At 40.8% G+C, this 72,089-nt stretch overlaps 2 protein-coding genes across 2 annotated transcripts; one reads left to right on the top strand and one right to left on the bottom strand.

Annotated features, from left to right (window-relative positions):
- Positions 1-19,482: 19,482 nt before the first annotated feature.
- Positions 19,483-20,421, bottom strand: LOC138870724 (uncharacterized). The gene has a single exon (XM_070148558.1). It carries the CDS (start codon positions 20,419-20,421, stop codon positions 19,483-19,485), a length of 939 nt encoding a protein of 312 aa, XP_070004659.1.
- Positions 20,422-37,283: 16,862 nt separating this feature from the next.
- On the top strand, positions 37,284-37,945 carry LOC138870723 (uncharacterized). The gene is made up of 2 exons (XM_070148557.1): positions 37,284-37,578; positions 37,629-37,945. Exons 1-2 carry the CDS (start codon positions 37,284-37,286, stop codon positions 37,943-37,945), a joined length of 612 nt encoding a protein of 203 aa, XP_070004658.1.
- Positions 37,946-72,089: the final 34,144 nt, after the last annotated feature.

Genomic DNA, 72,089 nt, shown 5'->3' with positions numbered 1-72,089 from the left:
TCCTCGTTTCGACCTCCCTGTTGAGATTGAGAAACCACCTAATAACCCGGAACATGAGGAGATGTTTAGGAAGGTGAGAAGCCTGGAACAATCGCTCAGAAACATGCAAGGGTTGGGAAGTCAAGTAAGTGTAGCCTACAAAGATCTGTGTTTGTTCCCTAACGTACAACTATCTGTTGGGATCAAAATGCCCAATTTGACTTGTATGATGGGCACGGAGATCTCGTGGCCCACTTAAGGGGATATGCAGTAAAATGAGAGGAGCCGGTAGGAAAGATGAGTTGTTAATGGCATACTTTAGCCAGAGTCTAAGTGGCGCGGCATTGGAGTGGTACACTCGTCAGGACCACGGCAGATGGTATACTTGGGATGATTTGGCCCAAGCATTCGCTCGTAATTTCCAATACAACATCGAGATTGTTCCATATCGTTTGTCTTTGACTAAGATTGAGAAGAAGCCTAGTGAAAGTTTCAGGGAATATGGTTTCCGCTGGAGAGAACATGCAGCAAGTGTTAGCCTTCAAATGGAGGAGAATGAAATGGTGGAATACTTTCTTTAGGCCTTAGAGCCTACTTACTTTGGTCATCTGATCTCGGCCATAGGTAAGTCTTTCAATAAAGTAGTAAAAATGAAAGGAATGGTAGAGGAAAGGCTCAAATCAAGAAAGATCATGAGCTACTCTACCATCAAAGCAACTACGCAGGCAAACCAGAATGGCACTGGAGGCGTGCTTGGGAAAAAGAAGAAAGAGGATGTCGCTATGGTCGTTTCAGGATCATGGCATGGACTAGGGGGTTCTCCTACCCACTACACCCAACCTCGACCCCAGCTTCAAACTTATACCGCAACTCCATATAGTCCATCCCAACACTACTTCCCACCACCACAGCCTCAATACTAAGTCAGGCCACCACAATATCATGTCTATCATGCACAGTCATATGCTCAACCCCTTCCTCACCTGCAATGGCATGCCCTAGCACCACGAAACCCTTACCCACCACCACAAACATACCAAAACCCTACTGGTCCAAATTTTCGAGCCAAGCCAGAATTCAGGAATGAAAGGTTGCAACAGAAGAAAACTTTCACCCCACATGGGGAATCTTATACCAGCTTATTTCAAAGGTTGAGGCAGTTGGATGTCCTGACGCCAATTGAGTCAAAACTGCCAAACACCCCTCCAAAGAACCTGGATTATTCTCTTAGATGTGCGTACTGTTCTGATACTCTGGGGCATGACACAAAAAAGTGTTGGCATTTGAAGAACGCCATCTAAGAGATCATTAATATGAGCCAGATTGTGGTCTAGAGCCCAAAAACACCCAACATCAATCAGAACCCATTACCAGCCCATGCTGAAACACACATGATTGAGATAGTGCACAAAAATGGGAAGCCCAAGAATCCTTCACAATCTGTCATGATGATCCGGTCTAGTGAAAGTAAGTCAATCAAGGACCCGGTTGTCACAAAAGCAACCTCCTCAATAGCTGAAGGATCGGCAAACAAGTTGAACATGCCAAATAATAAGCCAAATGTGGTAGTTGAAAAGAGGTCCCCAAGTGATGTTGTAGCAAAGCAAGAAAAGCAAAAGGTGATCATGCCGGGGGTCACAAGTAAACCAGTCATAATTGTGGAGGGTGCTCACACGGACCCTATCATTATCAAACCTATGACCCAGCTGCCGGTAACTAACACCAAGACTGTCCCATGGAACTATGAGCGAGTGATAGTGACCTATAAGGGGAAGGAAGTGAAAGAGGAAGTTAACGAGGCCCAGGGATTAACTCGTTCGGGGATATCCTTTGCTCTGGAAGAGTTAAGGAAATCTAAAACACTGAGAGACAATCCAATTCTAGTGAAGAAACTGGTCACTGAAGACGAGGCAGAGGAGTTTTTGAGAAAAATGAAGGTAAAAGATTACTTCATCATAGAACAGTTGAGAAAGACTCCTACTCATATTTCCCTATTATCATTGTTGATCCATTCAGATGAGCATCGCCGGGCCCTGATGAAGATTCTGAACGAAGCTCATGTCCCCGACAAAATCACAGTGAACCATTTGGAGAAGATTGCCAATAAGATATTTGAGTCTAACCGGATCACATTCTCTGTTGATGATTTGCCTCTAGAGGGTACGGAGCACAATCGAGCCCTCTATCTTATAGTGAAATGCGAAGATTCTGTGGTCACAAGGGTATTAGTTGACAATGGTTCCAGTGCAAATATCTGCCCTCTCTTTACTCTGAACAAGTTGAAAGTTGATGATGAGAGGATTCACAAGAACAACATATGCGTCCGAGGTTTCGATGGAGGGGGAAAAGATTCTGTTGGCGACATTATGCTCGAGTTGACAATAGGACCAGTTGAATTCACCATGGAGTTCCAGGTACTGGATGTGGCTGTTTCTTACAATTTGCTGTTGGGTAGGCTTTGGATACATGTTGCCAAGGCGGTTCCATCTTCTTTACACCATATGGTGAATTTCGAATGGGATAGACAAGAAATTGTCGTGCATGGCGATGAGAGCTTATGTGCTTTCAATGATATATTAGTCCTATTTATTGAAGCTGAAAAAGATAAGGGGCCGTAGGTCTATCAAGTTTCCAAAATAGTATCGGTTGAAAAGATTCCGGAAGGGGAATACATTCCAAGTCCAAAGCTATCATCTGCAATTGTCATGGTAGCAACCAAAATGTTGAAAAATGGTTTTGTGCCGGGCAAGGGTCTGGGTGCATCTCTGCAAGGTATCGTCCAGGCAGTGTCTTTGCGTGAAAATCTGGGTACATTCGATCTAGGATTCAAACCTATAGGGGATGATGTGAAGAAGGCTAGAAAGCTGAAAAAGAAGGCATGGTCGCTCCCTAAGCCAGTCCCATGTCTCTCTAGGTCTTTCATTAAGGCAGGGGTCGTGAAGCGTCCAGTGACAACAGTTCCAAAGCCTGTGGTTAATTTTGATGAGGAATTAGTTAAAAGGTTTTAGAGTCTGTTTGATGAGGTGAACATGGTAGAAACTGGGGAAGGTTCCAGCAAAGCGGATGCGCAGTTTATTGGGCCAAAAGTGAAGCTTAACAATTGGGATGCTACTCCTCTCCCTATCTGGAAGGAGTTTTGGTAGTTTGCTTTGTTTTCCTTCAGTTTATCTGGATTATTCCAGGGTTGTAATTCAGATTTTATTTTCTATCTATTTTGATGTACAAACCCTTCTATCCTTTATTTTAATGAAATGCAATTTCCCTTTTCCATTACTCCTGATAGTGTCATTTTCTTTTCTTTCTTTGTACAGTTCTTTTCCTTCTAATTTCAATGACATGACATGCATGAGGAATCTTCAGCCAAGTCTTAAAAGCCAATCTAACTCTGAAATAATAATTCAAGAAATAGAGTGTGATGATGAAATAGAATATGATGAAGAGGAAGCGTTTGAGGAAATTAGTAAAAAGCTAAGTCACTTTGAAGAGAAACCCAAGCCTAATTTGAATGAAACTAAAGCAATCAATTTAGGGGATTCAAATAATATCAGGGAAACCAAGATAAGTGTACACTTTGAATATAAAGACATTTTTGCATGCTCATAGGATGACATGCCGGGTCTAAGTACTGACTTGGTGGTTCACAAATTGCCCACTGACCCATCATTCCCTCCTGTCAAGCAAAAGTTAAGAAAGTTCAAAACTGATATGAGTGTGAAGATCAAGAAGGAAATCACAAAGCAGTTGGATGCAAAGGTCATTCGAGTCACGCGATACCCCACTTGGTTAGCTAATGTTGTGTTAATGCCAAAGAAGGACGACAAGACTAGGGTGTGCGTTGATTACCGTAATCTCAACAAAGCAAGTCCAAAGGATAATTTTCCATTGCCAAATATCCACATTTTGATTGACAATTGTGCCAAGCATGAGATCGGTTCTTTTGTGGATTGCTATGCGGGTTACCACTGGATCTTGATGGACGAGGAGGATACAGAAAAGACAACATTCATCACACCATGGGGAACTTATTGCTACCGGGTAATGCCATTTGGCTTGAAAAATGCTGGGACAACTTACATGAGGGCGATGACTACTATGTTCCATGACATGATAAACAAAGAGATTGAGGTTTATGTGGATGATGTGATCGTAAAGTCAAAGCAACAGGCCGTCCATGTCGGATATTTGAGGAAGTTTTTCCAAAGACTCCACAGGTACAATTTTAAGCTTAACCCTGCCAAGTGTGCATTTGGTGTTCTATCTATAAAACTATTGGGATTCATAGTTAGTCGTCGAGGCATTGAGTTAGACCCGTCAAAAATCAAAGCTATCCAAGAATTGCCACATCCAAGGAACAAGACTGAGGTGATGAGTCTGCTCGGGCATTTAAACTACATCAGCAGGTTTATTGCTCAACTGACAACAACCTGTGAGCCCATCTTCAAGTTGTTGAAGAAAGATATTGCGGTCAAATGGACTGATGAGTGCCAGGACGTATTTGACAAGATCAAGGGGTACTTGTCAAACCCACCTGTGTTGGTCCCACTGGAACCCAAGAGGCCTTTAATTCTTTATTTGACAGTCCTGGACAATTCGTTCGGTTGCGTGTTAGGTCAACATGACATCACTAGCAGAAAGGAGCAAGCCATCTATTATCTCATCAAGAAGTTCACATCATATGAGGTTAAGTATACTCTCCTTAAAAGGACATGTTGCGCCCTGACTTGGGTGGCACAAAAGTTGAAGCATTATTTGTCGTCCTACACTACTTACCTCATTTCTCGTTTGGACCCTCTAAAGTATATCTTTCAGAAGCCTATGCCCACAGGAAGACTTGCAAAGTGGCAGATTTTGCTCACAGAGTTTGATATCATCTATGTGACTCGGACCTCGATTAAAGCCCAAGCATTGGTCGATCATTTGGCCGAGAACCTGGTCAATGAAGAGTATGAACCATTGAGAACTTATTTTCCCGATAAAGAAGTGATGCATATTGATGAGGTGGAGCAGGTTGAAAAACCAGGTTGGAAACTTTTCTTTGATGGAGCCGCTAACATGAAAGGTGTCGTAATAGGGGTTGTGCTCATTTTTGAAATAGGGCATCACTACCCTGTTACGGACCAACTTCGTTTCTATTGTACTAACAACATAGCTGAATATGAGGCATGCATTTTGGATTTAAGGTTAGCGGTAGATATGAGAGTCCAAGAAGTCTTGGTCTTGGGAGACTCGGACCTTTTGGTGCACCAGATTCAAGGAGAATAGGAGACTCAGGATTTAAAGCTCATACCGTATCAACAATGTTTGCATGATCTTTGTCAATGGTTTCGATCAATAGAATTCAGGCATATTCATAGGATCCATAATGAGGTCACCGATGCTTTGGCTACCTTGGCATCAATGTTGCACCATCCAGACAAATCCTATGTTGACCCTCTGCATATTCAAGTTCGTGACCAGCATGCCTATTGTAATGTGGTTGAGGAAGAACTTGATGGTGAACCATGGTTCCATGATATCAGGGAATACATCAGGATGGGGGTATATCCGGTACAAGCCACAAGTGATCAAAAGAGAACAATTCGACGTTTGGCTAGTGGATTTTTCTTGAGCAGGGGGATCTTATACAAGAGGACTCTAGATCTTGGATTGTTGAGATGCATAGATGCTAAACAAGCCACGACTATCATGACAGAAGTGCATTCCGGGGTTTGTGGGCCACATATGAGTGGGTATGTTCTGGCAAAGAAAATTCTTCGAGCAGGCTATTACTGGCTCACCATGGAACGGGATTACATCAGCTTTGTGTGCAAGTGTCATCAGTGCCAGGTACATGGAGACTTGATTCATTCTCCGTTATCTGAGGCATACAATGTCCGCACCGTGGCCCTTTGTTGCTTGGGGCATAGATGTTATTGGACCAGTTGAGCCCGCAACATCAAACGGGCACAGGTTCATTCTGGTGGCCATTGATTATTTCACTAAGTGGGTTGAAGCTAAGACTTTCAAATTTGTGACCAAGAAGGCAGTGGTCGATTTCGTTCATTCAAATATTATTTGTCGGTTCAAAATCCCAAAGGTGATCATCACAGATAATGGTGCTAATCTTAACAGTCAATTGATAAAAGAAGTATGTCAACAGTTTAAGATCATGCATCGAAATTCCACTCCGTATCGCCCCAAGGAAAATGGAGCTGTTGAGGCGGCCAAAAAGAACATAAAGAAGATACTTCGAAAAATGGTGCAAGGTTCCAGGCAATGGCATGAAAAATTTCCCTTTGCTTTGCTGGGTTATCGCACTACTGTTCGCACTTTAGTAGGTGCAACTCCTTATTTGTTTGTATATGGTACTGAAGCATTGATACCCGCCGAAGTTGAAATTCCATCTCTTCGGATTGTTGCTGAAACTGAAATTGATGATGATGAGTGGGTTAAAACCCGTTTGGAGTAATTAAGTCTGATTGATGAGAAAAGACTGGCAGCAGTGTGTCATGGCTAGTTGTATCAAAAGAGAATGGAAAGAGCATACAACAAGAAGGTGCGTCCCCGAAAATTTGAAGTGGGTCAGCAAGTATTGAAACACATCCTTCCACATCAGGCTGAAGCGAAAGGCAAGTTTGCCCCAAATTGGCGGGGGGCATTCGTGGTAACGAGAGTGCTGTCCAATGGTGCTTTGCATTTAACAGATATAAGAAGGCAAATGTGTAGATATGGCCATCAATTCTAATGCAGTCAAAAGATATTATGTATGATTTCTTTGGGTTAAATTGTGTTGTTTGTACTTGACATGTTTTGAAGATTGGAATGACGAAGGCATTTTAAATGCTATCTAAACACTTTGTCCTTTGTCACCCCTTTTTGAGCATTATTATTTTCTTTCATACCCCTCCTTTAGAATCAGAAGCAAAGTGTAGAAGTACAGATATAGAAAATATAAATAAAAAAAAAAGAAAAGAGGAAAAGAGAATAGAAAAAGAAAAAGAAAACATGGAAAAGAGTAAAGAAAAGAAAAAAAAGAAAAGAAAGAAGAAAAAAAGAGAGAAAGAAAAAGAAAAAGAGAAAAATAACAAAAACAAAGCAATTCATATGACATGAACTACGTTCGACCTGATCCTTTTAAGGATATATAGGCAGTCTCACGGTTGTCACACCTCCTTTTTACCTACACTCCCGGAAGGGTGTATAATGGAGTTTTTCCAATTAAAGGACAATCGGAACAGGATTTGGTTATTAACATTTCAGAGTTGCCACTTGGGTGATTAATGGTGTCCCAAGTCACCGGTTTAATCCCGAACCGAGGAAGATACTGACTTTGTATTACAATCCGCGAACCAGAAATTCGGATAAGGAATTCTATTAACCCGGGAGAAGGTGCTAGGCATTCCTGGGTTCCGTGGTTATAGCACGGTCGCTTAACTGTTGTATTTGATTTTATCTGATTTTAATACATGCTAGCTTATGTGCCTTTTATTCGTAAACCGCTTTTATCATTTTTAAAAGAATTGCAACGTCGTGAAAACGCGTCTCGAACCACGTCGCAATCAATGCACCCGCGGTCGTCAACACATTTCGACTCCGTTGAGATTTGGATTTGGGTCACATAAATGTACACCCGAGTTTAGGAATGTAATTTTATTAAAATCGCGCCTAAAGAGTCTAACGTATTATTATTTTGGGGAGGCCGTGAAATTCGCTAAACGGATCATCCCGAAGTCTAAAAATTAATGCAATATTTATTGAGGGCCCCGTAATTTGTGTGTTATATTTAGCGAGGCTCGTCTCATTTATTATTTCAAAGCCCAAAATGAATTCAAGCCCAAATCTTACTTCAAAGAAAGCAGTCGCGTGTTGGGCCTTTAACATGAGCCCAAGTTCTTTTATATGTAGCATGTGGCTTTAATGCATAACAAAATCAACATCTTTAGAGCACCCAACCAATTTTCAATTTAGTAACATTTGCATCTCATTGGCTCGAATATCTGAACGGGTTAAGCCAATTAAACTAATACACTTGAAATTACAGCCTACAAATTTCTATGTATGAGTTAGGCCAGTAACACAGAACAATACGCTTGATACTAAACTATGACTCTACTGGTGTATCAATACCAAATCACAACTGGTTTCGAGTTTAACTTTATATTAACAGGGATCTAGTTGCATACAAATGTGATATCAAGCATGGAATTATTAACACTACAACTGATGTTTATGTTCTTACTTTTAACAGTTCGAACACTAGATCATTGCTACAAATGCACAATTCCTGAATCAATGTCCAACTCGGATTATGCTCTGGTTCCAAGCGTTTAAACTAAGGGAATGAACTAAATTGACTACAAGTAATGCCGTTCCAAGTCTAACTATTGCACACCAATTCTCTGAGCTGATTATCAGTCTATTACAAGATGATAGCCAAAACAGTTCCAATCACCTAAGACAGTCTCAATTATACAGTCCAGCACAAATTAAACACTCCAAATCAATCCTTAAACAGACAATCCTAATTAAACAACTAACAACCATTGCAACTTAAACAGATTAAAGCTAGGCAACTAAATGTCATTTGGACTGATTTCAACTACTCGAATGAACACGAATCTGGAACATTACTTCATTTCAATCCAATTAAAAGCTACATCAGTGATTTCAAAATGTGTACCTGGATATGAAATGTAAGAAGAAGAAGAGGAAATCAGCGGCATTAATCAGGTGCAATCCAGAAAATTCAACAGCCCAGAAGTGATTTGAAACCAAACACAAACAGCCAATCAACCAAAATAGCACCAAAACCAACACAAATGAAACCAGTACCCTCTACAACCTTCATTAACCCAAAACTTCAATAAAACCAGCTCAATTATGCCTACAACTATTCAAAATCACCACAGTATACTCCAGAGACAACTTCAGCAATCAGAAAACCCAATTAAACTGGCCAAAACAGATTGAATGAACTCTCACAATTACTCAAAATCCAACAGAAAACTCTCTGAATTTTCAAATTACCAAAAATGAACTCAGGAATGTAATTCAGCTACCAAAACTAGAATTCAACTAGAAAATTGAATAAAACAGTATTTTTTTTTGGTTTCTACTGGATTTTGTTTGTTTTTGTATTTTTTTTAAAGAACTAAGAGCTAGAAGCAAATTTGGATCTGAAATTTGAATTCCAGATCTGAAACTCGAAGAGTACTATTTTTGGGGAAATTTTGGTGGCCAAAAAACTGCTCCTTCAAGGCAAAGGCATTGCCCTTTTATAGGCACAAATGGGCAGCCTTGAAATCTATTAATTGCACCATAGGTCCCTCTTCTTTTATTTAGTTAGTCCCTTATTTTCTAACTTTTTACCCAAGTAATCCCACTAAAATTATTGAAATCTACACTAAAGTACCACCCTAGAAGGCCCTAGAAGATTCTAGTTTCAACTACCATGTGCTGCCCCATCCTAAATGTCTAAACTACCTCTGAATTTTAAGCTAAAACTACAGCTATAACCAAGACAGTTTCTTAAGCTCTGAATATACCTCAAAAATTTAAAACACAAATTAAACTAGACATTGACCATGAAATTCACACATGCAGCAAGGTCATAAATGAAAAAGAAATTGAAAGTAAAAGGAAATACCGCTAAGAATTCACCGACTACAAAGAGCTCCGGCCGGTGGTTGCTTCTCCAAATCCCTCAAAATTTCTGACCCATAACATCCCTAACCATGAAAACACCTGGTTAGGGTTGTTAGGGTCCGAAATCATGGAGATTTTGCCTTAGGGCCTTGGTCGGAAACATTCGATTTAACATTCGAGCTGCTCCGGGCAGATTCGAGAGACAAGGCCATGGGGGTTGGGTAGAGGAGGTCCAGGCGGTCACAGGGTATAAATTTGGGGTTATTTGGCATAGGTGACGAACTGGCCGGAAAACTTCAAACCGACATTCGAGGGATTCGGCCGTGATTCGAAAGAAACCAGAGGTAGGGTTGGAAAGAGGATGAGCGGGGGAAGCTGGGGTGTATTTTTGGTGGCTTTTGGCATTGGTTGCGTTTGCTGCCGGTGAGGATTCCGGCGAGGCTTAGGGCTCATTGTTGGTCTCTTAGAGACGTGGGGTGAGAGACGATTGAGGTGGTGGGGGTAGTATTCAGACATATATGTATTAAAGAGTGGGGGCTTCTGGACCGTTCGATCTAACAACCTCGACGGCTGAGATCTGGTGCACTGAGAAACGACGTCGTTTGGCTCCTCTTGGGACCGGACCGGGTTGGGCATAGCTGGGCCTGGGTGGATTGTTTTGAGATTGGGCTGGGATATTAATTGGCCCAAATCATGGGCAGCCCTTCTCTTTAATGCTTTCCTTTCTCTTCCCTTGTTTCTTGTATTTAATTTTTGTATTTCAATTTGTATATATATATTTTTTTAATTTTATAAAATTGTAAAAATTAAAAATAAAGTCCTAATATATTTCAAAATTAAACTAATTAATTCCTAAAATTATTTTAAAAACTATTCCGGGACGAATTTGCAATTAAACAATTAAAAATGCAAAAGTAGACTATTTTTGTTATTTTCCATATATTCTATTATAAAACAAATTAATCCCTGATTAATACTAACATATGAAATTAGATCCTAAATGAAAAATGCATATTTTGTATTTTATATGAATTGATCATGCACAACTAAAATGCAACAATTACCAGAAAATGCCATAAATTGCCAAATAATGAAAGAAATTATTTTGTTTGAGCTTTTGGGAAAAATTCATATATAGGGCAAAAATCACGTGCTCACAGCTGCCCCTCTTTGCCTGGAAACATGAAAAGTTTTCGGGCAAAGATAAGTGAGCAAATACGAGCGATTTTTGCCCGTTCAAATATTCCATTGTGAAGCGTTTTAAAAAGTTTTGACCGCGCTCTGCTTCAGAGGTTGCCTACATATCCTGGGCTAAACAGGAATCAGGTCAGTGTAGTTCAGGAGTGTCTGGTAGATGGGACTACCAGGAGTTGTGATTTCACTGCGATTGCTGTTGTTGCTGCTTGCTGACCTCCCTTATTACACCATGTCAAAATAAAAAGAAGCTAGCCTAAGCTACGAATTACAAAATCCTATCTAATTCTTCAAACTTGCTTTTGTATTTCTTGTTGCTTTGTTGTTTTTATTTCTCTTGGTGAAATCCCTTGTTGTCATATCAAATTGCTAACTGAGATATTGTTCCTTCCCTTCCAAATTTCTAAACTTGAATAATCTTGGACTTGAATGTATTCCTCTGTTATCCAGGCGGGATCCTGACTGTTGAACTTGAACTTGAATGTACTCCTCTGTTATCCAGGCGGGCTCCTGATTGCTGAACTTGAACTTGAATGTGTTCCTCTGTTATCCAGGTGGCCTCCTGACTTCACAAAAATATACAAAACAAAGAAAATTTTCTGCCCCAGTTTGGAAACTGGGTACATGTTACCGGATATTAATAAGAATTTGACTAAAACTTGACTTGAAATACCTCTGTTATACAGGCAGGCTCCTGATTTCTGAAACATGAATTGTATACCTCTGTTCTTCAGGCGGGCTCCTGATTGCTGAAACTTAAATTGTATGTCTCTATTCTCCAGGCGGACTCCTGACTACTGAAATTCGAAATGCATGTCTCTGTTCTCCAGGCGGACTCCTGATATCAAACTTGAAAAGTATGTCTCTGTTCTCCAAGCGGACTCCTAATATCAAACTTGAAAAGTATGTCTCTGTTCTCCAGGCGGACTCCTGACTGATTACTGCTTGTTTTTCCCTCCTGGAGAATTCCTCCTCAACAACTAACTTTTCTGCCCCTGTTTCAATCAAAGAAAATTTCGTTAGTTTAAAACGGTGGTTAGTTGATGGCATTCTTGCTGAAAAATCCTTCCACCACCTTGCTTTGTGTTGACTGACTTCCTTGAACTGACCCTGAACCGCTTGACTTTCTGATTGACTTTCGAATTCCCCAACCTCTGACGACCCAAATGTTTTGTACCCGTGCTGTTGTTTCATACCTCCGATCCCTTTGTCTGAACCTTTACGTTTCCCACAATATTTCCCAATTATTCCACCGATGAAACTTCCTGCGACTTCCCATATTCCATTTTACATCATGTTACTGTTGACATGCTCCAACAACATTATGCTTTACCATTTTCGGAAGGTAGTAGTGAGCTTTGAAGTCCTTTTTGCTTGCATTGAACAAAACTGACACTTGAAACATCTTAGCTAGATAAAACCCTCAAAAGAAATGAAATGCAATGATTTTCTTTTGAGTTAAGGATAAGAAGAATCCAAAACCAGATGACTGTTTAAAAAGAGAAGGAAAATAAACTTATCTGAGCGGAACAGCTGGTACCAATGGTCATGACCTGCATTTTGGATTAATCGGCCCAATCTCTCCAATTAACCGGCTTTCAATTGCCATACTTTGTTTCCCCAGAATTTCGATCACTTGATTACTTTACCCAAACCTTAATTTTGTTCATCCTGCGGTGTCTCGAAACAGTTTTCCACCCACAGACCTTTTGCCAATTAACCATTTTTCAACTCACTTTCGCATCAAGGTGCCCGCGAGGGTTTTCACCAATAAGACTCTCTCATTTATTTTTTCTCTCAGCTTCCATCGCCTTATGGTGCCTGTGAAGGTTTTCACCAATAAGACTCTCTCATTTTTTACTTTGTTTTCTTGCTTGAACCAAAGTGTTGCCCCTATCATGAGTTACTTCTACCTGCTCAACTTGGCATTTCTCAAAAACTGATCAGAAGGTCTTTCTTTGGACCGTAATGTAGGCTTTTGGATTAGGTTAGAAAGAAAGGGTATAAAAAGCTCAAAAATAATTCAACATGGGTTAATAATTACAACTTTCGGAATCCAATTTTTCGCAACAATCACAACGTTTGCCCCAGTTTCTTGCTTGGGGACTTTTGGGTTTTATTTTGGTATGACTGAACCTCAGAGAGGCTGCCTACGTACCCTTTCGGGATCAAGTCGAACGTAGTTCACTGCATAGAGACTACGTTGTTATGTTTCTCTTCTTTCTTTCTGTTTTTTTTTCATTTTTCCTTTCTTTTTCTTTCTTTTTTTTTCCTTTTTTTTGATATCTGGCACCTGCGTTTCCTGATTATGCCGTTGATTCCGAAAGAGGGGTATGAACGAAAACAATTAAGGCTCAAAGGGGATAACAATGGATAAAGTGTTTGGATAGCAGAACAAAACGCCTTCGTCATTTCAATCTTTAAAAGGTGCCAAATACAAACAAGTATATTCAGAATAAAGAATCATACATAGTATCTCTTGACCGCATCGGAATTGATGGCCATTTCTATACATTTTCCTTCTATGTCTGTCAGATATAGTGCACCATTAGACAACACTCTGGTTACAACAAATGGCCCTGCCAGTTTGGGGCGAATTTTTCTTTTGCTTCAGCCCAATGAGGCAGAATACGTCTCAGCACTAACTGTCCGACTTCAAACTTCCTCGGACGTACTTTCTTATTGTACGCTCTTGCCATTCTTTGCTGGTACAGTTGACCATGACACACTGATGCCAATCTCTTCTCGTCAATCAAACTCAACTGCTCGAGGTGACTTTTCACCAATTCATCATCATCGATCTCAGCCTCCGTGATGATTCGCAGAGACGGGATTTCCACCTCTGTAGGTATTACTGCCTCGGTGCCATACACCAATGAATAAGGAGTCGCCCCCACCGAGGTACGAACGGTGGTGCGGTACCCTAACAATGCAAAAGGTAACTTCTCATGCCACTGTCTAGACCCTTCAACCATCTTCCGGAGTATTTTCTTTATATTCTTATTGGCTGCTTCAACCGCACCATTTGCCTTGGGACGGTATGGAGTAGAATGCCTATGGGTAATCTTAAACTGCTCACATGTCTCCTTCATCAAATGACTATTAAGATTAGCCCCATTATCTGTGATGATTACCTTTGGAATCCCAAACCGATAGATGATATTTGAGTGCACAAAGTCGACCACAGCTTTCTTAGTCACAGACTTGAACGTCTTAGCTTCCACCCATTTGGTAAAATAGTCTATAGCTACTAGAATAAACCTGTGCCCATTTGACGCTGCTGGATCAATTAGCCCAATAACATCCATGCCCCATGCAACAAAAGGCCATGGTGCGGACATCGTATGTAGTTCTAATGGTGGAGAATGAATCAAATCTCCATACACTTAGCACTGATGACATTTACGCACAAAACTGATACAATCCTGCTCCATAGTGAGCCAATAATAACCTGCTCGGAGAATCTTTTTTGCTAGAACGTACCCACTCATATGCGGTCCACAAACTCCAGAATGTACCTCAGTTATGATAGATGTGGCCTGTCTTGCGTCCATGCATCTCAACAACCCGAGGTCTGGAGTTCTTTTGTACAACACTCCTCCACTAAAGAAAAACCCGCTTGCCAATCGCCGAATCGTTCTTTTCTGATCACCGGTGGCCTGTACCGGATATACTCCCATCCTAATGTACTCTTTGATATCATGGAACCACGACTCGCCGTCGAGTTCCTCCTCTATCATATTACAGTAAGCATGCTGATCACGAACCTGAATCTGCAACGGGTCAACATAAGACTTATCTGGATGATGCAACATCGACGCCAAAGTAGCTAAAGCTTCGGCAACCACATTATGAATCCTTGGAATGTGCTGAACTCTATAGACTGAAACCGCTGACAAAGCTCATGCAGACATTATCGGTACTGTATAAGCTTTAAATCCCGTGTTTCCCATTCTCCTTGAATTTGGTGTACCAGTAGGTCCGAGTCACCCATGACCAAGACTTCCCGTACACCCATATCTATAGCTAATCTCAATCCCAATATACACGCCTCATATTCTGCCATGTTGTTCGTACAGTAAAAACGAAGCCGACCTGTAACAGGGTAATGCTGACCTGTTTCAGAAATAAGTACCGCTCCTATTCCCACGCCTTTCATATTTGCAGCCCCATCAAAGAAAAGTTTCCATCCCGGCTTCTCAACTTGTTCCAATTCATCAATGTGCATCACCTCTTCATCAGGGAAATAAGTTTTCAAAGGTTCGTAATCTTCATCGACGGGGTTCTCAGCCAAATGATCAGCTAATGTCTGTGCTTTCATCGCAGTCCGTGTCACATAGATAATGTCGAACTCTGTAAGCAGGATATGCCACCTTTCAAGCCTCCCTGTGGGCATAGGCTTCTGAAAAATATACTTCAATGGGTCCAAGCGAGATATGAGGTAAGTGTTGTAGGATGACAAATAATGTTTCAACTTCTGTGCCACCCAAGTTAGGGCGCAACATGTCCTCTCCAGATGAGTATACTTAACCTCATAAGATGTGAACTTCTTGCTGAGATAGTAGATAGTCTGCTCCTTTCTGCTCGTAACATCATGCTGCCCCAGTACACAGCCGAATGAATTATCCAAAACCGTCAGATATAGAATTAAAGGCCTCCCTGGTTCTGGCGGGACCAACACAGGTGGGTTTGACAAATACCGCTTTATCTTATCAAAAGCCTCCTGACATTCATCAGTCCATTTGACTACAACGTCTTTCTTCAACAATTTGAAAATCGGCTCACAAGTTGTCGTGAGCTGAGCGATGAACCTACTGATATAATTCAATCTTCCCAACAAACTCATCACCTCAGTTTTGTTTCTTGGAGGCGGCAATCCCTGAATAGCTTTGATCTTTGACGGGTCTATCTCAATGCCTCGACGACTGACTATAAACCCCAAAAACTTCCCAGATGGCACTCCGAAAGCACACTTTGTAGGATTGAGCTTAAGATTGTACCTGCGAAGCCTTTGAAAGAACTTTCTCAAATCTCTGACATGGTCGGACTGCTGTCTAGACTTCACGATCACATCATCCACGTACACCTCGATTTCTTTATGTATCATATCATGAAATATTATTGTCATGGCCCTCATATAAGTTGCCCCAACGTTTTTTAAACCGAACGGCATGACCCGATAACAGTACGTTCCCCACAGTATGATGAATGCCGTCTTTTCTGCATCTTCCTCGTCCATTAGAATTTGATGATAACCCGCGTAACAATCCACAAAAGAACCAATATCATGTTTGGCACAATTGTCAATCAGTATATGGATGTTGGGCTGTGGGAAATTGTCTTTTGGACTCGCCTTGTAACCCTGGTCTTGCCATCTTTCTTCGGCACAGGCACAACATTAGCTAACCAAGTGGGATACCGTGTAACCCGAATGACCTTTGCATCAAATTGCTTGGTAGTTTCTTTTTTGATCTTCACACTTATGTCCGTTTTGAACTTTCTCAACTTCTGCTTGACAGGAGGGAGTGCTGGATTAGTGGGCAGCTTGTGAACCACTAAATCCGTACTTAGACCTGGCATATCATCATACGACCACGCAAAAACATCCTTGTATTCGAACAATGCTTTGATTATCTCCTCCTTGAGTCGTGGCTCTAGATAAACAGTTATTTTAGTTTCGCGAACATTATATTGATCCCCTAGATTAACTGCTTCTGTGTCACTTAGGTTAGGTTTGGGTTTTCCTTCAAAGTGACTTAATTCTTTACTAATTTCCTCATAGGCCTCATCATCGTCACATTTCACCTCATCATCACACTCGATTTCTTGCATTATTATTTCTGAGTTATATTGGCTTTTAAAACTGGGCCGAAGATTCCTCATACATGTCAAGTCATTGATATCAACATAAAAAGAACTGTAAAAAAAGAAAAGAAAAATGGAAACAAAGTTAGGAATGAAGAACGAAGAAAAATTGCTTTTCATTGAATGTAAAGATAACAGGGTTTTAACTCATCCAAATGGATGGAACATAGCAACTAAATTACAAACCCTGGAATAATCCAGGTGAACTAAAGGAAAACAAAACCCACTACCACGACTCCCTCCAAATTGGAAGAGGAGTATCTTCCCAATTGTTGACATTAGCACATGGTCCGATGTACTGTATATCTGCTTTGCTTGACCCTTCCCCGACCTCAACCATGTTCACTTCAGCAAATACCCTCTCGAACACCTTATCCAAGTTCCCCTCTGCACCAATCAATGGACCTAACACCTTTGCCAATGACTGCTTCTTGACACCCGGCCTGACGAAGGACCTGGACAAGCGTGGAATCGGTTTGGGAAGAACCCAAGCTTTCTTTTTCAATTTACGAGCTCTTCTAACATCTGCCGCTATTGCTTTGAACCCCAGTCCGAAGATGTCCAGGTTTTTGGGCAGATAAACAGGTTGAACAATGCCTTGAAGCTCAGCCCCCATACCTTTTCCTGGCACGAACCCATTACTCAGCATTTCTGATACTACCATGACGGTCGCAGCTGCCACCCTAGGACATGGAATGCTTTTACCCTCGGGCACTCTGTTTACCGGGACCGTGTCGAAGACCTGATAAACCTATGGTCCCTTATCATCTTCAGTTTCTATAAAGGGCACAATGGCATCATTCATGGCGCATGTGGGATCTTCCCCATGTAACACGATTTCTTGTCTGTCCCACTCGAACTTGACCATTTGGTGCAGTGTGGAAGGCACTGCTTTGGCCGCATGGATCCATGGTCGACCCAACAAAATATTGTAGGACACTGTAGCATCCAACACCTGAAATTCCATAGTGAACTCGACTGGGCCAATAGTCAATTCAAATATAATATCCCCACTGTGTCCGTTCCCCCTCCGTCGAACCCTCGAACACAAACACTATTTTTGCGGATTCTATCATCATCAATCTTCAACTTGTTCAATGTGGACAACGTACAAATATTAGCACTTGACCCGTTATCGATCAACACTCGAGTAACCATTGAATCTTCACACTTGACCGTCAAGTAGAGAGCTTTATTGTGTTCTGTGCCTTCCACAGGCAATTCATCATTAGAAAATGTTACCCTGTTTACCTCAAAGATCTTGTTGGCAATTGTCTCCAGATGGTTTACTGAAATTTTGTCGGGCACATGAGCTTCATTCAATATCTTTATCAAAGCTCGGCAATGCTCGTTAGAATGGATCAATAATGACAACAACGAGATCTGGGCCGGTGTTTTTCTCAATTGTTCAACAATGGAATAATCCTCCACTTTCATCTTTTTCAGAAATTCCTCTGCCTCTTCTTCCGTCACAGCCTTCTTGACTAGCAATGGATTGTCTTTAGCGCCCCTAGCCTTTCTCAACTCTTCGGGAGCAAAACAACGTCCCGACCGAGGTAATCCCTGTGCTTCATAACTCTCTTCCTCAATTTCCTTTCCTTTGTATGTCACCACTACCTTGTCATATTTCCACGGCACGACTTTGCTATCAGCCACGGGTAATTGGACTACCGGCTTTATGACAACTGGTTCTATGTAGGCCCCTTTCACAACAACCACGGGTGCAGATGATGACCCTGGTACCACTAACTTGACTGGCTTTAGCTTTTTTGCAGCAACAAATGGTCCTTTTCCCATTTCCAACACTGGCTTATCTTTTATCGCTTTTAGCTGAACCGCTGGCCTCGCGCTAACTGTCTTTTCTTTGACCTTGGCTTTCGTAGAACGGATCACCATGACCGTCTGCGAGGGTTTTTTAGGCTCTGTCCCCTTATGTATCAGTTCGATCATATTGGCTTCATAATGCGCTGGTAATGGATTTTGATTGATGTTTGGAGCCTCCGGAGCCTATACTTCAATACGGCGATTATCAATGAGTTCTTGTACCGCATTTTTCAATTTCCAACATTTTTCAGTATCGTGCCCCGGCATCCCTGAGTAGTACTCACAGCTAACAGACTGGTCCAGGTTTCTGGGAGGGGGGTTTGGTTCTTTGGGCTCAATTGGGGTCAACATTCCCAACTGTTTCAATCTATGGAAGAGAGTGGTGTAAGATTCTCCCAATGGAGTAAATTTTTTTCTGTTCGGGGCCTTCTCACTTCTAAAAGCTTGGTTTGGGCGGAAGCTGGTTCCTGGTCTATTTGTCCTAGGAGGTGGATAGGTGTTTTGTGGGGGTGGATATGTGTTTTGGGGAGTCGGTGCACGCCATTGCGAATGCGCCGGAGGCTGAGTGTATGTCTGGGCGTGGTGGATAGAAAAGTGTGGTTCTGGTGGTGGATAGTAATGTTGTGGTGGGCCATATGGGGTATACTAGTAATTTGGGTGGTGGGGTCTGGGTTGGTTGTAGTAGGGCGGAGGGTTGTTGGGCCTGGACCAAGTACTAGCTTCAATTGCGGCAATTTCTTCCTTCTTCTTCTTTCCGAGTACACCACCAGTACCGCTTTGGATGGCCTGGGTAGTTGCTTTCAATGCCGAATAACTCAAGATTTTGTTAGACTTCAATCCTTCTTCAATCATGGCTCCCATTTTTACAACTTCATTGAATGATTTTCCAACGGATGTCACCAGATGACCAAAATAGGTCGGCTCCAACGTCTACAGGAAATAGTCTACCATCTCACTCTCCCTCATCAGAGGATCAACTCTTGCTGCCTGTTCCCTTTAGCGGAAACCAAATTCTCTAAAACTCTCCGCGGGCTTCTTCTCCAACTTCAACAATGACAGACGATCGGGGACTATCTCAAGGTTATACTGAAAATGGCCAATGAACGCTTGTGCCAAATCATCCCATGTATACCATCGGCCGGGGTCCTGTCTCGTGTACCATTCCAACGCGGACCCGTTCAGACTTTGACCGAAATAGGCTATCAACAATTCATCCTTCCCCCCAGATCCTCTCATTTTACTGCAGAAACCTCGGAGGTGGTCCACCGGGTCGCCACGTCCCTCGTACAAATCAAACTTGGGCATTTTGAAACCTGCGGGCAACTGGACATCCGGTAAAGGGCACAAATCTTTGTACGCAACACTGACTTGGTTGCCTAAACCATGCATGTTCCGGAAGGATTGCTCCATGCTTTTGACTTTACGAATCACTTCCTCCTGTTCCACATTCTTAACTGGTTTCTCAACTTCTCCCGGGATCTCAAAATGGGGTGTATAAGTATATGGCTCAGGCACTTTAAAAGTGGGTTCAGGAGGGTAATAGTGGGTGTCGTGAGCTTGGAATAGCGGCTCACTGGACGATCTATGTAATGGAGCTGGGGGAGGTGCCACAAAGACTGGAACCATGGGTGGGGGAGGGTTCTGTTTGGGTGGTGGAGTTGGAGGAGCAAATGAAGTAGTACCATAGCCCTGGGTGTGATAGGGAAAGGCTGAAGATGCATGGGGAGTAGTGGGCTCCTGAGCCTGAGCCGGAGGTGGGATGTAAGATGAATTAGCGGGGTATAGTGGTGTCGGGTGCACCTGAGACCATGCCCGATGCATTTCAGCCATTTGCGCTTTCAATTTTCGCATCTCTTCTTTCATAGCACCCACATCTATCACCTCAACTTCATTTGAAGGATCCATAATACTGGTATCCGAATCCTGTCCTGTCATGTTTACTTTATCTTTCGACCGGGTGTTGTACGGGTGAGTTGCCAGAACTGCCAATCAACTAACCACCTGCCTGGACTTACACATGTTGACAACAATTTCATTAGCGATTAGGTTTCAATGGATTAGATAACCGCACATTGCGCATGAATGCACCTATACAATTAACCATTTCTATTATGCATTTGTTCAACCGCATGCGTCATCCCGACATTTTCCTTATTTCTAATTGCAAAATTTCTCTCTTTTCTTTTCCCTTCTTCTTTTTCTTTCTCTTCTCTTTCATCTTTTCTTTCCGCATTCTATTCCTTTCTTGTTTTTCCGCTATTTTCTTTCTTTATCCTTTTCCACCCCTCTTGTTTTTCTTCTTTCTTTCCCTCTTCATTTGGTTGCGGTCGAATCCTATGGAGATTGCCTACGTATCGTGACCCCGCACGAATCAGACCAGACGTAGTTCGTGAAAATAAGTACAAAAATAAAGGAACAAATTTGTGAGAATTTTCAGATTTTCATTATCACGACATTCTATTTACAAACTAAACATTTTGAAATGGAAAATAACGGACTCCAACTAAACTCAAATACAAACTCTGAACATACTAGCATACTTGGACGTAAAAAGAAAATAGACTGACAAGCAACAAACTCTAGAATGAAAAATACAGACTCGATCTATGAATACATTAGTGCTTCAAAAGTGGGTGCCCGCGGGGCATCGTTCGGCCTCGCCGCGGGCTTAGGTGCCAAATCCCTTTCAAGTTGCTCTAGCTCATACATGGTTCGCTTGACATAAATTATTACTGCCGAAAAGAAGGTAGTGCGGGTCATGTCTCCACATGCCTGACATCTCCTGAGGATGGCGTGGGCAATGGTCTCAATCCTGTCTCTTGTTCGACCCTTTTTTATAAGAAGTCGCCTTACTTGATTATTGCGAGCCTCCAACACATGAGAATCCTGAAGATGCTGATCCTGCAGCTGCTGTATTTCTACTTCCATTCGGGCTAGAAAATCATAGCAGTGCCCACTTTCGGTCTCAAAAGCTTTAGCTTGCCTAGCTGCCTTATCCTCAAGGGTGACCACTTTTCTTTTCAGACTAGCAATGGTCTTTTCATAATCCTTCTTTAATTGTTGCATGCAATGGGTGCGTTCTTTTGTTCTTTTTACCCACTGTGCCCGGGGTCCCGGCACTCACCAATTTCCCTTTTCAGCCCTTTTATCAACCGCTCGTCCGACCGGCTCCTTTGTTGATTATTGGCAGCTATCCTCATTTGCTAGATTTGGGCCCTAAGCACCTCATTTTCTTGGGCCAACCTGTTCTTTTCTCCCTGATCAGCAGCAACTTGCATACTGTTCTCAAATTTCAGAGCTCCGATCTGTTATTTTAACTTGTTGATTTCGGCCTGATAGCCTTATTCTTTTGCTAGCCAACCCCATTGTTCTCGTGATGATTCAATGAAGTCCTGGATGTGGGGTCTTTTCGCTGGCCTTTGATGCTCAAGTTCTCTTCTGTACCGTGCGATGTATTCTGGCGACATTTCTCCTTTGGCCCGATCCTGCACACAAGTATCTGCTTGTAGGTATTGATATTCATTCCAAATCTTGCGGACTTTCGCTTCGGGAAACTGTCCGTCAGGGCCGATCTCAATTACTTGAACACTAATATCTTCCTCCCGTGGCATGGTTTGGCATCTCCCGAGTTGTCTCAGAACCTGACAGGGAGCATAAGGCTGGATGCTCTTAAGGCCCATCAAAAGAAAATGCTACCTAGCTGCTGGCATGTATATGATTTCTTCAACAGGCAACCATCCCAACGTCCATTGTATCTGTCTGTCTGTGAGAGTACGAAAGTATGATATCCATGCTGTTACTCCTTCAGGCAGACTAACCCCGTCAATCCTTGTGTAAAACTCTCCTATACATGTCTTGTCAGACAAACCATAGCTCAAGAGCGGGGAACGGTAACATAGATGCTCGGTCATCCATATTTGTAGCAACAGGTTACACCCCTCAAAAAAGTTGCCTCCGGCTCTGCAGGCAGTGAGAGCCCGGGAAATGTCAGACACGATCATAGGTGCAAGAGTGCTTTCATTTTGAGCAAGTAAGGTACTGACTACCCCGACTATTTTTATATCAATATTCTTGTCTTCCCTTGGGAACACTAGGAGGCCTAAAAAGGTTATCATGAAAGCCACCCGTCTGTGCTCATCCCATTTTCGATGATTATTTTTACTGCATAGCTTGATGTCCGTCTTGTTAAACCCTCCCACGTGGCCGTACCTGTCGTATATGAAGCGCAAAGTACAGAAGCCTTTTGCCAAATCTGGATTACGGACTGTCCTGGGTATTTTTAATGAATCTAAAAATCGATGCACCGTGATGGCTCTTGGAGCAATCAGATATTTTTCTCTTAACGGAACCTCAACATTTCCGATGTACCCGGCGATTTCCTCCAGAGTTGGGGTTAGCTCAAAATCTGGGAAGTGGAAGACATTGTGCGCTGGGTCCCAGCAAGTGACCAATGCTCTTATAATATCACCCCGAGGCTTGATTTCCAGTAAACCCGTAAGACCTTTCAGATATTTCTTAACTTCGTCTTGTCCTTGTTTGCCTAAATCATTCCACCAAAGATGCAACTCGAAGGGGATTTTAGTCATTATTGAGAAAGGTTCGTTTTGCATCGTGCTCATCCTGCACATTTATTAAAGTGATTTAAGCAAAACTTTTATTTGATCAAGACAAAATTAACTATTTCTTTTTTTTTTTTTCAAAAAAAAAATGAAAGACTCGGTTTTCAAACACGACATTTCAGCACTCCCAAGAACGAAGATTTTCAGGCTGTGAGAGTCAACCGGTCAAAATAAAAAATGACCAAAAGTGGCCGTCTTTGCGAAGTCAGCCTTCCGGCATCCCTTTCGGGAACATTCAGCTGTTTCTGATGAAAAACGGCATCACCCGACTTATTCATGCAAAAAATTTAAACTTTAAATATTTTTGGCTATTTTTGCAAAGGGGAGGTTGGACCCGATGAGGGTTGCTTACGTATCTCACATCCGGTGAGAATCAAACCTGGGTAGTTCGGGCCAAGAAACTAACTATATTTTTGAAAACAAGGCTCTTTCTTTTCATGTTCCATAGCAAGACAAACTATTTTTCTTTTTCTATTTTTGAAAACAAGACAAAATAACGACTCTCCTTTTTCTTTTTCATTTTCAACAAACAATAAACAACCTATATTTTTTCCAAACTAAAACAAAGACTCTTTTTCTTTTCTTTTCTTTTTCAACAAACAACTTTCCAAAAATAAAAGACTCTTTTTCTATTTTTCCTTTGCTTTCTAAACTGTTAAAAATAAAACATTTTCCTTTTCCATTTTCTCAAAATTTCGGCAGAGTTTTGACTCCCTAACTGCTATTTCACTCTTTTTCTCTTTCCTTTTCTCAATTTAACATTCCCGTGATTCAAAAGCCGGTCAACATGCCGGTTCAGAACAAATATATGTACAGAACATGTAGGATGCATCAGGATGGTCTTTTCATTTCAGGTTGCTAGCCCTAGACGGACCCAACCCCTGTATTGAGTCCCCTAAGTCAAATGCAGCATGATGCAATTAAGCGCTACTACTAGGGATCCGACATGAAGTCAAGTTATTCTGGGTTCAAAACCTGGGTATGTGTTCTAGATTGTGTACCCGAGCGGACAACTCGAGTCGAGGAGGGGGCAGCGTACCGGGGACCCGCGAGATCGTCCGGCTTTACAACTTATCCGGCCTCTTTCTTATTTCAGGGTATGACACTAACAAAATAGGGAGTCTCAACCAGTAAGCACATCCCCGGAGGTGAAGAGAGAAGGGTGTCGGCACAGTTTATATAGAATTCAGATAATATCAAAGCGGTAACATTTAGCACATTAAGCATGAAACATGTACGATAATCAGATATAGCCAAATAAAACAATTTATCTAAGCTCGAATTCTGAACCCTGAACCACATGGTCGTGGGTTCGTTCCCCAGCAGAGTCGCCAGAGCTGTCATACCTCCTTTTTACCTACACCCCTGGAAGGGTGTATAATGGAGTTTTTCCAATTAAAGGACAATCGGAATGGGATTTGGTTATTAAAATTTCAGAGTCGCCACTTGAGTGATTAATGGTGTCCCAAGTCACCAGTTTAATCCCGAACCGAGGAAAATACTGACTCTGTATTACAGTTCGCGAACCAGAAATCCGGATAAGGAATTTTGTTAACCCGGGAGAAGGTGCTAGGCATTCCCGGGTTCCGTGGTTATAGCATGGTCGCTTAACTGTTGTATTTGATTTTATCTAATTTTAATACATGCTAGCTTATGTGCCTTTTATTCGTAAACCGCTTTTATCATTTTTAAAAGAATTGTAACGTCGTGAAACGCATCTCGAACCACGTCGCAATCAATGCACCCGCGGTCGTCAACACATTTCGACTCCGTTGAGATTTGGATTTGGGTCACATAAATGTACACCCGAGTTTAGGAATGTAATTTTATTAAAATCGCGCCTAAAGAGTCTAACGTATTATTATTTTGGGGAGGCCGTGAAATTCGCTAAACGGATCATCCTGAAGTCTAAAAATTAATGCAATATTTATTGAGGGCCCCGTAATTTGTGTGTTATATTTAGCGAGGCTCGTCTCATTTATTATTTCAAAGCCCAAAATGGATTCAAGCCCAAATCTTACTTCAAAGAAAACAGTCGCGTGTTGGGCCTTTAACATGAGCCCAAGTTCTTTTATATGTAGCATGTGGCTTTAATGCATAACAAAATCAACATCTTTAGAGCACCCAACCAATTTTCAATTTAGTAACATTTGCATCTCATTGGCTCGAATATATGAACGGGTTAAGCCAATTAAACTAATACACTTGAAATTACAGCCTACAGATTTCTATGTATGAGTTAGGCCAGTAACGCAGAACAATAAGCTTGACACTAAACTATGACTCTACTGGTGTATCAATACCAAATCACAACTGGTTTCGAGTTTAACTTTATATTAACAGGGATCTAGTTGCATACAGATGTGATATCAAGCCTAGAATTATTAACACTACAACTGATGTTTATATTCTTACTCTTAACAGTTCGAACACTAGATCATTGCTACAAATGCACAATTCCTGAATCAATGTCCAACTCGGATTATGCTCTGGTTCCAAGCGTTTAAACTAAGGGAATGAACTAAACTGACTACAACTAATGCCGTTCCAAGTCTAACTATTGCACACCGATTCTCTGAGCTGATTATCAGTCTATTACAAAATGATAGCCAAAGCAGTTCCAATCGCCTAAGACAGTCTCAATTATACAGTCCAGCACAAATTAAACACTCCAAATCAATCCTTAAACAGACAATCCTAATTAAACAACTAACAACCATTGCAACTTAAACAGATTAAAGCTAGGCAACTAAATGTCATTTGGACTGATTTCAACCACTCGAATGAACACGAATCTGGAACATTACTTCATTTCAATCCAATTGAAAGCTACATCAGTGATTCAAAATGTGTACCTGGATATGAAATGTAAGAAGAAGAGGAAATGAGCGGCAGTAATCAGGTGTAATCCAGAAAATTCAACAGCCTAGAAGTGATTTGAAACCAAACACAAACAGCCAATAAACCAAAATAGCACCAAAACCAACACAAATGAAACCAGCACCCTCTACAACCTTCATTAACCCAAACTTCAATAAAACCAATTCAATTATGCCTACAACTATTCGAAATCACCACAGTATACTCCAGAGACAACTTCAGCAATCAGAAAACCCAATTAAACTTGCCAAAACAGATTGAATGAACTCTCACAATTACTCGAAATCCAACAGAAAACTCTCTGAATTTTCAAATTACCAAAAATGAACTTAGGAATGTAATTCAGCTACCAAAACTAGAATTCAGCTAGAAAATTGAATAAAACAGTATTTTTTTGGTTTCTACTGGATTTTGTTTGTTTTTGTATTTTTTTTAAAGAACTAAGAGCTAGAAGCAAATTTGGATCTGAAATTTGAATTCCAGATCTGAAACTCGAAGAGTACTGTTTTTGGGGAAATTTTGGTGGCCAAAAAACTGCTCCTTCAAGGCAAAGGCATTGCCCTTTTATAGGCACAAATGGGCAGCCTTGAAATCTATTAATTGCACCATAGGTCCCTCTTCTTTTATTTAGTTAGTCCCTTATTTTCTAACTTGTTACCCAAGTAATCCCACTAAAATTATTGAAATCTACACTAAAGTACCACCCTAGAAGATTCTAGTTTCAACTACCATGTGTTGCCCCATCCTAAATGTTTAAACTACCCCTGAATTTTAAGCTAAAACTACAGCTATAACCAAGACAGTTTCTTAAGCTCTGAATATACCTCAAAAATCTAAAACACAAATTAAACTAGACATCGACCATGAAATTCACACATGCAGCAAGGTCAAAAAGGAAAAAGAAATTGAAAGTAAAAGGAAATACCGCTAAGAATTCACCAACTACCAAGAGCTCCGGCCGGTGGTTGCTTCTCCAAATCCCCTGAAATTTCTGACTCGTAACATCCCTAACCATGTGTTTCATAAGAAAACACCTGATTAGGGTTGTTAGGGTCCGAAATCATGGAGATTTTGCCTTAGGGCCTTGGTTGGAAACCTTCGATTTAACATTTAAGCTGCTCCGGGCAAATTCGAGAGACAAGGCCATGGGGGTTGGGTAGAGGAGATCCAGGCGGTCACAGGGTGTAAATTTGGGGTTATTTGGCATAGGTGACGAACTGGCCGGAAAACTTCAAACGAACATTCAAGGGATTCGACCGTGATTCGAAAGAAACCAGAGGTAGGGTTGGAAAGAGGATGAGCGGGGGAAGCTGGGGTGTATTTTTGGTGGCTTTTGGCGTTGGTTGCGTTTGCCGCCGACGAGGATTCCGGCGAGGCTTAGGGCTCATTGTTGGTCTCTTAGAGACGTGGGGTGAGAGACAATTGAGGGGGTGGGGGTAGTATTCGGACATATATGTATTAAAGAGTGGGTGCTTCTGGACCGTTCGATCTAACAACCTCGACGACTGAGATCTGGTGCACTGAGAAACGACGTCGTTTGGCTCCTCTTGGGACCAGACCGGGTTGGGCATAGCTGGGCCTGGGTGGATTGTTTTGAGATTGGGCTGGGATATTAATTGGCCCAAATCATGGGCAGCCCTTCTCTTTAATGCTTTCCTTTCTCTTCCCTTGTTTCTTGTATTTAATTTTTGTATTTCAATTTGTATATATATATATTTTTTTAATTTTATAAAATTGTAAAAATTAAAAATAAAGTCCTAATATATTTCAAAATTAAACTAATTATTTCCTAAAATTATTTTAAAAACTATTCCGGGATGAATTCGCAATTAAACAATTAAAAATGCAAAAGTAGACTATTTTTGTTATTTTCCATATATTCTATTATAAAAAAAATTAATCCCTGATTAATACTAACATATGAAATTAGATCCTAAATGAAAAATGCATATTTTGTATTTTATATGAATTGATCATGCACAACTAAAATGCAACAATTACCAGAAAATGCCACAAAATTTGCAAAATTGCCAAATAATGAAAGAAATTATTTTGTTTGAGTTTTTGGGAATAATTCATATATAGGGAAAAAATCACGTGCTCACAACGGTTCAGTCCCATCAAATAAAAAATTCAAAAGTCCCCAGGCAAAGAAACTGGGGCAGAAGTCGCGGTTTTATAAAAGATCTGATTCCAAAAGTTGTAATTTTGAACCCATTAAAGTTGTTTTGTGCCTTTATGATATCCTTTCTTTCTAACCCCATCCAAAAGCCAATATTGCAGTCCAAAGAAAGTCCTTCTGACCAATATTTGAGAATGCCAAGTCAAGCGAGATAGAGGTACGATTCGCCTCAGGGGGCAACACTCTGTTCTGCACAAGGAAAATGAGCAAATGAGAGTCCTATTGGTGAAAACCCCCGCGGGCACCGTGGGGCGATGAAAGATGAGAGAAATCAAAATGAGAGAGTCTTATCGGTGAAAACCTTCATAGGCACCGTAAGGCGACAGTGAGTTGAGAGATGAACAAATGAGAGAGGTTTGTTGGTGAAAACCCTTCAGGGCACCTCAAGCCAAACAAGGTTGGTGACTTTGCAAAGAGATTGGAATATGGAAATCCCGGGGCATAAAGTATGACAACTGAAAGGTGATTGATTGAACAGGCTGGGCTGATTAATCTGAAATGCATGTCATGATAATTGGTGTCAGCTGCCTCACCCAAATAAGTCTCTTTTCCTTTTCTCCCTAAAACATTCATCTTGTTTCGATTTTTTTTCTTTATTCCTAATTCTCGAAGTCATTGCATTTCATTTCTTTTGGGTTTATCTCTCTAAGGATTTTCCAATGTCAGCCTTGTTTAAGCAAGTAAGAAAGGATTTCAAAGCTTACTACCAACTTCCAATTGCACAAAGCAAAGTGCGGCCAAAACATACCCGAAATAGCATGATGCAAAATGGAAAAATAAGGTGTTGGTGAAAGTTCCATTAGTCGAGTGGTTTGGGAATTTTGTGGAAGATACAGAGGTTCAGGTGGGAAGGACAGAAATGTAAAACAGCAGATTGAGTGCAGAGCACTCGGGTCATTCAGGGTCATGTGGGTGAGACTCAGTCAGAAAGTCAAACAATTCTTGGCCAGTTCAAAGCAGCCGGTCAGAACAAAGCACGGTAGTGAAAAGGCCACCTTCAACAAGAATGCCGCAAACTAACCACCACATTTTTAAAACCGATAAAATTTTCTTTGATTAAAATAGGGGCATGAAATTTTGTTTGTTCCGGAGGAACCCTCCGTAAGGAAAGCATGTACCGGACATGTTCGACCGTAAATCTTCAAGACCCTCATGGATAATGAGATTTAATTTAAAATTTTCAGGGCCCTCTTGAATAATGGGATTCAATTTTAAAGGTTCTCAGGACCCTCCTGGATAATGGGACTTAGTTGAATTCCAATACATTCATAGATAACAAGATTTAGCATAAGCTCTACCTTTAGGAAATATAAGTTGGCTTTGAGGTTTTCACTTTTAAGATGGAATTTAATTTCAATTGTCAGGGCCCTCCTGGATAATGGACTTTAGTTTTTAAATTCTTAGGGCTTTGGGGTAACATGATTCGATTAACACTCATAGATGTGCCCAGATACCAAACTGGGGCAGAAAGCTTTCTTTTGTTTTGTCTGTTTTGTTGTAATCAGGCGCCCACCTGGAGAACAAGGGAATACAGTTCAAGTTTTTGGCAATCAGGCGCCCACCTGGAGAACAAGGGAGTATAGTTAAAGTTTTGGCAATCAGGCGCCCACCTGGAGAACAAGGGAATACAGTTCAAGTTTTGACAATCAGGCGCCCACCTTGAGAACAAGGAATACAGTTCAAGTTTTGGCAATCAGGCGCTCACCTGGAGAACAAGGGAATACAGTTAAGGTTTTGGCAATCAAGCGCCCACCTGGAGAACAAGGGAATATAGTTAAGGTTTTGGCAATCAAGCGCCCACCTGAAGAACAAGGGAATATAATTCAAGTTTTGGCAATCAGGCGCCCACCTAGAGAACAAGAGAATATAGTTCAATTTTTTGGCAATCAGGTGCCCACATGGAGAACAAGGGAATATAGTTTAAGTTTTGACAATCAGGCGCCCACATGGAGAACAAGGGAATATAGTTCAAGTTTTGACAATCAGGAGCCTACCTGGAGAATAAGGGAATATAGTTCAAGTTTTAGAAATCATCCGCCCACTTGGAGAACAAGGGAATACAATTCAAGTTTTGGCAATCAGGCGCCTACCTAGAGAACAAAGGAATACAGTTCAAGTTTCGGCAATCAAGCGCCCACTTGGAGAACAAGGGAATACAGTTCAAGTTTTGGCAATCAGGCGCCCACCTGGAGAACAAGAGAATATAGTTCAAGTTTCGGCAATCAGGCGCCCACCTGGAAAACAAGGGAATACGGTTCATGTTTGATAATCAGGCGCCTACTGGGAGAACAAGGGAATATTATTCATGTTTTTTGTAATCAGGTGCCCACCTGGAGAACAAGGGAATGCAGTTCAAGTTTTGATAATCAGGCGCCCACCTGGAGAACAAGGGAATACAGTTCAAGTTTCGGTAATCAGGCACCCACCTGGAAAACAAGGAAACTCGTTGCAGAAGTCAATTAGCAACAACACAAATTCGCCTCGAGAGTGCAAACCAACAGTTCAAGATACACCACAGAACTATAGAAGCGGCAAGACCAAGTCTGAAGATGGTAGATAAGATTCTTGTAATGCATAGATCATAGTTTAGCCTAGATTTTTTATTTTTATTTTTATTTCATAAGGAGTTAAGCAAGCAATAGCAGCAGCAGCAAGAGTGAAATCACAGCTTTCCGGTAGTCCCAGCTACCGAAACTTTCCGAACTACACTAACCTGATTCCTTTATAGCCAAGGATATGTAGGAAACCTCTGAAGCAAGGTGCGGTCAGATATTTCAAAAATGCTTCCCCCGGGGTATTCAAACGGCCAAAAATCGCTCGTATCTGCTCACTTGATCTTTGCCCGAAAACTCTTCGTGTTTTCGAGCAAAGAGGGGCAGCTGTGAGCATGTGATTTTTGCCCAACCCAAAATACTCTTACAGAATCACAAAAAGTTTTTTGTAGTTTATTTTAATTTTATAGGATTTTTAGGAATATTTGTTCAAGTGTTTGACATTTTTAGTTGAATTTTTGCATGCATTAAAGCATAGAAAATACCCCGAAAATATCAAAATTCCATGCATTGCATATTAGATTATGTGTTCGTATTTTAGGATTAATTAATTGTTATTAAAATGAAAATAAAAAAAATCAAATATATATAATAAATATCATATTTTTTGCATTTTAGCCTTTAATGCCAAATTAGTAGTTTTCTCTTCTTCAATTTAGGATAAACTAATTTTATAAATATTATAATTGGATAATTAGCTTAATTAAGATTTTATTTCGGATTTAATTAAGTTAGATAGAATTTTTATTAAAGAAAAAAAAGAAAGAAAACAAAAGAAAAAAAAAGTTGTTCCAATATTGGGCCACCCAAAAGACCAAATTTGTAGCCCAAAATCCCCTTTCTCTTCCAATCCGCCCTAGCCCATTCCCTTTACCCGCCCCAACCTAAACCCACGCCCCGACCCGCCAGTGACCCGCCCCACAACCCCTCATATATAATCCCTCTTATAATATTTTCCTTAAACAAACCCTAAATCCTAAAGACATAGAAACGTCGCCCCCATGTACTGTTCATCGTCTCCCTCATCCGAGCCGATCTCAACTCTCCTGAAACTCAGACGAGTTCACTTACACACGGGTCCCATCTCTCCATGTCACCCTAATCCTAACGGATTTCTGACAAAACGAGAATATTCCCTTCGAATTTGTACGTTATTTTTGCATTCTGGAACGATTTGTTGGATTAATGGGAGTCGTGGATGGATGGAAATCAATCCACACCTTCCATTTGTCCCTAAAATCGTTTACAAACAGATGAGATATTCAGATTTTTGGAGGAAGCTTCGAGAAGATTTAAGGCTTATATATAAGGTAAGGATTTCTTGGTTGGGGGGGGGGGATTTTTTCGGAAATTTAGGAGAGTAAAATTTCTAGGGTTCTTGGAGTTCCCTTTTCTTCAGTTTTCTTCAATTTTAGTCGATTTTTTGAGAAGACAGAATAAAGAAAAAAAAAAGCAAAAAGAAAACAGTCCGAGTTTCATTTCAGTTTTACTTCATTTCGAGAAAAATCAAAAAAATGACCAAAACAGATTTCTCTTGATTTCTTGTTCTAAAAAATGGATCTTGATTGAAGTTTAAGTTGGTGTTCGCATTTGAGTGCTGAGTCCCGGCACATGTTTCAAATTTCTGTCTGAATTTCACGATTTCTACTCAAACCTGTTGTTGTTTGTGTTGATATTAGCTATTGGATTTCAGCTATTGGATTTCATTTGTATTTAGAGTTTAAGCAGAATTAATCAAGGTGTTTGTTGATTCAGGTTCATCTCTTAGCTCCTTTAATCTGTTTTTTTTTGTTGTTTCTTCTTCTTTTCTTTCCTCTTTGTGTCGTTTGAAGTATGATAAGAGTTGTGGGTTAAAATGGGCCTAAGGGTTTAAAGAATTGGTATAATTGTTGAAAACAAATTTACTGGGACTGAATTGAGTATTGATCTAAGAAGATTTTTTTTTATTTTTTTATTTTTTATCTTTGTGTTTGGAAATACTTAGACCTTTTGAACTTGTTTGTTGTCGCTGATTTTGGGTTCATTTGAGTATTATTCTAGTGTGTTAAGTTTATTGATGTTGGAATGGTTAAATGAGAACCTGAGTTTTCAGTTGCTTTTGGGTATTTTCTTATTCTTAATGTTCCTTTAAGCTTGTTGCATTCCATATGTTTGAGAGATAACAAAAATGGATCTTTAAGAAGTCAATTTGAGATTTACACAACTACTGACTGGTTTTGGTTTTCTTTTTTGGGGATATTGTATTAATTGGTTTAAATATCACTCCTTATTATGTAGTTGGAATCATTAAATGACATGATTTATGGGAATAGTTTTTCAAGAAATGATATCTTTATTTTCCTTTTGGTGTGACCAACGTTAATTGCTAGAACTATTCACTCAATGCGTTTGTTTCTATGTGACTGGCAATTCTGCGTTGGTCTCATGTGGAGTAAAACTTTATCTGTGTTAATTTGCATCTTGTGTATCATAAGGATTTGACTTTAGTCATAAATGAGATTGGTATTATCAAGGAAAAATACTTAGCCCTTAAAAATGGTTTGAAAAGAATAGCAATTTCGGTATTTGTTCCGTTTGTTTTTTTTAGAACAATAGGTGGCATTTAGGAGTTGGCGAGGTTACAAATTGATTTTCACATAGCTCTTATCATCCCGTTAACTCACTTTTTATTTTGTCTCATGTCGTTATCTTGTTGGAGTCTTTTACTTGTTAGTCGATCATATTTCATGCATTTCTTTCTTGAGTGCCATAAAGTTTTTCCATATATATGAGTTTGCTAATGAAAGATGATTAGGGTGTGGGGGGTTTTGAGTTGAGCAATACTTGGATTCATTTAGTAACTCTTCTCAGAAAACATACAGTGATCAAATGGTACACTTCATCCATAAGGTGATTTCCATAACTCATGGCCTCGCATAATCTCAAGTAATTTAGTAAATACGAACTTTCGTAGCTTGATTTAGGCGCAATAAATAATAAAATTATCATAGCTACGGGTACGGTTCCCGTGACGTAGTTGTGATACTTAATTTCAAATTAGTTTTAAATATGAATATCCGTAGTTCACTTAGTTGAATGCCTTCTCTTTTAATAAAAATTTAAGTGTGCCATACAATCATCTAGTCTATGGCCCTCACATCGATATCTTAATTAGTGAAGAAAATGCCTAGAAATCTCGTAGTTTGCTTTAGGCGCGTTAATTAAATAAATGGTCATAGCTACGGGTACAGTTCCGCTGACATAGTTGTGACGCTTAATTTCTAAAATTCGGGGGTAAATTAATGTGACCCGGCCATAATTTAATCTTGTTAATAAATTAAACACGTTGTGTATCGTGGGTACGGTTCCCGTGACATGATTCACAACATGTAATCAAATAATTACTTGTATAACAATTGGATTACTAAAGGCAGTTTTAAAAGGAATAAAAATGCACATAGGTTTCAAGAATGTTGTAAAAATCAAATAAATAGGCCAATATTAACAGTTGAGCGACCGTGCTAAAACCACAGAACCCGAGAATGCCTAACACCTTCTCCCAGGTCAACGAAATTCCTTACCCGAATTTTTGTGTTTTGCGAATTGTAAAATAGAGTCAATCTTTCCTCGATTCGGGATTTAACCGGTGATTGGGACACCATAAATTATTCCAAGTGGCGACTTTGATTTCTAAATAAAATAATCTCATTTCGATTGTCACTTAAATTGGAAAAACTCTCCTATACCCCTTCCGGGGGTAGAAAAAGGAGGCGTGACAGCTATGCCAGGATTACCACGGTTAGAGTGGAGAGGCACCTTATATTACACTCCCAGCAGAGTTATTTCAATTCCAAAGACTCAACGGATGGTTGGGAAGGGATGTGGTACTTATCTAGCTTATATGCGAGATGTCAATATTGATACTCCTAACGTGGAGTTAGTTTAGTAGTGAGGGATTATCCAAATGTATTTTCGCTAGATCTTCCCGGCATGCCGCCTGATAAGGATATCGACTTTGGTATTGATTTGTTATCGGGCACTCAGCCCATCTCTATTCCTCCATATCGTTTGGCTCCACCTGAGTTGAAGGAGTTAAATGAGTAGTTACAGGAGTTTCTTGATAAGGGTTTCATTCGGCCCAGTGTGTCACCGTGGGGTGTTCCAGTCTTGTTTGTGAAGAAGAAGGATGGTTTTATGCGTATGTGTATTTACTATCGCCAGTTGAACAAAGATACAATGAAAAACATCTATCCATTGCCATGTATTGATGACCTATTTGATCAGTTACATGGTGCTAGAGTGTTTTCTAAGATTGACTTCCGTTCAGGCTATCATGAGTTGAAGATTCGGGAGCTAGATATCCCAAAGACTGCTTTTAGTACTCAGGATGGTCACTACGAGTTCCTTGTGATGTCATTTGGGTTGACCAACGCCCTAGCAGTATCTATGCATTTGATACACAGTGTATTCCAGCCCTATCTTGACTCGTTCATCATTGTGTTTATTGACGACATTCTGGTGTACTCCCGGAGTCGGGAGGATCATGAGCAGCACCTGAGGACTCTACTTCATACCTTCAGAGAAAAGAAGTTATATCGGAAATTCTCAAAGTGTGAGTTCTGGCTAGATTCAGTGGCATTTTTGTGTTACGTAGTACCAAGTGAGGGGATCAAGGTGGATCTGAAGAAGTTGAAGCAGCGCGGAGTTGGCCCAGACCGTCCTCAGCTACAGAGATACGGAGTTTTCTTGGTTTGGCAGGGTATTACTGTCGATTTGTATAGGGTTTGTCATCTATTACAGCACATATGACTAGGCTGACCCAGAAGAATGCTTCATTCAAGGTCCACTTATTCCTATGTGTCATCTTATTTTGCTCCATATTTAGTTGTATCCCGTGATTCTTTGAGTTCTCTTATCTATGTGTCCACAGCTGTGGGAGATTCTATTGTTGTTGACCGTGTGTATCGGTCGTGTTTGGTTGTTCTTAGTGGTTTTGAGACTAGAGCTAATTTATTATTGCTCAGTATGGTAGACTTTGATATTATTTTAGGCATAGACTGGTCGTCTCCCTATTATGTTATTCTTGATTGTCACGCCAAGACTGTGATGTTGGCTATGCCAGGATTACCACGATTAGAGTGGAGAGGCACCTTAGATTACACTCCTAGCAGAGTTATTTCTTTTCTAAAGACTCAACGGATGGTTGAGAAGGGGTATGATGTGTATTTAGCTTATATGAGAGATGTCAGTATTGATACTCCTACCGTGGAATCAGCTCTAGTAGTGAGGGATTATCCAGATGTATTTCCAGCAGATCTTCAAGGCATGCCGCCCGACAAGGATATCAACTTTGGTATTGATTTGTTGTCAGGCACTCAGTCCATCTCTGTTCCTCCATATAAATGACTCCGCCTAAGTTGAAAGAGTTAAAGGAGTAGTTACAGGAGTTGCTTGATAAGGTCTTCATTCGGCCCAATGTGTTGCCTTGGGGTGCTCGAGTCTTGTTTGTGAAGAAGAAGGATGGTTCTATGCGCATGTGTATTGACTATCGTCAGTTGAACAAAGTTACAGTGAAAAACATGTATCTATTGCCATGTATTGACGACTTATTTGATCAGTTATAGGGTGCCAGAGTGTTTTGCAAGATTGACTTGCGTCCATGCTATCATGAGTTGAAGAATCAGGAGCTAGATATCCTGAAGATTGCTTTCTGTACTCGGTACGGTGACTACAAGTTCCTTGTGATGTCATTTGGGCTGACAAACGCCCCGACAACATTCATGCATTTGATACATAGTGTATTCTGACCCTATCTTGACTCGTTCATCATTGTGTTTATTGACAACATTCTGGTGTACTCCCTGAGTCGGGAGGATTATGAGCAACACCTGAGGACTCTGCTTCAAACCTTGAGAAAAAAGAAGTTATATGCAAAATTCTCAAAGTGTGAGTTCTGGCTAGATTCAGTGGCATTTTTGGGTCACGTAGTATCAAGTGAGGGGATCAAGGTGGACCCGAAGAAGGTTGAAGCAGTGCGGAGTTGGCCCAGACAGTTCTCAGCTACGAAAATTCGGAGTTTTCTTGGTTTGGCGGGGTATTACTGTTGATTTGTAGAGGGTTTCTCATCTATTGCAGTACCTATGAGCAGGTTGACCCAGAAGGGTGCTCCGTTCAAGTGGACAGAGGTGTGTGGGGAGAGCTTTGAAAAGCTTAAGACTGCTTTGACTACAGCCCCAGTATTGGTATTGCCTATAGGTTTGAGGTCCTATGCTGTAATTTGTGATGTGTTGCGTATTGGTCTCGGGGCGGTGTTGATGGAGGGTGGTAGGGTGATTGCCTACGCGTCTAGTCAGTTGAAGGTGCATGAGAAGAACTATCCTATCCATGACTTGAGTTAGCAGCTACTATTCATGCCTTGAAGATTTGGCGTCACTATTTGTATAGTGTCCCTTGTGAGATGTACACTGATCACCGGAGTCTGCAACATCTGTTTAAACAAAAGGATCTTAACTTGCATCAGTGGAGGTGATTAGAGCTTCTTAAGGACTATGATATCACTATTCAATCCATCTTGGGAAAGCTAATATGGTGGCCGATGCCTTGAATCGTAGGGCAGAGAGTTTGGGCAGTCTAGTATATCTACCAACAACGGAGAGGCAATTAGCATTGGATGTTAAGGCCTTGGCCAACCAGTTTGTTAGATTGGATGTTTCTAAGCCGAGCCAAGTTTTTGCTTGTGTGGTTTCTCAGTCTTCACTTATTGATCTTATCCGGGAGCATCAGTATAATGACCCCCATCTACTTCTCCTTAAGGACACGGTTCAGCATGATGATGCCAGAGAGGTCACTATTAGGGATGACGGTGCATTGAGGATGCAGGGTAGGGTATGTATGCCTAATGTAGATGGGTTGCATGAGTTGATTCTCCAGGAGGCTCACAGTTCGTAGTACTCCATTCATCCAGGTGCCATGAAGATGTATCAGGACATGAGACAACATTATTGGTGGAAGAGAATGAAGACAGACATAACCTAAATTGTCAGCAGGTGAAGTATGAGCACCAGTGGCCGGGTGGATTGCTTCAGAAGCTGGAGATCCCAGAGTGTAAATGGGAGCGGATCACTATGAATTTTGCTGTTAGGTTTCCACGAACTCAGATGAAGTTTGATGCAGTTTGGGTGTTTGTGGATATGTTGACCAAGTCAGCTCATTGCATTCCAGTGATGACTACTTATTCTTCCGAGTAGCTTGCTCGAGTTTATATCTGTGATATTGTCAGGCTTCACAATGTGCCAGTATCCATCATCTCTGACCGAGGTACACAGTTTACATCGTGGTTCTGGAGGGCCGTATAACATGCGTTAGGTACTCGGGTTGAGTTGAGCACAACCTTTCACCCTCAGACAGACGGACAGTCCGAGCGCACTATTCAGATATTTGAGGATATGCTTCATGCATGTGTGATGGAGTTTGGGAGTTCTTGGGATCAGTTATAGCCACTTGTGAAGTTTGCCTACAATAACAATTACCAGTCGAGCATTCAGATGGCCCCGTATGAGGCTTTATATGGTAGACAATGTCGGTCTCCAGTGGGTTGGTTCTAGCCGGGCGAGGCTAGGTTATTAGGTACACACTTGGTTTAGGATGCTTTGGAAAAGGTTAAATGTCACGCCCCGAACCTGGGGGCGAGACTGGCCCCCAATGCCTTACCTATCCTTGCGTACCAACTTGCAACTAAGGGACTCTAAACATATGATGTCATACTTTGGCCATGGGCCACATTACAAGAACTGCGAATGCTGACTAAATGTCAATATATAATTGGGCCGACAAGGCCGTCATAACTATTACAGCTGACAAACCAACCAAATATACATACAAGACCTACAAGCCTAACATATTGTACTAACTGACAGGATATGTCTATAAGCCTCTACTGATGGATATACTGTGACCAGAACAACTCTCTGACCTACTCATAACTTATATACATATATATACAAGATGTACATAAGGCTCTAGACCCGGAAACTCCGAAAATCATGGAGCTTACCGATCAAGCTGAACTCGCGCAACACTTATTGAAGAGGCCTACCCGTCTGTCTGTATGACCTGCACGCATAAAATACAATGCCCCCAGAAAAGGGACGTTAGTACGAAATAATGTACTGAGTATGTAAGGCAATATACTGAAAGCTAAAACTAAACTGATAATATAATAACTGCAAGTAGCTGGAAGTCAAAGATAATCTGAAGATATGCTCATCTGCTAATACTGACTCAATTCTCTCAATATAGTGAGTAAAATAGTTGTCCGGACCTATAAGGCTCGGTATACATATATATCTGCTCTGCCGTTGTAGGCTCGCTCATAAGCGCTCGGCCATACTAGGCTCTGTATCTCGACCAACTGGGCTCGCTCATAAGCGTTCGGCCACAGTAGGCTCGGTATATATATAACTACTCCGCCATAGTAGGCTCACTCATCGGCACTCGGCCATACTAGGCTCTGTATCTTGACCAACTGGTCTCGCTCATAAGCGCTCGACGCTCGGTATATAACTTACCATATGATAAGAGGTTGCCCAACAGGGGCCTGCCCATCAATTATAGTTCTATGGTAATGAAAATACTTTTAATACTGTATATATGTAAATTCTCTGCACTCTTAACTGGAAAAAGAAAATACTCAATTGAATATAAAGTCCCGATAAGGAGAATATTATAACTTACAAAACTAGGAAAATATACACGATTTGCGAGACTAGCAAAATGTACGCAAATTTATCGCATCTCTGGATTAATATTATTTTATGCTTTAATTTACTGGAAGAATAATGCCTGACGCTCTGTCCCATTAAAAGAGAAGAGACTATCGAATAAAGTTGGTGAACTTACAAATATGTAAGATAACAACTTTGAAGATACTTAATTGATCCCCTCTTTTTGGTTATAAAATTTAATAGTTCATAAACTTTTATCTAACCTCTTTTCCTTTTTACTAATGCTCTTTTTAGTACTTTTATCTAACCTCTTTTTCCTTTTTTTTACTAATTCTCTTTTTTAGTACGTATTAAGGAGTACTTAATATTTGAGCACGTAAACAATATGAGTTTCTTTTTAAAAGAAAATATTATTAAACAAATTTTATCAACTTACGTATTTTCTGAGACTCATGAATAGACGACAGAATAATAACACATATGAGAATTCAAGAACATGGACATCTCTAATACTCCTATGAGTAGGGTCATTTATGAAAGTTGTGCATTTGCTCGTTTCGTTTATATCATATGGATCATGTCAAAAGAAAGGAGGGATAGCCTTAACATATCTGAGTCGATTCTCTTGACAATCCTCCAACTCATGCTAATTATGACAATAAGCATTCATTACTGTGTTGAAAGTGACTATATCCAGCTAACAACCTTCCATACTCATAAGCCCAAATATTCCCTATTCATACTCTGAATATCACTACATTTTGAATACATATCAATTAAAGAATGACCAACTTAGAGATTCCATTCTGCACCACATATACTACATCTTTGTATACTTGTTCCCAGTATCCAGGCTAGAGAACTTTGCACAATCCAAAACGTTCTTACTTGAAAATTCATTCTTACTTATAGGCTTCATCTCCTTATAAGTACTCACACATTCTTCAATTAAGCAATTACGTGAAAAATATGATAACATGGCCATCCAAGCAAAAATATTTCTTTTAGATCATGTACGACAATTTGGTTATGAGTTTGCTTTCCTTGCTCTATTGCTTTGAAATTGTTGTAGAGTTGAAGTAAATGGCTTATAAGGCTTCTTAAGAATGGTCTCACGTTGGGTGCTAGCACAAATGAAAATTTCTTGTAGAAGCTCCATACTCGCATCTATTTGCCACATAATCCAAATGACATATAAGTCATTTATTAGGGGTGGGTTTGCTGCCACGTTAGGGAGGGGTTGGGCTTATCAAATTTATCCACTTAATTCCTTAATTAATAGTTAATCTCCCATTAACGAATAATTATCCAATTATCCACATAATTAGGATTTATCTCAAATTACTTAAAATATCACTCACTTTTAATATACTTTATACACCTTACTATTATGACTATCTATGTAGTATCTTGTGCGGCACTAGTCCATAAATACCAGGTATTTTAGTTCGGCCGTATTTTATCCCAAAATACCAAATCTCGGAGAAACTCATTTTTTCGATTTGCTTACCCTCTCACATTCACAAATTTACTTATCCCTTGCTTGAAATAGTGTGATACTTATAATCCCAAAATAAATCTCATTTTCAAACTTATGTCGATTAACTTACAAAGAAACATCAATGTGCGAAAATAAAATGCGGGACGTAACATCTCATTTACGATCTGATATCAATTTACTTGCGGCGTACTTCTACGTATGAAAACATGGGGTGTAACATTAAATTGATTAAGGATGGACTTTGCATAGCCCAATCCAGACAGAAGAGTTACGCGGATTGGAAGGTTTGCAATGTTGCATTCATGGTTGGGGAGTGGGTCTTGCTCCGAGTTTCGCCCATGAAGGTGTTATGAGGTTCGGGAAGAAGGGCAAGTTGAGCCCTAGGTATTCCGGGCCTTCTGAGATTCTTGAGAGGGTTAGGTAGGCAGATTTCAAACTTGCTCTACCACCTAGTTTAGCTGCAGTTTATCCAGTATTTCATGTTTCTATGCTCCAAAATCATCACGACGATCCGTATCATGTGTTAGATTTCAGCTCAGTCCAGTTGGACAAGGATTTGTCTTATATTGAGGAGACGATGGCCATTTTGGACAAGAAGGTTCAAAAGTTGAGGTCAAAGAATATTGCTTCAGTAAAGGTTCAGTGGAGGGGTCAGACAGTCGAGAAGGCGACTTGGGAGACCAAGCATGATATGCGTAGCTGTTATCCTCATATTTTCACCACTTTAGGTATATCTCTATACTCGTTCGAGGACGAAAGATTATTTTAAGAGGGGGAGGATATAAACGACCCAGTTGGTCATTTTGAGAGTATGAGCCCCGATCCCCCATTTATTGCTCCCTTTGTTTCATTTTATGGTTACTTGAATTGCCGGGTGCTCGATGACATTTTCGGGAGAGTATTAGAGTGAAATGGGACACATAGTCCCTAAGTTTGAAGTTTAAGTTGTAAGAGTTGACTGTAGTTTGACCTATGTGAAGACGACTCTAGAATGGAGTTTCGTCGGTTCCAATAGCTCCTAATGGTGATATTGGTCACAGGGGCATGTCCAAATGTTGATTTGGAGGTCCGTATTTCATTTCGGCATTATTTGGCGGAAGTTGGAAATTGAAAGATTTTTGGGAAGTTTAACCGGGAGTGGACTTTTTTGATATCGGGTTCGGATTCCGATTTTAGAAGTTAGAGTAGGTCCGTAATGTCAAATGTGATTTATGTGCAAAATTCGAGGTCAATCGGACGTGATTTGATAGGTTCGGCATCGTTTGTAGAAGTTGGATCTCTTTAGTCTCAATAGGCTTGAATTGGTGTGCACTTCATGTTTTTGATGTTATTTGATGTGATTTGAGGGCTCAACTAAGATCGTATCGTGTTTTAGCACATGTTGGTATAATTGGTTGAGGACCCGGGGGCCGTGGGTGAAGTTTGGATGGTTAACGAATCAAATTGGAGTATTGTTAGATTGTTGAAGTATTGTTGTGTCTGGTGTAATCGCACCTGCGCACTATGAGCCGTAGGTGTGGCACCGCAGAAGCGGCCATCAAGCCGCAGAAGCGAGATTGGACCTGTCAGCTGGGACTGCAGATGCGGTCAGAGGCCCACATAAGCAGTCAGAGGCCCGCAGAAGCGGACTCGCAGGGGTGATAGGGGAAGCGCAGAAGCAGATTTGGCCAGTGGGGAGCTTGCGCAGGTGCGATGGAAATTGCCGCACCTGAGATTGTGCAGATATGGAGGAAGGATCGCTGGAGCGAAGGCCCAGATCCAATGGTTCATCATAGAAGTGGAAGGATTGTCACTTCTGTGACGCCGCAGATACAGTTAAGTTCCCGCAGAAGCAAGAAGGCTGGACAGAACCTTAAATTCAAGGGTTCGCGATTTTTCTTCATTTTGAACATTTCAAGCTCGGGATTAGGCGATTTTGAGATAGATATTCAAGGGGTTTCTTGAGGTCCAATGTGAACATTTTTATTCAATAATCTTGGTTCCCCATTGAATTTTCCACCTAGTTTGTGTGTATTTAAGGTGTAATTTGGGAGTTTGAGGCTAGGGATTTGGAGAGTTTAATTTGGGAAGTTGAGTAGCAATTTGGTGTCGGATTTTGGTAAATTTGGTATGATTGGACTCGTGGTTGAACGGGTATTCGGATTTTGTGACTTTTACCCAATTCCGAGACTGTCACGCCCCAACCTCGGGAGGCGCGACCGGAGCTCAATCGAGTTAACCCAACTGAGCAAGCCTTATCAAACACTTCCTACCCAACTCGATACGAATAAGGAAACCATGCTTTCATTCATTTGCTTAGACGAGGAAAGATAGTGCATTCTACAAAGTTAGTTCATTTTAAATCACAACATTAATCCGTAATTAAGTTCCCAAAATTACATACAATTACACTTTAGCAAAACGAGAATTTGAATTACATCATAGTTCGTAGACCCATCCACGCCCGTACATAACCCACACATATGTCTACAGAGCCTCTAAGGATACCCAAGACAGCGATAACAAAGTCGGCGACAAGGCCCCAGCTATACCTCAAAAGAGACATTTATAATAAAAGGCATGTCACAAAACCCCTTGAAGGAGGAAGGGGCTCACCAAGAGTTTGAGAAGAGGATTCTTCGCTAAACACGATCGGCACTATCCGCTATGGAGCCACCTACATTCATTTAAAAAAATGTAGCGCCCCCAGCAAAAGGGATGTTAGTGCCATCGAGTAGCACTAGTATGTATAACTAAACACCATCAAATTAGAAAGAACATTCATACAAGAATAAGAAATCACAAGTATAACTCAAAACTTTAAACGATCACCACATTATCAAATAAAAGAATCATACAACTTCCACATCATTTTCCCATAGCTTTTAGTTGGGGCATTTCACACTATTTATTATTTGTTCACAATACCACCACTATCTTGAGCGGAGTCCGATCTCGACCCGATCGGCTAGGTTGCCTCATTTGAGACATATGCTTCAATCATAATCTCATTTTCCTTATTTCCCGGAATTCATTCACAATACCTTTCCAATACCACCGCTATCTTGAGCGGAGTCCGATCTCGACCCGATCGGCTAGGTCACCTCATCAAGGCATTGTTCCCTTCTCATAAATCAATTCATTTCTCATATATCATTTCATAGCCACTTGGGGCCACGACTTATCAAATCATTCTTGGCACTAGACCGCATTTTACATCGTTCCCAATTTTCAATATTAGCTTTGCCAGTTAGGATAGTAGGTGCATGCAAGAGCAATTTAAATTGTAACATAGATAAGATTTCACGTAGATAGCACAATATATTCAGCTACACTCTCAATTTAAGGTCTAAACATTTCCAATACATAATTCATACCTTTGCCCCTTTCAAGCTGTCAAGATAGCACATTGATTATGTTGAGACACATTTTTCACACATAAGATTACAACACCAATTCATGTAAAATAACAAGCAATGCAACAATTCAACTTTAATCTTACCATGTTCATACAATCACCGATGCAGCTCAATTTCTAAAAGACGGGATTTTAGCCATACATACCTCAATAAAGCTTTCCTTATTCCTTACAAAATTCCGGAACTTTTAGCACTTCGATCTATTGTGTAAGAATTACAAATTAAATCGAGAATTAGAGACGAGATTGAGATTCTAGCTTGTTTTGAGCATACTATCAAACACTAAAGGAGCATTGTGATCTTAGGCCCTTTTGAGAGAAATTTCTATCATTTTATGCCCCTCTTGCTTTTTTTTTAGTTCACTACCTCCCAATATTCTATGGTGTGATATGCATGCAAGAAATTCATTCTTATACCTATGAATTACTTCACTAGTGATCCCTTATTGCTAAGCATAGGAACAAGAGTTGAGGTAATGAAATCTTACCTCTTGGGAAGAATATTTAGGTGCCCTCACTTGATTATCTTCAAAGATTTGGCAAGGTTTCTTGGAGTAATTTGATGGGAAGCACTCCCCTCTCTAAGACCCTCTCTCTCTCTCTAAAAGCATCAGGAAATATGCTCAAAATGAGCTATAATTCCGAATATATCAATAAGGGGTCGGGTTTAAAAATTAGAAAATCGGAGCCCCGAGTCAGGTCTGCGATCGCATTTGCGATCGCAAAGTGGAAATACGGCCCGCAGAATGGACCGCAAAAGTGCTCACAAAATTTGAACACACTGCCTGGGTATGCGACAGAAATGAGGTCCGCATACCCGTTCTGCGGTCGTATAATGCACCACAGAACTACCCCTCACAAAAATCCCAAGGGAAGTGTGCAACGACTATGCGGTCTGCATATCGGTTCTGCGATTGCATATTTGACCACATAGTTGACCTCAAATTTGACCAACACTGTGACTCACTTTGTGGCGATTATGCAGTCCGCATACTTGATATGCGACCGCATTCTCGTCCTCAGAATCGCATTTTCTAGAAAACATTATTTCTTGACTTTTTATATCATAGATCAGTCCAAAAAGGTCCAAACCGCGGCGAGCTAGAATTTTACGCATCTCTAACGCATGATCCTAACTTGGCACCACGGGATTCAGGGTTCTGAGTAAAAAATTCACGGGGCCTTACATCCTCCCCCACTTAAGATCATTTGTCCTCGAATGAGGATCAAGGTTCACTTATTAACAGTCTTAGTGCAATCTTCTATTCTTTATAACCTAAAACATGTTGCCAGTCCCCCAAATTTAGCTAACTCCCTATATTTCCGAAAATTTCGTCAGAGTTTCCTTTGTACCTAGGCCTTATCCACCTATAAGATAACCCCAGAACATATCCTAACAGCATAACCATATTTAATAAACGTAACATCACTTGTACAATCATCAACCATGGCCGTATATGCAACATTTTACCAAAAAGGGGATAGTTTTACATAGATCAATTCTAAAGATAAGAGTTCATAAGAGCCAAATGCATAAAAGCTATTACATGACTATTCAAACAAATGTGGATACTTCCTTTTCATTTCATCCTCGGCTTCCCAAATGGCTTTCTCAACTTGCTGGTTCCGCCATAATACTTTCACGGATTCAATTTCCTTATTTCTCAATTTCCAAACCTGCCTATCAAGAATAGCAACTAGAACTTCTTCATATGACAGTTCTTCATTTACCTCAATAGTTTCAATTGGCACAATAGTGGACGGATATCCCACTACCTTCCTCAACATGGACACATGAAAGGCCGGGTGTACTAATGACATTTCAGGTGGCAGCTCGAGCTTGTATGCCACCTGACCAATCCTCTGAATGTTTCTGTTTGGTCCTGCATACCTCGGACTCAATTTTTCCTTCTTTCCAAATCGCATGATACCCTTCATAGGGGAAACCTTCAAAAATACCCAATCATCTTCTTTGAACTCCAAATCTCTGCGACGAACATCCGAGTAAGACTTTTGGCGACTCTGAGCAGTTTTCAACCTCTCCTTAATGATCTTGACTTTCTCCATGTCCTGATGCACGAGGTCCGACCCTATCAATTCCACTTCTCCGGCCTCGAACCACCCAATGGGAGACCTACATCTTCTACTATACAGTGCCTCGAATGGTGCCATTTGGATACTAGCATGGAAGCTGTTGTTGTAAGCAAACTCTCTGATTGGAAAATGGTCATCCCAACTACCCTTGAAATCGAGAGTACAAGCGCGCAACATGTCTTCAAGCATCTGAATAGTCCGCTCTGCTTGACCATCGGTTTGTGGATGAAAAGTTGTGCTAAAATTTACCTGCATACCCAAACCTTGCTGAAACTTCTTCCAAAAGTTGGATGTGAACTGAGCCCCTCGATCTGAAATGATTGAGACTGGAGTGCCATGTAATATGACTATTTCTTTGATATACAACTGAGCATACCGTTCCGTTGTGTCGGTAGATTTGACTGGCAGGAAGTGCGCTGACTTTGTGAGTCGATCAACAATCACCCATATTGAGTCGAACTTGTGCGGAGTGCGTGGTAACCCTACCACAAAATCCATGTTGATCATCTCCCATTTCCACATTGGAATTTCTATGCTTTGAGCCAATCCACTGGGCCTTTGGTATTTGGCCTTTACTTGCTGACAATTCGGACATTTTGCCAACGCCCACCACATCTTTCTTCATGTTATTCCACCAATAAATTTCTTTGAGATCATGATACATTTTTGTGGAACCTGGGTGCACGGAATACCTGGAAGTGTGAGCTTCTGCCATGATCCTTTCCCGAAGACCGTCAATATCAGGAACACATAGGCGGTCTTGGTACCATAGGGTACCATCATTCATGCCAAAGGAAAAAGTTGTGGTTTTGTGTTTGAGAATCCCCTCTTTCAGTTGTGCTAACAATGGATCCACGAATTGCTTCTCTTTCACCTCTGCCACAAGCGATGATTCACCCCTATTCTGCACAATTACCCCTCCTTCATTAGAGTCTGCAAGGCGAACTCCCAAACTAGCCAACTGGTGAACCTCCCTGACCAACGACCTCTGATGGGCCTCCAAATGAGCTAAACTTCCCATGGATTTTTGACTAAGTACATCTGCCACAACATTAGCCTTTCCCGGGTGATAGAGAATATCAATGTCATAGTCCTTGAGTAACTCTAGCCATCTTCTTTGCCTCAAATTCAACTCTTTCTGCTTGAAAATATATTGAAGGCTCTTATGATCCGTAAATACATCCACATGGACCCCATACAAATAATGTCGCCAAATCTTTAGCGTAAACACGACTGATGCCAGCCCTAAGTCATGGGTTGGATAGTTTTTCTCATGATTATTGAGTTGCCTAGAAGCATAGGCTATAACCTTGTCGTGTTGCATTAACACACACCCAAGCCCGACTCTTGGAGCATTGCAATACACTACAAATCCCTATGTACCCTCTGGCAGGGCTAACACTGGTGTTTTCGTCAATCTTGACTTCAATTCTTGGAAACTCTTTTCACAAGCATCGGACCACTGGAATTTAACTGCTTTCTGCATCAATTTAGTCAATGGAGAGGCAAGAGTAGAAAACCCCTCCACAAACCTCTTGTAGTATACAACCAAGCCTAAGAAACTGCGAATCTCAGTTGGAGTGGTAGGCCTAGGCCAATTCTTCACTGCTGCAATCTTTTGAGGATCGACCAGAACTCCTTCCCTGGAAATGACATGGCCCAAGAACGCGACAGATTCAAGCCAGAATTCACATTTCAAAAATTTTACATACAATTGATGTTGCTGAAGAGTCTGCAAAACTGCCCTGAGATGGGCAGCATGGTCCTCCCGACTTCGAGAATACACGAGGATATCATCAATAAACACTATCACAAAGGAGTCTAGAAAGGTCTTGAAGACTCGATTCATAAGATCCATGAAAGCTGCCGGGGCATTTGTTAGCCTAAAAGACATTACCATAAATTCAAAGTGCCTATACCGAGTTCTGAAAGCTGTTTTTGGAATATCCTCCTCCCGTATCTTCAATTGATGGTACCCGGACAACAAGTCAATCTTTGAGAAACATGTAGCACCTTGCAATTGATCAAATAAATCATCTATTCTTGGCAGAGGGTATTTGTTTTTGATTGTGACCTTGCTGAGTTGCTGGTAGTCAATACACATCCGCAGCGATCCATCTTTATTTCTTACAAACAAGACCGGTGCGCCCCATGGCGACTCACTCGGCCGAATGAAACCCTTCTCTAGCAAATCCATCAATTGCTCCTTTAGCTCTTTCAATTCTGCCGGTGCCATTCTGTAAGGTGGAATGGATATAGGTTGTGTGCCTGGTATCACATCGATCCTAAAATCAATCTCCCCGTCCGGTGGAATCCCAGGGAGTTCATCTGGAAAGACGTCCGGAAATTCATTCACCACTGGTACAGACTCAAGGATAAGTGCCTTGGCATTGGTGTCCGTGACCCAAACTAGATGATAGATACACCCCTTCTTGATCATCTTCGCGGCTTTAAGGTAGGAAATAAACCGACCTCTAGGCACTACATTATCTCTCTTCCATTCAATAACGAGCTCATTAGGAAATTCAAGCCTAATGGTTCTAGTCCGACAATCAAGTTTGGCAAAGCATGAATAAATCCAATCCATTCCTATTATTAGATCAAAGTCAACCATCCCTAACTCAATAAGATCGGTCGCGGTATCCCTACCTCGTACCGTAACAACACATCCCCTATAAACCTAAGTAGTTGTAATAGACTCATCAACTGGGGTAGATACCAAAAAAGGGCTCATAGAGCTGATCCGGCTCTATCCCGAATCCCATAGCAACAAAAGGGGTAACATAGGACAAGGTGGAACCAGGGTCAATAAGTGCATACATATCATGAGATTGGACAGTCAGAATACCTGTAACAACATCTGGAGAAGCCTCGGTAGTCTGGCAACCACTCATGGCATAAAATCGGCTAGGTCCTCCCGAACTCTACGCACCACCCCTAGCTGCACCACGCCCTACGGGTGCTGGGGTACCTTGAGCTGGAGAGGGGGCTGAGGATGTAGCAGCTGCTGGACCGGGTGGCTGAGCTGTGCCCCTAATGGCGGTGCACTGGCTGAAGAATGTGCAATAGACTAGGAAGGCCCTGATGATCCTCCCCTAAAGCTGATCTTCCCCCACCTAGTGACTCTCCCATGTTGCCTGTAGACCAGGCCTTGCTATTACCCTCTCTCTCCATTCTGTTCTTTAATTTACGGTTCTCTGTGGCCTGAGCAAATGCTACCATCTTCCTATAATTCATGTCGGAATTCAATGCAGCCGTAGAAGCCTCATTAATTGTCAAAGAATTAAGGCCCTGAACAAACTGACGCACCCTGGTTTCCATTGTGGACAACATATGAATGGCATACTTGGACAAGCGAGTAAACTCCATGTAGTACCCCCACACGCTTCTGTTACCTTTCCTCAAATTCTCAAATTTTGCTGCCCGGGCTGCCCTTGTCTCAGTGGGCAGGAAATGATCAATGAAGGCATCAGCAAACTCGCTCCACCTCGCCGGAGAGCTCCCCTCCCCATGGGAATCTTCCCACAACTCAAACCATGAATAGGCCACCCCTTTCAGACGGTAGATAGCCAACTCTACTCCCTCTGTCTCAGTCGCACGCATAACCCTGAGGGTCTTGTGCATCTCATCAATAAAATCCTGAGGGTCTTCTTCTGGATTGGCACCCGTAAACACTGGAGGGTCTAACTGAAGAAATCTGTTCACCTAGAACTAGTAGAATCCCCTTGCTGGCTGGATGAACTGGGCGCAACATTTGACCTCTGGGCCTGAGAGGCCACTAGCTGGGTCAACATCTGAATAGCTTCCCTAAGATCCCCATCCGAAATACCAGAACCGGAAGCTGGAGCTGGAGGCGGGACAGGAGTATCAACGAGAGGGATAGTGGTACCCTCCACAGGTGTAGGAACTGGGGTAGTCTGCTCCGAAGTAGAAGAATCCGGTAGAGCAATAGCAGGGTGGCTACCCTCACCAGCATCATCAAGCAGGGAATCATTAGCCACTCCTGAGGTGGCATTAGCATTGGCTTCCTAGCCAATTCTCTCTTTCTTCTTAGGTGCCATATTCTGAATGATAGAGCAACGCGCTTAATTAGAGAGGGAACAATTTCACCGCACAATCCAGAATATCAAAGAAGGGTGTTATTCCTAAATGCCCAAATAGCCCCCAACTTATAGATGTGGTCGACTTCACACCAATAAGAAGGACTCTACCAGACACGGTTCTGAGACATCCTAGGACACTTTAAAACCTTAGGCTCTGATACCAAGTTTGTCACACCCCAACCTCGAGAGGCACGACCGACTCTCAATCGAGTAAACCCAACTCAGCAAGCCTTATCAAACACATCCTACCCAACTCGATACGAATAAGGAAACCATGCTTTCACTCATTTGATTAGACGAGGAAAAATAGTGCATTCTACAAAGTTAGTTCATTTTAAATCACAACATTAATCCGTAATTAAGTTCCCAAGATTACATACAATTACACTTTAGTAAAACGAGAATTTGAATTACATCATAGTTCGTAGACCCATCCAACGCTTGTACATAACCCACACATACATCTATGGAGCCTCTAAGGATACCCAAGACACTGATAACAACGCCATCGACAAGGCCCCGGCTATACCTCAAAAGAGACATTTATAACAAAAGGCATGTCACAAAACCCCTTGAAGGAGGAAGGGGCTCACCAAGAGTTTGAGAAGAGGATGCTCCGCTACACACGATCGGCACTATCCGCTATGGAGCCACCTACATTCATTTAAAAAAATGTAGTGCCCCCGGCAAAAGGGACGTTAGTGCCATCGAAGAACACTAGTATGTATAACTAAACACCATCAAATTAGAAAGAACTTTCATACAAGAATAAGAAATCACAAGTATAACTCAAAACTTTAAACGATCACCACATTATCAAATAAAAGAATCATACAACTTCTATATCATTTTCCCATAGCTTTTAGTTGGGGCATTTTACACTATTCATTATTTGTTCACAATACCACCGTTATCTTGAGTGGAGTCCGATCTCGACCCGATCGACTAGGTTGCCTCATTTGAGACATATGCTTCAATCACAATCTCATTTTCCTTCTTTCCCGGAATTCATTCACAATACCATTCCAATACCACCGCTATCTTGAGCGGAGTCCGATCTTGACCCAATCGGCTAGGTCACCTCATCAAGGCATTTTTCCCTTCTCATAAATCTATTCATTTCTCATATATCATTTCATAGCCACTTGGGGCCACGACTTATCAAATCATTCTTGCACTAGGCCGCATTTTACATCGTTCCCAATTTTCAATATTAGCTTTTCCAGTTAGGACAGTAGGTGAACCCAAGAGCAATTTAAATTGTAACATAGATAAGATTTCACGTAGATAGCACAATATGTTCAGCTGCACTCTCAATTTAAGGTCTAAATATTTCCAATACATAATTCATACCTTTGCCCCTTTCAAGCTGTCAAGATAGCACGTTGATTATGTTGAGACACATTTTTTACACATAAGGTTACAACACCAATTCATGTAAAATAACAAGAAATGCAACAATTCAACTTTAATCTTACCATGTTCATACAATCACCGATGAAGCTCAATTTCTAAAAGACGGGGTTTTAGCCATACATACCTCAATAAAGCTTTCCTTATTCCTTACAAAATTCTGGAACTTTTAGCACTACGATCTATTGTGTAAGAATTACAAATTAAATCGAGAATTAGAGATGAGATTGAGATTCTATCTTGTTTTGAGCATACTATCAAACACTAAAGGTGCATTGTGATCTTAGGCCCTTTTGAGAGAAATTTCTATCATTTATGCCCCTCTTGCTTTCTTTTTAGTTCACTACCTCCCAATATTCTATGGTGTGATATGCATGCAAGAAATTCATTCTTATACCCATGAATTACTTCACTAGTGATCCCTTATTGCTAAGCATAGGAACAAGAGCCGAGGTAATGAAATCTTACCTCTTGGGATGAAGATTTAGGTGCCCTCACTTGATTATCTTCAAAAATTTGGCAAGGTTTCATGGAGTAATTTGATGGGAAGCACTCCCCTCTCTAAGACCCTCTCTCTCTCTCTCTAAAAGCATTAGGAAATATGCTCAAAATGAGCTATAATACCGAATATATCGATAAGGGGTCGGGTTTAAAATTTAGAGAATCGGAGCCCCGAGTCAGGTCTGCAATCGCAAAGTGGAAATACGGCCCACAGAATGGACCACAAAAGTGCTCCCAAAATCTGAACACACTGCCTGGGTATGCGGCAGAAATTCGGTCCGCATACCCGTTCTGCGGTCGCATAATGCACCATAGAACTGTCCCTTACAAAAATCCCAAGGGAAGTGTGCAATGACTATGCGGTCCATATATCGGTTATGCGATCGCATACTTGATCGCTTAGTTGACCTCAAATTCGACCAACACACTGACTCACTTTGCGGCGATTATGCGGTCTGCATACCTGATATGCGACCGCATTCTCGACCGCAGAATCACATTTTTTGGAAAATATTATTTCTTGACTTTTTATATCATAGATCAGTCCAAAAAGGTCCAAACCGCGGCGAGCTAGAATTTTACGCATATCTAACGCATGATCCTAACTTGGAACCACGGGATTCGGGGTTCTGAGTAGGAAATTCATGGGGCCTTACAGAGACGTGGGCACGAGTCGACCTTTTGGGGCGATTTTCTAATTCTTTTTTAATGTGATAATTTTATTATTATATTAAATTCTTATGGTTATATTTATAGTATGTAATTAATTTTGGCTAGATTTGGACCATTCAGAGTTGGAAAGTCAAAGGAAAGGTATTTTTATTGATTGATTTAGCGAGGTAAGTGACTTGTCTAACCTTGTTTGGGGAAAGTCCCTATAGGATTTGGTGCTGTTGTGACATTTTGTGATATATGAGTTCCGTGTACGCGAGGTGACGAGTGCGTACATGGGATAAATGTTGAAATTCCGACCATTGCTAAGTAGTTTCCTTTTTATGCCTTAGTTGAGTTATTCTAGCACGTGTAGTCATCATGTTTAGCCAAATTTCACATGTCTATGTGTCTTGTCTCTTAGTTGCAACTTGTACAACATGCTTAGTTGAATTACCTATTTCCTTGATTCCGTATTCGTTCTTTAACTGTAGGATTCCTTGCTTGCATTATTATTGTTCATTTACTACGTGTTGATTTTCGTGATTCTTGTTGAGATGACTGTTTGGTTGTGGAACGAGGTTTCTTCTGTAAGGAGTGTTATTGGCACGAGCTTTGTTTTGTGCGGAGTGTTATTGGCACGAGGTTTCTTCCGTGCGAAGTGTTATTGGCACGAGGTTTCTTCCGTGCAGAGTGTTATTGACACGAGGTTTTTTCCGTGCAGAGTGTTATTGGCACGAGGTTTCTTCCACATGGAGTGTTATTGGCACGAGGTTTCTTCCATGCGAGTGTTATTGGCACGGGGTTTCTTTCGTGTGGAGTATTATTGGCTCGAGGTCTCTTCCATGTAAAGTGTGATTGGAACAAGATTTCTTCCGTGCGAGGTGTGATTGGCACGAGGTTTCTTCCGTGCGGAGTGTTATTGGCACGAGGTTTCTTCCATGTGGATTGTTATTTGGCACGAGGTTTCTTCTGTGTGGATTGCTATTGTGGCACGAGGTTTCTGCTGTGTGGTTATTGTTTTCCTCTATTTGCTGTGTTGTTTTTTATTGTTGTTGTTCCTTGACTTGTATGATGTTCGTTTCCTTACGTGTTGTAATTGTCTTCTTGTTTTCCTGTGTTGTTGTTTTTCCCATACACTTTTATTGTTTCATGAACCTGTCATTAATTTTATTATTTTGCCTTCTGCCTTATTTCTTATATTTCAGTAGGGCCCTAACCTGACCTCGTCACTACTCTACCAAGGTTAGGCTTGGCACTTACTGCGTACCATTGTGGTGTACCCATACTATGATTGTGCATATGTTTTTTTGTGTAGACCTAGGGTACATCTTATCAGCCTCGATGGTAGAGCGTGTGCTGCTGCTTGGAGACTTCAAGGTATATTTGCTAGCGTCCGCAGACCTCGGAGCCCTCTATCCTTATTATGTTGTTTTCCTTATTCTCTTTAGACTTTGATGTATAGAGATATTTAGTACTTCCTTTAGAGCTTGTGACTTATAACTACCGAGTTTTGGGAGTTGTTCTTACTCTGAGTTGCAAATTTACTTGTACATGTCGAGCGGTAGTTTTCAGTTATATATATATATATCGATGTTGAGATTTTAGTCGATATTTCAGTTCTTTAGCATAATTATTAGGCTTACCTAGTCTTAGAGAATAGGTGCCGTCACAACATCCTACAGAGGGAAAATTGGGTCATGACAGTTCGCGACTAGCGGGTCGCGTTCGCGAAGCCTTCAGATCCAACTACTTCGCCTTTGTGTTATGTGTGTCGCGAAGGCTTAACGGCTCGAGGTCCCCCTACTCCCCATTGTTCTACGCGTTCGCGACTCCCCGTCGCATTCGCAAAGGGTAACCCAACTCCTTCTCCGTATTCACGACCTCTTCGTCGCGTTCACGATGAACATTTTCTAGCAGTCCAAAAATCCTTCTTCGTGATCGCATAACTCCACTCACAATTGCGATGCACGACACCAGAACTAACAATCAGCAACATCAAAAGACCCAAACTGGTATGAAACCACCCCGAATCACACCCGAGTCCCCCTCCCCCCGGAACCCCGTCCAATCATACTAACAAGTCCCAATACCCTATCCAAACTTATCCAAAGGCTAGAAACGCCATGAATAACATCAAAATCATAAATCGACGATCAAAATCTTTCTTTCAACTTTCAAACATTCAAACTTCGACAAACGTGTCTAAATCATACTTAAACATTATGGAATGACGCCAAACTTCATATGTATGTCACAAATCGCGATACAGACCTATTCCAAGGCTCAAAACCCTGAAGAGACATCAATAACACCAAGTCTGAAATAAGCGCTGAAATACTCCTAGGCCACCCGATACTCAACTCGAATATACGCCCAAGTCCGAAATCATCATAAAAACCTATTGGAACCTTCAAATCGTGATTCTGAGGTTGTTTACTCAAAAGTAAAGCCTTGATCAACTCTTCCAACTTAAAGCTTCCAAATTGAGAATTTTCTATCTGATTCAACTCCGAACTTCCCAAAATTCAATTCCAACTACGCGTACAAGTCATAAAATATGAACTGAAGCTACTCAAGGCCTCAAACTGTCGAATTATGCGCTAGATCTATAAATGACCGGTTGGGTCATTACATAGTTTATTTAATAGAAATTCAAGATTTTCAATGTGAACCAGTCATATCTTCTTGAACATTCATCGAAAATTGATGTTAGTGATATTGTGAATGTAAGTTGTTATTTATTTGGTTTTAATTAGTCTTGTTTTTACTTATATGTAATGATAGTACACTGGATTTGGTTCTGATAACTTGCATTTCAAAATTTGGTTGTTATATATTATGTTGGAAGTCTGGTCTTCGAAGCCTTGTTGTCCAGTTTTTTCTACTAAATAAGTATAATATACTGGATTTGACCATGTTTTTCCATTCTACTCCGATATTTTTTGCTGCAGTTTTATTATTTCTAATAACTTGCAATCCAGAATAATGTGCTAGCCTTTTTAAAATGTTTTTATACTGCATGAGTATAATGTACTGGATTTGAACTTTTACTATTTTTTTTCCAGTATTGTTGGAGTTTTATATATTTCTAATAACTTACAATCCATAATAATGTGCTAGCCTTCTTGAAACATTTTTATACTGGATGGGTTTAATATACTGGTTGAGTATAATATAATGGATTTGACCATGTTCCTGTGTTATTATGCTGAAATTCTGATAAGAGAAACAACAACATTCATTTATTTTTTCTTTCTAGAGGGTATCAGTCAAAGTTCAAGACATTATACGTTCAGATCAGGTGAATTTTGGCGAAAGTTGGAAGATTGAAGGTTTTGAAGGTTGATAGGTTTGACCGAGAGTTAACTTTATTGATATCGAATGCGTATTGTGTTTTTGAGAGTTGGTATAGGTTCGTTGTGTCATTTGGGACTTGCATGCAAAATTTAAGGTCATTCCGTGTTGATTTGGTATGGCTTGACATGAGTTTTAGAAGTTTAAAAGTTTATTAGTTCATTAGGTTTGAATTGGTGTGCGATTCATGATTTTGATATTTTGATGTGATTTGAAGCCTTTAGTAGGTTTGTGTTATATTTTGCGACTGGTTTGTACGATTGGACGGGGTTCCGAGAGCCTCGGGTGTGTTTGGGTTGTGTCACTCTCTTATTTGATGTTTTTGCATCATTTCTTTGGGCATAAAGGGTAACGTATTGAGAAAACAACTTTTGATTTGTGATTATATTGAACCATTAGATCCGTATCGTAATTATAGAATCATAGCCATAAGAATCATCGAATTCCGAGGTCGTTTGAGTGAGTTATGTTCATTTCTATGTCGGAAAAGATTATTGGTTTCTGGTGCGAACTTTGTTCTTCGCAAATGCAAGGGAGGTCCCGCAAATGCAAAGAAGGAAATTTGGGTTGACGGGTCAAAACAAAAAATTTCTCTTCGCGAATGCAATCGTATCCCAAAGGCGAAGAACAAAAATTACCTGGGCAGTGTTTTAAATGGGGAAACCGAGCATTTTAGTATTTTGAGCATATCTTGAGTTCTAGAGCTCCGTTTGAGGTGATTTTTGCGGTGTCATTCTCGTCTCAATAAGGGGGTAAATATTGGACCTTTAGTTTTATGTTTTACCATGATTATTTTCGTTGGTTATCATTTTTATCCGTGTTTGGATTGTAGAAATTAGGGTTTTGAGTCCCAAAGTCGAGAAATGGTAAATCCTTGATTTGATGGTCAATTCATGGATGTAATTGGATGATTTTATGGATATACACTATGATTTATGGGTAATACTTATTTTGATAATTCTCGAAATCCGGGCATGCGAGCTCGGCGTTGACTTTGTTGACTTTTCATGCGGAGTTAGGAATTTATTTCTAATTGTTGAATTATGAGTTTTGAGTATATGTTGATTGGTTTGCATATTCTTTATCTAGTTTAGGATCGTTTGGAATTGGTTTGAGGTGTTAGAGAGGCGTTGGAGCCGGTTATCCGATTTCGGAGCGAAGTAAGTCTCCTGTCTAACATTGAGATAGGGAATTTACCCCATAGGTGTTATATGTGCTATGTGCTACATGTTGTGTGAGTGTTACATTCCGTAAGTTTAACAACATTGACACCGTTATATATATATAGATATGGTATTTTGGGTGGAACTTTTTCTTTTAAAACAGTCATCGTCACAAAAAAAGGTTATTACAATAAAATAATTTTGTGTGTGTATATATATATATATATATATATATATATATATATATATATGTGTGTGTGTGTGTGTGTGTGTGTGTGTGTGTGTAATATATTCACACGCACATGTACTCTGGCTTTACTTCCATATATCCTACTCATAACTTTTCCCTTGTAAAAGAAATAAGTGGGATGGTTATTTTGTAGTCAGTAGACGAAACAATTTATATTGTTTAAACTTTAATATTAATTTATGATTGCATTTTTTAGAAAATAAAAAGATTTTCTAAAAATATGGTATAAACGATGAAAATAAAAATGAAAAGCTTGATACAATATATGTAGCGGTGTCTGAAAGAAAAGAAGACTTTAAACTTGTATTAAAGTCATAGAAGTTTACGTACTTATAAATTATTTCATTAAAAATAAAATAGAATGTTCAAAGTATAATTTTGGATAGTTACCATTATTACTATTTTCGAATATGATAAATTATACACCTAATATGAGAAGGTTTATGAGGTTTTCTTTATTGTAAAGATAAAAACTATTTTGTTACAAGAAAAGAAGGTTATCTTTTTACCATTTAAAGAATTAAGCGAACGAAAATTTGTACTCTTTATATGTAAGAAAATTATAAGTTGAGAAAATATATGTATTTTTACATGGATGTTTTAATGATATAATAGTGTATGAATTTATTTTACATGATACCACATGACCGTAATAGTATGATGTATAAAGTGTATAAATAAAAATAAGTAAAATTTTAAATAATTTAAGGCAATTCTTAATCATACGGGTAATTGGTTAATTACGGGGTAGCGAGATATTATCTAATTAATTAATTGACTATGAGATAAAATTAAATCCCCAAAAACGTGGCAGCAACCTAAGATATCAATTAAGTGACTCATACAATATATTTGCAAGGTGGCAACATAAAGGTGCCTTTATCTCGTTTGCGTAAGGACTTTACCAGAATCTATTTCATGTTTCTTAATCAATACTATTTCTCAAGTCAGTAGGGAAGGTGGGCCTAGACATATTAATTTGGGTTGAAGTTGCGTCAGTAGGGAAGGTGGGCCTATCCATTTTTGTAGTCTGAACTCCATAATCCATAGTCCATACCATTTCCTCACATTGACATGATTCAAACACATGAGCTTAACTACAGGACTGAAATTCCTAATGAGAATCAGCTGCTAGTGTTCACAAATGCAGAACTATCATTTTTTTCCCCCTTTCAAGCTTCCCGACTTTGGTTTATGCGGAGCTAGCTATGGAGATGGAATTGTTCACGGATGCAATGCCGGAAGAAGAAAACTGTTCATTTGATGAAAATAATGACGATTATTCAAGTTTGGATGGTGAAAGCTTGGATTTTTTTGGTTATCTTGGTTATTAGTTTGATTTTATGGAAAGGACTAAGTTGGAAATTTTGTTTTTTTGGAAGAAAGTTGTGATCTTGATGATATGGGAAGTGTGATTCTGATGTTTAAGGGTGCATAATTCTTGTGGAGTGCAGAGTGAAATCCTTTATTTGTTGAAATTGTTGATAAAGAACAATGAACATTGGTGCATAGCTAGCTCAGGTATGTCACACCTCCTTTTTGCGCGCCCGTCCCGAAGGGTTAAATGCGCGAGGGGAATTTTTCCAATTTAAGTGACAATATTCGAAATGAGATTATTTATTTAATTCAGAGTCGCCACTTGGGAAAGGTTTGGTTTTTGGTGTCCCAAGTCACCGGTTTATCTTGAATCCCAAATCGAGGAAATTTTCGACTTTTCCAAATGAAGTCTGCGAACCAGAAATTCTAAGTAAGGAATTCTGTTGACCCGAGGGAAGGTGTTAGGCACCCTCGAATCCCGTGGTTCTAGCACGGTCGCTTAAATTGTTATAATGGCTAAATATCTGATTTAAATACATGTTGTGACTTATGTGCTTTTATTAAGTTTAAACCGCTTTTATTATTATCATTTATTTTTATAGAATTGCAACGTCGTGAAAATGCATCTCGAACCACGTCACAATCAATGCACCCGTAGTTGTTAACACATTTCGACTCCGTTGAGATTTGAATTTGGGTCACATAAATGTGCACCCGAATTTAAGAATGTAATTTCAATTGAGTCGCGCCTAAAGAGTCTAACGCGTTATTATCTTTGGGGGAAGACAGTGAAATTCACTAAACAGTCCATCCCGAATTCTAAGTATTTATTATGGTTAATTATTGAGGGCCCCGCAATTTGCATTTTTATTTGGCGAGGCTCGTCTTATTTTATGAAAGGATAAACCTAATGGCGACTACATTTTTTCTATTTTTCGTTTGTCTTTGAGAAAAATGAAAGAAGGAAAAGTACACGCTAATTAAATTACATGCTTGACCAACTTCGGATTCTTATTTGATTATCTGATTAGTTGTTTATGAGGCGTGAATTGTTTCGTGCCTTATTTCATAGATGAACATGCTTTTAATTTGCTAGAGGATATTAATATACAAGATTAATAAACTGCCAAAACCTACGTTAAAATGTTCTTCAATCCTGAATTTAAACTAACTTATTTAAACTAAGTCAGTAGAATTGACTATCGGAAACTGCTACTAATAGGGTTCGAACGTGGTCATGTAAATTGCCTAACGAGATCCGATAAAGTTAGAACTCAAAAGATTAAAACTACATTGTATTCTGCAAGGTTAAAGCATTCTGCCCTATACATAAAAAATATAGCTGAAAGGAAATCTAATTATCCGTATGCCAACCAACTCATGCATTCTTTATCATACAACCAACTAGATAACTGAAATCACAATTTTAAGCACACTAAACTTCAATTAAGTACAGGTTACCCTATGTGTTCTTTATTGAGTTGCAAACTAAACAAGTTACACAAATCTAATAACGTTTATAAAACTGTAACTGCAGCAACGAACGATTAAACTCCCGCGTATCTTTTATTTCATGCTTTCATTGTTACATCAATGCGAAGTTCTAGTGTGTACCTGGATGTTGAATATAATAGAAGAAGCAGGGAAGTCAGTAGAGCAATAGGAGCAATACCAAACAGCAGCAGTAACAGCAGGTAACAAACAGAACAAGTCCCAGTGCAAGATACAACTATGGCCGATGGAAAAATGGCAAAATGACAGCAGCAAACAATGCAGTAGAAATAGAAGTCCCAGATAGACCAACTCCAGAAACAAACCGATGAAATAAACAACCAGTAAGCTCAGTTGGGACTTGGAAGAAATCAGTGTTGAACAAACAGGTCCAGACCAGTGAAAACAAAACAACAATGGAAATGCAGTTCCTAATTTTGTCTGTCTGTGTTTTCTATCTCTTGCCCTCTCTCTATCCTGTATATATCCTCTCTCAATGTGTATCTTTATGTATCTAACAATCAATCCCCTTCTGTCTATATGCCTTTTTCTCTCTTTTCTGAATCTCTCTCTCTCTGTATCTATGTTTTCTAAAATCCAGTCTGAAAAATCCCCCTCACTAATGGGAGTTCTGCCTCTTTTTATAGCCTAACATCAGGCTATTCACAGCCTGTTAAACAACTCAGAACTCATTCCTTTTCAACTATTTTTTCACTCAAACATTTAAAATTAGGAACCCTCCCATGATATTCCCTGACAGCCCTTTTAATCAACTTATTAAACTAAAAGCAGACATGGGCAGCAAGAATATAATCTGACAGCATATGCTATCAAACTATTTTAATCTTAAAAACAACCTTAATGCACATGTTGTGCGCAAGTGCACATGCCATCAATTCAGACTGCAGCTAAACAAACCAAATCCTTACATTTCTGATCCAAATACAAAAACTATAAGTAACTATACTCAATTCCCAATTGATTTAAGTAGGACTTCCAGCAGAAAAACTAATCAGATTGTTATCATTCAAAGCTGAACTTATGACGACGTATCTCGGCTCGACTATACTAATTGTAACACATACAATCAACAGCCAAGGATTGGAATCAAATAGTATTGCACAAAGGGTTCAGACTGCACTGTCAAAACAAAGATGACCTTGGGAATTGATTACTCAACCAATTTCAATTCAGTCGATTATGCAGTTTACATACACACACATTAATCAGTGAATGAAGAAGGACTTGACCAAATACAGAGGTTTGGGCAAGGTGGACAGGACACAGTCGACAAAACTCAAAGCAAATCAACTAAAACATTTAGCCATACGAACAAACCTTTAACAAACACATGAACTGAATAAACAAAAAGAAAAACAAACTTACCCTAAAGCCTTGAAAAATCAGAAAGCCTTAGCTCGGATTTGAATAGACCTTTCTTGGGGTTGAACGGACTTTAATCGAAGTGTTCTCAACTGAGAACACTTCGATTAAGGTCCATTAGACCCTAATCACTTGGCTCAAACGGACACAGACCGGGCATGAGGATTCCTAGGGTTCCTAGAGGGCAGATTTGGGATTTGGGTTTCCTTGGTTAGATTCGGACCAAACCAAGCATGGTTTGGTCACGAGGGAGGTCCGGGGACTGTCTGGTGTGAAACTAGGGTAGATCGGTGTAGATGGGAGTTCAGCTCGAATCTTCAAATGAAGATTCGAGAACCTGGGGGCTGATTCGAACTAAGAGGTTAGTGGATTTGGGTTCAGGGTGGTGAGGTGTATCTATGGTGTTAAGGTGGGGGTCACTGGCGTCCATGCCGCCGGGATTAATGGTGAGGGGAAAGGGGGCGGCTAGGGTTCTAAAGGATTTGGGTCTGTGGTGAGGACGATGAAGGGTAGGGGGTGTTTGGATGGGGCGTGGGGTATGGTTATAGGCTTATATAGTTAGTGAATGAATAGATCCTGGCCGTCGGATGAGGCGAGATGAAGGACCAGGATCTTTCAGCTAGTGGGAAACGGTGTCGTTTCAAGTGCAAGGGGTTGGGTTGGTCCGGGGTTGAACGGGTCGGGTTTGTTTGTGGGTATGGGGAATGTGATCTTGGCCGTTGATCATTCTGAGATCAACGGCCCAGATCAAGCATGACCCAAACGACGTCGTTTTGGGTACTCCTGGGGCCGAACTGAACTGGACCGGATAATTTGGTTTGGGCTTGTTTTATTTGATTTGTACTGGCCCAATCCGAAAATCCCTTTTCCTCTTTAATCTCTTAATTAAATTAAACAACACTAATAAAAATATTAAACAATAATTAATCACACAATTAAAAAATAACATCACTTTATATTTTTACACACGACGCATATTTTTATATTTTGTTTGATAAAAATACAAAAGGGGAAGATCACAAATAAATACCGAAAATGCTACGTAAATCCGAAAAATTGTGCAGCAAGACCAACTGCTATTATTTTGCTTCTTTTGGAGTGATTGTCGCGAAAACAAAAATTACGTGCTCACAGCTGCCCCTCTTTGTTCGGAAACACGAAGAGTTTTCGTGCAAAGATAAAGTGAGCGGATATGAGCGACTTTTGCCTATTGGAATACTCCGTGTGAAGCACATTTTGAAAGATTTGACCGAATCTTCGCTTCAAAGATTTCCTACATATCCTGGGCTAAACAGGAATCAGGTCAATGTAGTTCGGGAAGCTTTGGTAGCTGGGACTACCATGGGACCGCAATGTTTGCCGTTACTGCTGTTGCCGCTGCGGTTGCTGCTTACCGACTCCTTTATTACAACCAAAGAAAAATTGAAACTGAACTAACTACGTATCCGTGTCAACCGCTAGTTACAAGATTCCTATCTATGATTCTTTTGCGACTTGAACTTGGGTCTTGGCTGATTCTGCTTGTAGCCTTCGATCCGAATCTTGATGCTTGCAAGTTGCAGGCGCCTATTTATTTCTGCGACACTGAGTAAGATGGGGTTGGTAGAACTCGGGACTTTGATCGATACTTGGGGCGATCCGCCCTTCGTTTTTTCAAGCATCTCGGAACATCTTTTTTTTTTACTCTAGGTTGAGGCTCATCTCGTGGGTCTTCTCGATCCATGCGCCTCGAGGTCAGACCTACGGGGAAAAACAAACGAACGAAATTTTCTGCCCCAGTTTCACTAGGAAAATTTCGTGAGTTATTTGCCAGGAAGTTCATAGAATTGATGAAGGAATTGGAAAATTTCAGTTTCCAAAATGCCAACTCCGGGATTGGATCAACATATTGCCACAAGGTAAGAATGCTCAGTTTAGGGTTGGAGCCCTAAGGCTGGCGGAATGGGAATAGTTCAGTTCAGGGTTGGAGCCCTAATGCTGACTAGCTGGGGAGAAGTTCAGTTTAGAGTTGAAACCCTAATGCTGACCAACTGGGGAAAAGTTCAGTTTAGGGTTGGGGCTCTAATGCTGACTGAATGGACAGAAGTTCAGTTTTAGGGTTGAAGCCCTAATGCTGACTAAGGAAAAGTTCAGTTTAGGGTTTAAAACCCTAATGCTGTCTGACTAGACAAAGTTCAGTTTAGGGTTTAAGCCCTAATGCTGACTAAATGGACAAAGTTCAGTTTAGGGTTTAAAACCCTAATGCTGACTAAAGGGAAGAGTTCAGTTTAGGGTTTAAAACCATAATGCTGACTAACTGGGGATAGTTCAGTTTAGGGTTGGAGCCCTAATGCTGACTGAATGGACAGAGTTTAGTTTAGGGTTTAAAACCCTAATGCTGACTAACTGGGGATAATTCAGTTTAGGGTTGGAGCCCTAATGCTGACTGAATGGACAGAGTTCAGTTTAGGGTTTAAAACCCTAATGCTGACTAACTGAGAATAGTTCAGTTTAGGGTTGGAGCCTTAACGCTGACTAAAGGGAAGAGTTCAGTTTAGGGTTTAAAACCCTAATGCTGACTAAAGGGAAAAAGTTCAGTTTAGGGTTTAAAACCCTAATTCTGATTAAAGAGAAAAGTTCAGTTTTAGGGTTTAAAACCCTAATGCTGACTAAAGGGAAAAAGTTCAGTTTAGGGTTAAAACCATAATGCTGACTAAAGGGAAAAAGTTCAGTTTAGGGTTTAAAACCCTAATGCTGACTAAAGAGAAAAAATTCAGTTTAGGGTTTAAATCCCTAATCCTGATTAAAGGGAAAAGTTTAGTTTAGGGTTTAAAACCCTAATGCTGACTAAAGGGAAGAAGTTCAGTTTAGGGTTGGGGCCCTAATACTGACTGAATGGACAGAGTTCAGTTTAGGGTTTAAAACCCTAATACTGACTAACTGGGGATAGTTCAGTTTAGGGTTGGAGCCCTAATGCTGGCTGAATGGACAGAGTTCAGTTTAGGGTTTAAAATCCTAATGCTGACTAAAGGAAAAGTTCAGTTTAGGGTTTAAAACCCTAATGCTGACTAAAGGAAAGAGTTCAGTTCAGGGTTTAAAACCCTAATGCTGACTGAATGGAAAAGTTCAGTTCAGGGTTTAAAACCCTAATGCTGACTAAAGGAAAAGTTCAATTTAGGGTTTAAAACCCTAATGATGACTAAAGGAAAGAGTTCAGTTTAGGGTTTTAAAACCCTAATGCTGACTAAAGGAAAAGAGTTCAGTTTAAAGTTTAAAACCCTAATGCTGACTGAAGGAAAAGTTCGAGGATACTAACTGACACCCTTTTTTTGAATTTTCTTGTTTTAGTAAAAGGTAAAAGAGAATTTCGTGGAAACTTACCTTTCAAGTGGATTCCTTATTGCCAAATTGTTTCTTGTACTCATGTACTTTCTTCTTTGGGTGACACCTGCTTCTTGCACGGTTGTCTTGGATTATACCTGTTTCAACTTCTCAAACAAAGAACAATTGTTAGCTCGGAAATGGCGGTTGGTTCGGTGACCTTGATTGTTCCAGTTGCTTTGTCGCGTCCTTATTTCTGTTGAGAAGTCCTGCCATTGATTGGATTCAAATGGCGAAACCCTTTTAGACTACTCAAGCTTGTATTTCTAGATTCTGTGATGATTTGCCTCGTAAGGCTCTTTTTTTTTGTCCCGTTTTGCTTGGGGATTTTCAACGGGGATTTTAATGGGGAGACTCTGTGGGGATTTGTACAAGGGGAAACTCTGTGGGGATTTGTACAAGGCGGACTTGCTGGGGATTTGTTACAAAGCGGACTTGCCAGGATTTGTTGGAGCAAGCTTGCTGGGGAATTTTACAAAGGGGAACTCTGTGGGGATTTGTACAAAGGGAAGTTCTATGGGGATTTGTACAAAGTGGACTTGCTGGGGAAATTTCTCTCTTTTTTTTTTTTGATTTTACTTTAAATGCAGTCAAACATCATGATTCATCAGGTTTGGACAAATGTACCAACGAAACGGGACATTTCCCTTGCGAAACGGAATTCCGTGAAACCAAACCTGCCACCTGTCCTTTCCGGTATATCTGGAAACTTAGGGTTAAAAAATGAAAGGGATTTGAAGAAAAAACAAAGAAAGGAGAAAGCAAACTTCAGAAAAGAAGTGTCCCTTTCGGGACGAAAAAGACTTATCTGAGGAAGACAGTGCTGACTTTAAATGGACATGACATGCTCTTTGGACTGGACGCCTGACCTTCAATGAACTTGCATTTCCTCCCGAACCAAAATGGGTCTGTGTTTCAAAAACTGGTGGAACTTTGCCGAGACCTCCTTGGGTAGAGTCGTTCTTTCGGCCAACAGCGCCCTTTGCGGGTTTTTGCTAGCTGGCCTCTCTCATTTCCCTCCTTGTTGTCGCTTGATAGCACTCTTTACGAGTTTTTACTACACAAGCTCTCTCATTTTGGTTTCTCTACTCCCGTCGTCTCGCGGTTCCCGGAGGTTTTCACCGACGAGACTCTCTCATTTTATTTCTCTCAATTTACAGTGTACCGGTCTCCATTCGTGACGCTTTTTGGCTTCCCCCTACCTTTGGTAATTGATCCGAAGGGTTTGTGCTTGGTAAAGAAAAGTAGATGATACTACGACTTTTAAATCGTTTGACGTGCCCCGGTTTCAATTTCAGGGTAAATGGGATTTTATTATTGGTGTGACTGAACCTCAGAGAGAGGCTGCCTACGTATCCTTTCGGAATCAAGTCGGACGTAGTTCAGGCCTCGATCAATGTTTTGTTTTGTTTTTTTTTTTTTTTTTTTGTAACCAAAGAACCTTAACCGGCTCAAAGGCTTGTAGAGAGAGTTGATAGTGTTTGGGGTAGTGGGAATAAAACCTCCATCATTTCAAATGCGTCAGGATCGCTGGGGTGTCACTCAGACGTAGTATCTTTTGACTGCATCCGCATTCACCGCTGTTTTGGGATCATTTCCTTCAATATCACCCAGGTACAATGCTCCTCTTGGCAATATCTTCCTGATGATGTATGGACCTTTCTAATTTGGAGCAAATTTCCCTTTTGCTTCCTGGTGATGTGGCAGAATGCGCCTCAGTACTAGTTGACCTACTTCGAAATTCCTGGGTCGGACTTTCTTGTTGTAAGCACGGGTCATTCTTCATTGGTACAACTGTCCGTGACAAACCGCGGCCATTCGTTTCTCATCAATCAAAGTCAACTGCTCCAATCGAGTCTTAACCCATTCACTGTCCTCGATTTCTTCTTCGACAATGGTTCGAAGCGAAGGGATTTCTACTTCCGCTGGTATCACAGCCTCGGTCCCATAAACCAAAAGATAAGGAGTTGCTCCTACTGACGTGCGTACCGTAGTGAGATACCCCAACAATACAAAGGGTAGTTGTTCATGCCACTGTCGGGAACTCTGGATCGTCTTCCTCAAAATCTTCTTGATGTTTTTGTTTGCCGCTTCTACAGCGCCATTGGCTTTGGGCCGATAAGGAGTAGAATTCATATGCGTTATTTTGAATTGCTCGCATACATCCCCCATCAAGTGACTATTCAGGTTGACTGCGTTATCCGTGATGATAGTTATAGGAATACCGAAACGACAAATAAGATTTGAATGTACAAAATCCACTACAGCTTTTTTGGTGACCGACTTGAGAGTAACAGCCTCTACCCATTTTGTGAAGTAGTCGATGGCAACCAGTATAAATCTATGTCCATTTGAGGCCTTCGGCTCGATCGGACCAATGACGTTCATGCCCCAGGCGACAAATGGCCAAGGTGAAGACACGGGATGCAATTCCGTGGGAGGTGCATGAATCAAATCACCGTGCACCTGACACTGATTACACTTCCGAACGAAGCTAAAGCAGTCCTTTTCCATAGTCATCCAGTAATAACCTGCTCGAAGGATTTTCTTTGCTAAGACATACCCGTTCATGTGAGGTCCGCACACACCTGCGTGTACTTCGTGCATGATATTTCTTGCCTCCTCGGCGTCAACACATCTTAGTAGGTTGAGGTCCGGGGTCCTCTTGTACAAAAATTCACCGCTCAGAAAGAAACCACTTGCATGCCGCCTAATGGTTCTCTTTTGATCTCCAGTAGCATGCTCGGGGTATTCTTGTGTCTTCAAGAACCTCTTGATATCATGGTACCATGGCTGTATGCATGATCCTGCCTCGATTACGTTACAGTAACCGTGTCTCTCCCTGATTTGGATTTCCAAGGGATCGACATGGGCGTTGCCTGGGTAGGGTAGCATCGAAGCCAAGGTGGCAAGTGCATCTGCTTGTTCATTGTGACATCGCGGGATATACCTGAACTCTATTGATTTAAAACGCTTGCCGAGGTCCTCCACGTGCTGTCGGTAAGGGATAAGCTTGACATCTCGAGTTTCCCATTCACCTTGGGCTTGCCGGATAATCAGGTCAAAATCTCCCATGATCAGTAAGTCTTCGACATCCTGATCGATTACCATATGCATGCCCATGATGCAGGCTTCATACTCAGTTGTATTGTTTGTGCAAAAGAAACGTAGTCTAGCTGTGGTGGGATAATGTTGACCCGAGGGCGAAATCAAAATTGCCCCGATTCCTACACCTTTGGCATTTACGGCTCCATCAAAGAACATCTTCCAAACATGGGCGTTCTCCGAGACCACTTCTATGGTGTTTATTTCTTCATCTGGAAAATAGGTGCTCAATGGCTGGTATTCCTCATCGACTAGATTTTTGGCCAAATGATCTGCTAGCGCCTGGGCTTTCATTGTTGTGCGAGTGACATAGACTATGTCGAATTCAGTAAGCAAAATTTGCCACTTGGCCAGTCTTCTAGTAGGCATTGGTTTCTGAAATATATACTTCAAAGGATCCATCCTGCTTATGAGGAAAGTAGTGTGAGCTTGGAGATAATGTCTCAGTTTCTGAGCCACCCACGTCAAAGCGCAACACGTTCTTTCCAGCAGAGTATACTTGGCCTCGTAGACGGTGAATTTCTTGCTCAAGTAGTAGATTGCTTGCTCCTTCTTTCCGGTTAGGTCATGTTGCCCGAGGACGCAACCGAAAGAATTCTCCAAGACTGTCAGGTACAAGAACAGTGGTCTCTCTGGCTCTGGTGGGACCAAAACTGGGGGATTTGAAAGATATTCTTTAATTTTGTCAAAAGCTTCTTGACATTCAACCGTCCATTTGATCGCCGCGTCTTTCCTCAATAGCTTAAATATGGGCTCACACGTGCTAGTTAGCTGGGCAATGAATCGACTGATATAGTTCAACCTGCCCAACATACTCATCACGTCTTTCTTCGTTCTTGGGGGAGGTAGATCCCTGATAGATTTTATCTTTTTTGGATCTAATTCAATACCCCTCCTGCTCACTATGAAGCCCAAAATCTTGCCCGATGGGACTCCGAAAGCACATTTGGCTGGGTTCAGCTTCAAGTCGTACTTCCTGAGTCTCTCGAAGAACTTCCTCAAGTCTTGGATGTGATTATCCTGTGTCCTGGATTTGATTATCACATCGTCCACGTACACCTCTATTTCTTGATGCATCATGTCATGAAAAATGGCAGTCATGGCTCTCATGTAAGTTGCCCCAGCATTCTTCAGACCAAATGACATAACCCGATAACAGTAAGTGCCCCAAGGCGTGGTGAAGGCAGTCTTCTCGGCATCTTCTTCATCCATCAATACCTGATGATACCCAGCGTAACAATCTACGAAAGACTGGATCTCATGTTTGGCACAATTATCAACAAGGATGTGGATATTGGGTAATGGGAAATTATCTTTGGGACTCGCTCTATTTAGGTCTCGATAGTCCACGCACACCCGAGTCTTCCCATCTTTTTTCGGCACTGGAACCACATTTGCCAACCATGTTGTATACTGGACTACCCGAATCACTCCCGTTTTCAGCTACTTGGTGATCTCCTCTTTAATCTTGTCACTGACCTCAGTTTTGAACTTTCGTTGCTTTTGTTGAACTGGAGGACAATCAGGGTGAATTGGCAATTTATGAACCACTAGATCAACACCTAATCCCGGCATGTCATCGTATGACCAAGCAAACACATCTTTAAATTCAAAAAGAAGTTGAATTATCGCGTCTCGCATTTTCTTGTCCGTGTGAATGCTTATTTTGGTCTCCCGGATTTCTTCAGGAGTTCCTAAATTAACCGGTTCAGTGTCATTCAGATTTGGCTTAGGTTTATTCTCAAAATGTTCCAACTCTCGGTTTATTTCCCTAAAAGCCTCTTCTTCATCATATTCTGGTTCTGGGTTCGTTATTTCACAATTAAATAGCTCGTTGTGATCTGGGCGTGAAGTCTGCAAGCATATAATATTTAAAGCCGCATTATTATAACTGAAACAAAAGATAAAGGAAAAATAACAAAATCAGAACAAAGGGAAAAATGGGAATACAATGATGATTTTTTTTTTATTTTCTTCTTGACATTTGGAAGACAACAATGTTTACAAACTCAGGAATTCAAAACAACAATTAAAAGAAGAAAACATCCAAGTTATATCCTGGAGATAACTTGTGATGCAGGAAAGGTGGTAGGACAGGTCTACCCGGACTTCCGCCTAGTCGGGAATGGCGTGGCCTCCCAGTTTCGGAGTTTGGTGTTTTGCCCCATATATAGTATTTCGGCGGTGCTGGTGCCTTCTCTTGGTTGAACCATGTGAGCCTCGTAGAGCATTTCTCTCATTGCCCCACATATCTCCTCTATTTCCTCAGCCGTGAAAACCTCATCGTCTTCTTCTTCAGTGTATTTTGGTTCGACGAAAGTTTCATATAAATCCGGCAGTAGCCGAGGTAATTTCCACCCCTTATTCTTCCTTTTCTTCGCCCATTCTTCATCCTCTGGGGTGGGTTGAAAACCTATCCCAAAAAGTTTTTTGGCAGAAGGCAGGGTGATGGGTTCCGTTATTCCCTGCAATGTCCGTCCGAGCCCTTTCCCTGGCCTGAATCCATGTCGGATCATCTCTTTAGCCACCATAACCAAGGCGTTAGACAAGAAAGGTTGGGGGCAAGGTTTTCCCTCTTCATGCTGCTCTGCTAACACAATCTCGAAAGCTTGATAGACCGTGTGTTCGCTCCCTTCTCTTGGTTCAAGATATGGGATGGATGGGTCCCGATAAATAGCATGCTCGTCTTCTCCATGGACCACTATCTCTCGGTCTTCGTACTCAAACTTCACCATCTGATGAAGAGTAGAAGGCACAGCTCCTGCCGCATGAATCCAAGGTCTGCCAAGGAGGAAATTGTAGGACGTATCCATGTCAAGCACTTGGAAAGTTACCTTAAACTCTACTGGCCCTATGGTCAAAACCAAGTCTATTTCTCCAAGGGTGTCTCTCTTGATGCCGTCAAAAGCCCTCACGCAGACATATTTGGGGCGGATTCTTCCGGTCCCAATTTCCACTCTGTGTAGCGTGGAGAGTGGACAAATGTCAACCCCTGAACCCCTATCCAACATTACCCGCTTGACGTAGTAGCCTTCGCATTTAACTGTTAGATGCAGGGCTTTGTTGTGTGCCGCTCCCTCTGGGGGTAGATCGTTCTTGCTAAAAGAGACTTGGTTGATGGCAAAGAACCTCTCCGTCATCCGTTCCAATTGTTCAACTGAGGTTTCTACTGGTACGTATGCTTCATTCAGGGTCTTGAGTAGGATCCTTTGATGCTCGGCTTTTGTGGCACGCGTCCGATAACCACTGGTTCATTCAGCCGAGGTGGTTGAATCGTCCCCCGGACCACATAGGCCCCTTTCGGTACGTACATAGGTTTTGCCCTTTTGACCTCGAAGCTCTGCGGCTTCTCTGCTCGACCTCATGGGATGTAAAGAACTCCATTCTTCACAGGCACCGCCTTCTTCTCCACCTTCTTTTCGGGCTCGCACTTTACAGTACTGGCCTTTTCCCCTTTTTCTGGTTTCTGGGCTGTTTCAGGCTTTCTCCCTGCGTCGACAATGGCGATTATAGATTTCAAAGCAGGGTCAAATTCTTTGTCTTTGCAAATCATTCCGATCAACGGCCCATTATTGTGAGCAG

This window comes from Nicotiana sylvestris, chromosome 6 (genome assembly GCF_000393655.2).
Source record: "Nicotiana sylvestris chromosome 6, ASM39365v2, whole genome shotgun sequence".
NCBI classification, from domain to species: domain Eukaryota; kingdom Viridiplantae; phylum Streptophyta; class Magnoliopsida; order Solanales; family Solanaceae; genus Nicotiana; species Nicotiana sylvestris.
The sequence above is the reverse complement of the archived record's forward strand: the minus strand, read 5'-3'. Positions and strand labels throughout refer to the sequence as shown.

Bases quoted from the DNA above. Each gene is read 5' to 3' on its own strand.
- LOC138870723 (XM_070148557.1), top strand. From the start codon at position 37,284: ATGGTGGCCGATGCCTTGAATCGTAGGGCAGAGAGTTTGGGCAGTCTA. The intron at 37,579-37,628 runs GTAGGGTATGTA...TTGATTCTCCAG, and splicing joins CGGTGCATTGAGGATGCAGG to GAGGCTCACAGTTCGTAGTA.
- LOC138870724 (XM_070148558.1), bottom strand. From the start codon at position 20,421: ATGACAGGACAGGATTCGGATACCAGTATTATGGATCCTTCAAATGAA.